Source organism: Gekko japonicus, unplaced genomic scaffold, assembly GCF_001447785.1.
Source record: "Gekko japonicus isolate JY-2015 unplaced genomic scaffold, Gekko_japonicus_V1.1 scaffold110, whole genome shotgun sequence".
Taxonomy (NCBI): Eukaryota; Metazoa; Chordata; class Lepidosauria; order Squamata; family Gekkonidae; genus Gekko; species Gekko japonicus.
The window spans coordinates 755,666-827,754 of NW_015173675.1; the positions used below are offsets into that span (position 1 = coordinate 755,666).

At 43.1% G+C, this 72,089-nt stretch overlaps 2 protein-coding genes across 3 annotated transcripts in view; both read right to left on the reverse strand.

Annotated features, from left to right (window-relative positions):
- MMAA (methylmalonic aciduria (cobalamin deficiency) cblA type) overlaps positions 1–6,763 on the reverse strand; it is an 11,441-nt gene extending 4,678 nt beyond the window's left edge. The window contains exons 1-5 of one of the 2 annotated variants that reach the window (XM_015422936.1): positions 6,721–6,763; positions 3,696–4,170; positions 2,778–2,900; positions 1,679–1,849; positions 564–649 (exon numbers count right to left, since the gene is read on the reverse strand). In XM_015422936.1, the coding sequence (XP_015278422.1) occupies positions 564–649; positions 1,679–1,849; positions 2,778–2,900; positions 3,696–4,134 (819 nt within the window). In that variant the 5' untranslated portion in view covers positions 4,135–4,170; positions 6,721–6,763. Of the gene's footprint in view, positions 1–563; positions 650–1,678; positions 1,850–2,777; positions 2,901–3,695; positions 4,171–4,428; positions 4,539–6,720 lie in introns of those variants that run through there. The other variant, XM_015422937.1, reaches the window with a different exon arrangement.
- Positions 6,764–21,725: 14,962 nt separating this feature from the next.
- Positions 21,726–51,459, reverse strand: SMAD1 (SMAD family member 1). The gene is made up of 7 exons (XM_015422916.1): positions 51,371–51,459; positions 50,332–50,927; positions 32,826–33,083; positions 31,371–31,487; positions 26,169–26,390; positions 24,427–24,683; positions 21,726–22,901 (listed from the first exon to the last, which is right to left on the reverse strand). Exons 2-7 carry the CDS (start codon positions 50,729–50,731, stop codon positions 22,758–22,760), a joined length of 1,398 nt encoding a protein of 465 aa, XP_015278402.1. The 5' UTR covers positions 50,732–50,927; positions 51,371–51,459; the 3' UTR covers positions 21,726–22,757.
- Positions 51,460–72,089: the final 20,630 nt, after the last annotated feature.

The following is a 72,089-nucleotide window of genomic DNA, read 5'->3' on the forward strand; positions in this document are numbered from 1 at the left end:
CCTTCGTCTGGCATCTTAGCTTTAAGTGATATTCCACCTTGAGTAACTCTGCTAGAACTTTAGACCCCTTAGGTATTGGTCTTAGCTTCGCTGACACACACAAACCCCCTCACCGCATTAAGGTGTGCATCGAAGCGGGGCTACTGGACTCAGATCTACTACAGACCAACATGGCAAACCTCTGAAACTAAGGAAGAGCCACGGTCATCTTTTTCAAATTTGGACTTAGTCAAATCCTGGATGCAGATGCAGATAAAAATAGCTCAACAACATAGCAGTCAGTGTCTCTGAGCCACAAATGCAATAAATGCTGTAGCGGACACTGTATACTAAAAATCTATGTTAAAAGTCATTGTTAAAAGTCAAAATGGGCAATAAATTCTACTGTATTATGGTAGCTTAGGGAAGACATAACAAGACAAACAGCAGTACAACCCACCCTCTTGGAAACAGTAAATACTGTCAAAATTAACACCATATTTTGTTGCGAGGAGAAAGCTGAATATTTAGGAAAACCTGATATTCTCATATTTGCTTCTTGCAAAACTAAAAACAATCAATACCTGCAATTCATCACCTCCTGCTGGTGGCAACAGCAACACAAACATATCAACCATATCAGCAACAGCAAACTCTGATTGCCCCACACCTAAGAATGGAAAGCAGAAATTAATCACTCACTTTGGAAAGAAGAAGGAGGAGGAGGAGGAGATTGGATTTATACCCCGCCCTTCACTACCCAAAGGAGTCTCAGAGTGGCTTACAAACTCCCCACAACAGACTCCCTGTGAGGTAGGTGGGGCTGAGAGAGCTCTGACAGAAACTGCTCTTTTTCAAGAACAGCTCTTATCAGAACTATGGCTTGCCCAAGGCCATCCAGCAGGTGCAAATGGAGGAGTGGGGAATCAAACCCGATTCTCCCAGATTAGAGTCTGCGCATTTAACCACTACACCAAACTGGCAACATCATAAGGCCATATTTTTTTAAGAACAGGCTACTGTAAGAAGGGCTTAGTGTGTGGGGATGACTGAAGAAAATGTTGATGCAGAGTAAAAAACAAAAAGGCAAACAAGATGAATCCAAAAAGCTCCACCAGAACAAGGAACCCAAGAAAGTCACTGCACATTAACATAGCCCAGTTTTATAGCCTTCCGTATGCTTGGGCTGAACAGTTATGGAGCCACCAAGAAAAATACCCAAGTGGCAAACAACTTATACCTAAAGCAGGCAAGACACCCTCTCTTCCTGCATCCTCCCTTCAGAAACACTAATACAAAATTAGTTGCATTGTATTGTGTCTAAGGGGCACTACATTACCTACATGAACACATGTGAAGCTGCATTGTAATGAATCAGACCCTTGGTCCATCAAAGTCAGTACTGTCTACTCAAAACCAGCAGCAGCTCTTCAAGATCTTAAGCAGAGGCCTTTCAGATGACCTCCTAAAGGATCTTGGGTTTTTTTGTTTGTTTGTTCATTTGTTTTCAAAGACAGGGATGACATATTTTCTCTGGCAACGTTTGAGCAAAGGGTAGCACTGACTCAGCCACACATGAGACTCGGGATCTCTTTCTTTTCTAAGCCTCAGCAAGCCAGAGGATGATGCAGAGCTACTCAGCTATGCCATAAGAGACCACAATGTGGTCAGCATACACCCAAGGAAGGCTTTCACTGACCTACTGTTTCTATAAGAACAATGTCATAGCCTCCTCCTTCACACAGTAGAATGACTTCATTTGTGGTCCGTGTCACACCACCCAGCGTTCCTCTGGTTGGAGACGGCCTGATGTAAGCATTCATATCTCTTGACAACTCAGTCATTCGAGTTTTGTCACCCAAGAGAGATCCTTCAAACATTGAACAAAGATAATATTACAACATATATAGCAAACTTTGTCCCAAGATTCAAGTCAATGCAGGCTTATTCAGCTAAACGGAGAACCAGATAGTAAACAAAACTTACTGCATGCATCTCAAGCATTTTCATTGCAAACAAGAATATTTAGGAAACCCAGAGTGCTTTAACTATGTAAAGACAAGGTGGCTACCCATATGGGACGAAAGCACATGCCGTTAAAGTCTTGGCAATTCCATATCCCCCCAGAAGTGAAAACAGTGCAGCTATCTCAGCTGATCATAAAAGTTCATGAAATCAGACACATATACCTAAGTATACTATAACTATGAAACCCCATATTTTGGAAACACACCAAAATCCAAAGGTGAGCACCATTTAGAAATTGTTTCTATTTGGAGGTGGGCCAGGTAGGCAAAATTTAAGCAGATTAGTTGGCAAATTTAGTATTTGATACTTCAGTGAATATAGCTGGTGTTGGTTACCACTCTCAAAGTGTTCGGTATGGGCTATCCCAGTGGGACTCACTCGGTGGCTTGCAGAGAACTGCATTCCCAATGGCCATCAACCAAAAGTGCCACATTTACTTCCATCACTGGCATGAGGCCTGCACCTCAAGTTGACCTGCAGCTTACCTGTTGCTCTAGCGGTACACGTTTCAAGGTGGGAACCAGATGCCAACCACAAGCCCCACTGTGGAGGGCCTTGCCCACATTCCTGAAACACTGAGCAGATACCACATTAGGGAATTGTGGCCTGAAGCACCACAGGTGGCATGTCGAAGAGCTACATGTGGCTCCTGAGCCACTGAGTGACTATCACTGGGCTATACCATGCATAAATAAATTTAATCAAAATAACTACATTGATTTCCCTAAACAAGTAGAAGAGATGATTAATGTTTTCACAGACATACTCACCACCACTTGTACTAGAGGAAGGGTCCACTGCCAGCACAGATACTTTGTGCCCTCTTTCTGTAAGCATTTTCCCAAAGCATTCAATAAAAGTTGATTTCCCAGCACCAGGGGGGCCGGATAATCCTAGGTATCAATAGAAACATCTGTGAGTCCAGGGCAATGTGTAATCCCATTAGAATTGCAGTACAATGCAACCAGCATGCTATGCAAAACTGCCAGGTAAGCATCTCTTGCATGAACACAGTGTCTTCATAATTTAAAGCTGAGAAAAAAGAAGCTCTGAACTAAACCAAATTAATGTATAGCTATCAATATTCTTCCGTCCCCTTGTCTTAGTTGTGTAACCACTGCCCTTTTCTCCCAAAGTTACAAAATTCATAATCTTGAGTCTTTTCTTAAATGCATTTTTTTTCTTTCCCCCAGTGCATGCATGCAGGTACACATGACTTGTGTTGCCTAACAAATCACACATTTAACCATCTTCTCTAAAAGGATTACTTTTCCTAAATCAGATCAAATTTGACTTCTGTTTTTCCCCCTTCCCCATTACCAGATCATATTATATGTAAACAAGTTTTATGCAAATTAATTACATCATTTACTGGATTTTTGTATGAGCATATTAAAGAACACACAGAGGATATTTAGAGAAGAGCTCATGGGAAGGATTTGAGTGGCACTTAAAATTAACCAGATACTAGGGAAGGTTTTCTTTTGAGTAGGCAGGTTTCATGGGGGAAACTGCTCCTACATAGCAATACAGAAATACAACTCTACTGAGAGGTACAACAACCCATCATAATGGGTTACAACTCCTTTGTAAGTTTCAGGAGTTAAATAAAAACATTTTGTTAAAGCTGTGGCGAATCAAATTGCATTAGATCATAGAAACAATTGTGCAAACAAAAAAGGACTGACCCACTCTAAAGGCTAGTGGCTTTCCTTTATTTAACTGTTCTTGTTCTCTGTGGTAGGATAGTACCTTCTGAAGGAGCACCTGCGCAATCTCCTTTTTCCTGCTGTGGGTGGATTCTACGAGAGTAATGGCTTCGGCCAAGCAGGCCCTCTGGCCACGGACAAGTCCATTGTACAGTTTATCTAAAATTCTTTGTTCCTTAGCAGAGAGTTCCTGCATTTGCTTTTCTGCTGTTGCTGGACAACACCAGCCAGTCTTCAAGCCCTTTGAAGATACCATCATTCGCCTTACAAAATGGGGCTGTAGCAAATCAGCCTGTTGGCCATATGGAAAAGCAGATCCTGGAAGGAACCTCAAACAAAAGCTATTCAAAGAACTTTTCCTAATAGTCTTTAAAAAACGGTAAGGAGGAAATTGTAGCAGCAATGATGATGCATTCATTTTGCCTTAAATCAGGGGGATCCGTTTTTAGACAGCCTAATAAAGGAAGAAGAAAAATCCCTAGTACTTCCATTTCTCTGCAACGTAAATTTTCATTATAAAAAGCAGCACAAGAACATACTACGCAGTCCATCTGCTAGATGTTAAGCAAGGTGACACTACATTCATGAGCAACAAAAGCCTGAAGGTGGGGGTAGTTGGAGCATGTGGGGAAACGGTTAATCAAAAACACAGCTACCCAACTGTTTCCCATCACACAGGCCATATAACATGTACAGTAAAAGTGCAGCTCACCAGCCAAGGTAGCACCTCCCCTCCTTCCAATGTCTGCAACCTAAAACAGAGAAAGCCCACCGTCCGGCCCAGTCCCCAATGGGGTGGCCTTGAGAGGGCAGAAATAGCAAGCAGGGGTAGTGCAGGCTGTGGATCCCAGCCTGGTCCTGGGCATGGCCACCACTCACTCTCGACACAAGGCTTTGTTAACCATCATATTTAATTAACAGGCTACCCCCACTCCGGACGGGAACAAAGCTCTTACTGAGGCTAGCCCCTACAAGAAATGTCAGAAGAATACCAGTGACAGATTTCCATTCGACAATTGTTATTTTTCTACTCCTTTGCAATTTCTATCAACCTAACCCATATGTGCAAAACAGAAATGTTCAAGGGGGCATTTTTATAAAGGGATTAGAACTGTAATATAATTGTAGGCATTTTACTCTACATGAGAGCTTTACATTGGTCAGTCACTGCTTTCCACACTGGAATGAACAGAATAAAAAGCCCACATATACGAAGTACATCATGGTATATGGAATTTCTATCATAAACATGTGGCACAGTTATACACTCTAGAGGCTCTAGGCTACATTCACTTGTGGTAAATGTATAAATACTAGTCCCTTTATTTTGGATACTAGGATTATAATGTACGGATACTAGGATTATGCCTTTAAAAGGTCATAAGTCCCTCCCTCCCACAATCACTCTGAATGTATTACTCCCATTGATATCAACAAATATATTTGGGATTGGATAGAAAGAATTCTAAACCACAATGAAACATTCCAATGGGAATATTGATACATACAGTTCTCTATCTGCCTACAGACACGGAATCCTTATGCTCCTTGGATGCTTTGTAAAAGTAAAGGGGCATGATCTAAATATCCTAAGTAAATAATAATAGAAAACTGTAAATCAGTTAGTTCAGTTATTCATACTTCTATAAAGTCAAACAAAAAAACATGGACCAGCGTACTAGTGAAAATGGGACATTTATTATTCCCAGGACCTGAGCACATGGACTTTAAAAAAAGTTGAATTTGAGTTACCCTACCCTACAGTTTAATGTGCTGAAGATTCTACTCATAGCATGCATTCCTTAGCAAGCAGACATGTCCACCAGCATCTGAATGAATAGTGGTTCTAGGCAAAGTCCCCTGCTATGGGCCAGTGCACAGAGATCTATTAAAAAAGAACACTGAAGGGGAGACTGAAAAGCAGGGCAATATTCAAAACAGAGATAAAAACAACATGGGAGCCCCCTCAAGAAAAGAAACTCGACATTAGCTAGATACTGCACATCTCTCCTTATAATATATAATTGAATAGTGGGTGCCAAAGTGGGTGCCAAAGTTCTAATTCTAAAATGCACTCCCTTAGTGTATGGCTGATGGCACTGCTCCTCAGCATATATCGCCACCAATCAGAAGGCAAAGTCCGGGTCCCGCCCACACCACAACTGCTGCGACAACCTGGTCTTTTGCATATGGAAGCTGATTGGACTTCAGTCCATTCCACACCTCAAACTCCCCCCCCCCGCAAGGCAGTTGGAATTTTCAGTTGCATAACATACCTCATAGGGGAGAGGAGAATGGGTAACAATGGTTACCACTCTCCAGGTGAGGGCTACAGATAACTCAAACATACAAATGCTCTTCAGGTAGCAGAGATCAGTCCCTTGGGAGAAAACCGTGGACTCTGTCATTAAACCCTGCTGAGGTCGCCACAGGAAACTGACACTGTTTGCCCAAAGCCAGAGCACTCTCCCAGAGCCTCTTTCTAGATCCCGTTGTATTTATTTCCACAACGGGCATTATTTCTAGTTATTAATAATACTGTATTGCAGTATCTACAATACACAGATCTCAGGCATATAAATATGTTTTTTACAACTATGTTTCAAGTGCACAATTCGCGCTATGCTTAACTCAGCCCCATGGGGTTTACAGTAAAGTTGAAAAAATTACAGTTTAACGTGAAAAGGACTAACCCCAGGTGACCGTGCCTTGGGACGTTACACCATACTTATCTACAGCCATACTGCCTATTGCATTAACGTCTGTTTTTGACACTCAGTGGAGCATTTTTTACCAATACTTAAAGCGATTAAAGGGACAGAGAGCAGTACTCCATTTGCAATACAGCAATATAAAAGCAGCCCGAACAACCAGGAGAACAAACCCTACCACCGTACCGCCCCCCCGCTCCCCCCACCCCGTGCTGACAGGGAACCTTGGGAAAGCAACACTACGTCCCCTCCCCCCCGCCTCGACTGACAAGTTGGGGGATCAAGGAAATGACCTGAACTGCTGCGAATCTTTTACATCCGGGACACGTCAGTGAATACCACTCAGACCACAGCCTGCTCTTGTTCCGACCCCCGCCTACTTGCTCGGTGACAATGACGTTGCGCCTGCGTAGAAGACAGTTGCCGTGGGCGGAGGCAGCAACTCTCCGCGCAGGCTCAGTTAGAAGCACGGTGTCTTTTGTCGTTTGTAGGTGGCTCTAGAGGAGAGGGTTGGAGCTTTTGAGTTCTTTTGTCTGCGAGAGGGATCGCTTCTCCCTCCCCGCTTTCCCCCCTTTCAATCCTTGGCTCTGTGTTGTTAGAATGGTGATGAGAGTCACAGCTGTTCCTAAGATGCAGAAATTCAGCAGTTTGCCGTTGCAGTGATTTGGCACCTACCTACCCCCCAGAAATACACACTTTCAAACTTTTGTCTTCATTTGGAGGGAAATGGGTTGGCGTGTTTAAAGAAATTTTAAAATCGCCTTGGCAATGCTTTGTATGCTAGAAAAAGGGGAATACATTTTCCTGTAATATTCCCCGCCACCCGTCGAAGTTGAGACAGCCCTGCAGTACAGTCAGTGTTTCTCCCATACTCTGGGTTGCTCACCTGTGTGTAGGGTTTCCAGCTCTGGGTTGGAAAATACCTGAACATTTGGGGGACAGCCTGAGGGAGGCAGGATTTAGAGAGGGGAGGGTCTTCAGTGGGGTATAATGCCAGAGTCCACCTTCCAAAGGGGCCATTTTCTCTAGGTGAACTGATCTCCATCGTCTGGAGATCACTTGGAATACTGGGAGCCACCACCTGGAGGTTGGCAACATACCTGTATGTGTGAGCCTGCCTGACCCTTTTTTTAAAAAAAGAACAACAACCCTGTAATGTGGTCCACTTTATTGCAGGTTTTTGAAGGGGAAGAGGAGGGTTTTAAATATCCTGTACAATAATCTTAAACATTTCATATGAGGGCTAAAATTGATCATTGTCAGGGATAGATTAATGCCCTGAGTGAACACAAAATGTATGTATTGTGACCCAAATGTGAGACCTGACTATGGCCTCTACACACACAACAGACTGAGGTGGTAGAGCAGACTGTGCCACTTCAGAATGTAGGAGAGACAATTCCCCTGTATTAAGAATTCACCCCAGGGGGGAACTAGTACTGCATGCTGAGGACGAAGACAGAACCTTTTTGGCGCTGGCCCCAGCCTCATAGAACACTCTCCCAGGAGAGATCAGGGCCCTACGGGATTTGGTACAATTCCGCAGGGCCTGCAAAACAGAGTTGTTCTGCCGGGCCTATGATTGAGGGCACCGACCTGCTCCTTGCTGATAGACTTATCTAGTTATATATATATAACTAGATTTATATATAATATAGGGTCTTTCCTACTGAAACGCCCGGCGAAAAAGCTCCGTTTTCACACCCCTGCTGAATTGCTGGTGGTCCTGCAAGGCTCTGATCTTTTGTTATATAAAAAGATAACAAATTTTTGGATATATGATTCTTTCTATGTGATACTGTTTATGTGATAATTAATATAATGGTGAATAATTTATAAGAAAAAATTAAAAATATATAAAATGAAAATATAAATAAAATAAATTCTTCCTGATGCACTATTTTCTTTTTTAATTTGCAAGGAATTTTTACATGGAGAAGCATTACAAACATGATTGTCCCTGCCTGGAGAAAATGGCTGCTTTTGGAGGCTGGACTCCAGGGCATATAACACTCCACTGGGGTCCCTCCCCTCCCCAAACTCCTCCCACCCCAGTTGCCTTCCCCAAAAATCTCCAGGAATTTCCTAACCCAGAATTGGCAAGCCTAATTAAAGGTGCTGAATTTTAGCAGAATCCTGAAGTGCCTAGTAGACAAGCTCCCAATATCTATAGAACGTTTGTTCAAAACACATGCATTCCTAAGGTCCATAAGATGGTTCACAGCCATGCTCTTCTCCAGATACTAGCAAACAAGGGATGAAGAGGGTTGTGGCAAAACAGTGGAGCACAAGTTTTGCTATCAGGTCACATGTTCAACCCTCAGCTTCTCCAATAGAGGGTGTCACAGCTTTACCTGACAACACCGGGAGTTCTGTGCTTGGCGCTCCTAACCAATTTTTTAAAACTTAATTTTCAGGCACATGGGAGAACAATAAAAATTGGGAATGTGGCACATAGAGAAGGGGAGTTTAAGGCTTTCTCCCCATATCCACTGCAGGTCAAAAGAATGGCGCAGGGGGGAGGCTTAAACCCCCTTTCTCCGCACAACGTGGTCCTGATCCACATCAGACTCCTGTATACCTGAAAATTAAGTTGGGGGGTGGGAATGTTGAGCTCTCCACACATGGACCTCCAAACATACATCTGGTAAGGACCTTGGGTATTTAAATGTTAGGGAAGCCATTTCTCTGCTGTCGAGGTCGATGATTCAGCCTCGTATATGTTTATTCTGTGCGCTGTCTATACAGCACAGTAGAGTCTATAGCAGATGTAGACATTTTTTGTTACACATTTACTTTCTTGTGACATCAAGCCATAGATGAGCATAAGACACCTCAGATTTATGTACACCTGAAATATTCTGCATAGTCTGCTGTGCCTGTCTAACATATATTCAATAACAAAGCCAACTACATGTTGTCAGTATGATAAAAACTTGCTCAGGCAATGCCCCTTCTCCTCATGCAGAAACTGTGTAGTGTAGTGTTAGCAGGGACAGCCCTCTGCTTCCCAGCCAAATCAGCTTGGAAATAACAAGGAACATTGGTCTATATTTGTCTGTTAGTGAGCTGTATTATTTTTTAGGTTTTCCTTTTCAACAGTACACATTACAATTAACCTCTTTTTTTGTAATGCAGAAGCTCAATTTCTAAGAATTTTAAATCAAATTATCTCATGAGTTGCACTCCCCATAGTGTGGGTGGGAAATCTCATCATACTGTTCATGTAGACTGAAGTAAAATGCAAAGCACCAGCAGTTGCCTTTTGTCTGAAAGCACACTGGGAAGAGGACAGAAACCTGATGATTCTAAAACACAATTATTTAGCCTGTGGCACAATTCAATATTTATTAGTTTGTTTTCAATTTGTTATACAGGAATCGAAAGAAATTACAGCTCTCGCATTCATGATTCCTGTTCCATTGTATGTGGTTAAAAGGCCATCGCCCTTGAAAACCCACATTCATCTCCACTTACATTGATGCCTGTAGGTTTTAGTAGCAGCAGACACCAACTAAACTGTTGAGTAGCTTTTGTTGATCAAATATCCTATTTTAGCTTGTCAGCATTAAGCAGAAATGTCTATTTGGTTGAAATAATCTATTTGCAATGTTAGCTTGTTTTTCTGCTGATACTGTGTTGTGTAACACTCTTGCTGTCAGATATGAAAAACAGTTTTCCCACTTTTGAACTTTTCTCTCTCTCTTGTACTGTGTATATCACACAGAGAGATTTGGCAAGTTCTCAGAAGACTCTTGGTTACTTTACCTGTGCCAGTTAAGCTGAAGAGCCCATGAATTTTTGCCAAGGGACAAGCTGATTCCAGCAATCTTATTTTGAACTCAGGGTTGTTCAAAGCAACCAGCTGAGCCAAGCCTAGAACAAACCACAAGAAAATAGTACTTCATACAACACGTAACCACCCAATTGAATTGTTTCAGGTTATTGTGAGAGCTACTGCCAATGGCTTAAAGAAAAATCAGCTGCATTCAAGAGGAACAGGTCTACCTCTTGTGGATCAGGAGCTGGATAAAGAACAACAAGAAGAGGACAGGATGTGGGGTTTGCAGGTCTCCCCACCACCACCACCACTGGCAGGGTTGCGAGCCCCAGGTTGGGAAACTCCTGGATATTTGGGGGTGGAGCCTGGGGAGGACAGGAACCTCAGTGGGGTACAATGCCATAGAGTCCACCCTCCAAAGCATCCATTTTCTCCAGAGGGACTGATCTCTGGTTTGGACATGAGCTGTAATTCCAGGGTATCCCCAGGTCCCACTTGGAGACAGGAGTAAGCATAGTCCTCACAGTAGAGGGAAGAAAGCATCAGGGTCCCCCAAGGGCCTATTTTAGGACTAGTGTTGTTTATATTCTGTGGCAATTTCGTTACGTTACCTGGATTCGGGTGTGATAGCAACTGTGAATGACCCTGCACAGAGGAGGAGGAAGAGGAGGAGGAGATTGGATTTATATCCTGCCCTTCACTCAGAGAGTCTCAGAGCGGCTTACAATCTCCTTCTTTTCCTCTCCCCACAACAGATACCCTGTGAGGTATGTGGGGCTGAGAGAACTGCTGTGAAGTGCCTAGGGTGACCCAAGGTCACCCAAGCTGGCTGCATGTGGAGGAGTGGGGAATCAAACCCAGTTCTCCAGGTTAGAGTCCACCGCTCTTAGCCACTATACCAAACTGGCTCGGGGGGGGGGGGTTAAGACTGCAAAGAGCTTCAGAAGGATCTCTACAAACTGGGCAAAACAGCATGGCATAAGACACTTGGCTGAAGTCTAAAGTGACAAAAGGGTTGTTTTTTTAACTAATGTCACATGGTAGGTAGTTCAATGAAAGTGTTTGGTCAGCACACAGCAGTGATGAAACACACAAATTTCTTTCTAGGAATTATTAAGAGGGGCATTGAAAATATTACTGGCAGTATTGTAATGCCTTAATATAACTACAGTGCAGCTGCTTTTGGAACAATATTCATAATTCTGGTCTCCCACATACAACCATACTATAAGGCTGGAAAAGGTGCAGAGAGGATAACCAACATTTGTCAGTAGGCTGAAACACCTTCCTTACCATGAAAGGTTAAAGTCTAGGTGCGCACATGGTCAAGCGCACTAGCGAAGCTTCACGACCCAAAACAATAGACTCGTAGGATCCTAAAACAGACCAATAGGTTAGCCCAGATCCGCAAAGGAACCTAAGGTTATTGGTGGACTGTAAATAAACCTACCACGGGTGTGGGGGGTGTTTGTTGAGTGTGGCTTGGACCAACATCTAAGCAGACCCCCGGGTCCTGCTTCCTCGTCTCAGTTTTGCCTACTAATAAATTATGCGCTGAAATCACTCGACTATGCATCTTGAACCCAGTACATTATAGAAGTTTATAAAATTATGCGTAGCGCAGAGAAAGTGGATTGGGTGGCTTTTTTTCCTTTTCTTTTCTCTCTCTCATAATGCAAGACTTCAGTAAGCCAATGGAATTGATAGGCACTACTTTCAGAACAGCCGAAAGAACATATAATGACCTTAAGGAACCCGTGGCACCAGGTGATGGCCTTTGGTTTAGAAGGGACTGAGGAGGCCAGACAAATTTATGGAGTCTAGGTCAATCACTGTTTGCCATAATGGCCATCTGTGATGTGTATGTTCAGAAGGCAACGTTGTTTTTAAGAGAATGTAAGAATGATTATTAGCTAAAAAGTTGGAAAAAATTCTCCAGGTTTAGAGCAATCTTTTTCACTCCCTAGATACTGAAAATATTAAGCCTATGGCTGTCGTATCTTCATGGACAGGGTATCTAAGTGGCCAGCATCTGAGGCGTCATGTTTGTCTAGATGACACATTGTCAGGCTGAACTGTACCAATTCTTACACCATAAGACAAGGGTGTCAAATATGCAGCCCGGAGGCCGGAGGAGGCCCCTGGAGGGCTTCTATCAGGCCCACAGTAGAACTGTCTGTCTTCTGTTTCTTCTTCCAGTGCTGCTGCTGCTGCGTCATTGTAGGTCACAGCTTACAGATACACACCTGAACAGCATACTCAAGATTGCAACAGCACAGACATTTTGATGCAATAATTCAGAGCAAGAGGTGTCAGTTATCAGACACTGTTAAATTAACAAAATATTGCAAGAGTGCTAATGTTTTAAGCATGTGTTTATTTTAAGTAAAAAAAACCTCTTTGTGTTTATATCTCCGCTACTTGGCATTACATTTTTTGACACACATGGCCTGGCCCAACAAGATCTCATTTATGTCAGATCCAGCCCTCATAACAAATGAGTTCAACACCCCTGCCCTAAGGCATTTTGATAAGAGCACCAAGTTCTATAGCTGCCATTACATACCTCCACTGCCAGCATGTTTGGATATGAAGTTAAACTTTAAAATGCTGAAAACACTGAATGCTTGAGAAAGTTCTCAGACTTTTTCATGCTATATATTTTGGAATGAGTTAAATGCTTCTTAAGCCAAGGTTTTTCTGAAAAAGAGAATGTTTTGTAGGGTGGGGTTTTTTTTAAGCATTCCCCCAAATTTCCCATTTTTTCTGCTGGGAAAACCTCAGGAAATAAAAGTTCGGTAGGCCTTCACATCTCTATACAAAACCTAGACTTCCAGTATTCAATTGCAAACTCTCTAGCTATGGAACATAGTATGAAAATCATTCCAATATTATAGCTAAATAGCTAGGGTGATTATTTGAACTGAACGCTCTTGATGCCACTCAGCCAGAACTTCTAATGGTGAACTATTGCCTCCCCATGACCAATCAATCAGCAGGTTTTCTGACTAGTGCTTTGAGGTGATCTGGAAACTAGTTGACTACAGCTTCCTCCCTTTAAAAACAGGAGAAAGCTGATTCCATTCCCTTTACCTATGGTAGAGTCCCTGCCACTATTCCTAGAAATCCAAGAGAGCTCCATTTTCTCATTAGTCAGATTGGTGTGATAAGGGGTCACCATCTATTCTTATAGAGGATCTGTCACGGCTCAGGTGGGGTGTCACCTGACACTGCCACCTCTCTGGTTTTAGGATCCCTTGAGAACGACCATTGGTCACTTACCATGAAGGGTCCTTCTCCTCTGAGGACAGGAGGACATCTCCATGGGTTAGTCCCACCGTGCCTTTAGGGAGGCAGGAAATAGTTTTTTCCCCTTCCTGTTGGCGCTTCTGGAATAGCCCATTTCCAGTTCTGGGACTCCGAAAGCAGTGCCTGTAGCCTGAAATAACTGGCCTTGCCCTATAAAATATAACTTTGAACATTAACCTCAACATGTAACAACCCAACTCTGCAGGATAGAGAAACCCCAGAGTAAGAGTAATAAAGTGCGAGAGAAGAAATCAGCACAGAGAAATAAAAGCAGAGAAAGATGACAGTGGGAGGGCCGAGATGTCCTCCTGTCCTCAGAGGAAAAGGACCCTTCATGGTAAGTGACCAATGGTTGCTCTCCCTCTGAGGTGGAGGACATCTCCATGGGACCTCCCCAAGCAGTGTCCCTCATTCGGGTGGGTCATCATCTTCCTCCAATGCCACGGCGTGCTGAAGAACTCTTCTCCCGAACGCTGCATCTGTAGATGCCACACTGTGGGTCTTGTAGTGTCTTGTAAAAGTAGAGATGGAGGACCATGTCGCAGCTCTACAGACTTCCTCCACTGATGCCCTGTTAGACAATGCTGCATTGGTCGCTGCACTTCTCAGAGAATGTGCCGTGATGCCACTGGGGGGGATCATGGCCTGAAGCCCGGTAAGCCTCCACGATGCAGGACTTCAGAACTGAGCTGATAGTTGATCTAGACATCTTTTCCCCTTTGCGTGGTGGGGAAATACCTATGAACAGAGATTCAGTCTTTCTCCAAGACGCCGTCCTTGCAATGTATATTTTGAGAGCTCTTTTAACTTCTAAGGTATGCCAGAGATGTTCCTTAGGGTGTTTGGGATGAGAACAGAAGGTGGGTAGACATATTTCTTGTGACCGGTGAAATCTGGAATCAACCTTGGGTTGGAATGTAGGATCCGTAAAAAGCACCACCTTGTCCTTGTGGAACATGCAGCAGGATGATTTCACTGACAATGCTCAAAGTTCAGAAACTCTCCTTGCCGATGTGATGACAATGAGAAAAAAGATCTTCATTCTCAGCCATTTCAGACCTCCCTCCCTGAGAGGTCCAAATGGCGCTTTCATGAAAGCATCAAGCACAATGTTCAATCTCCACGTAGGGAAACAATGTGTTTGTGGAGGAGATTTGGCCACAGCCCCCTGCAAAAATAAATGAATATGGGGGTGCTTGGTAATCTTGAAACCCACCCGAGGAAGGTAGGACTGTTGACAACGCTGCTAGTTGTCTATGGAGAGTGGAGGCTTGGAGACCTGCATCCAATCCGTCCTGCAAGAACGACAGAAGCGAAGCTACAGATGGAGATAGCGGAGTTACTTTTTTGCACCTGCACCATCTGATGAAGGCCTTCCAGGTAGTGTTGTATATACGAGTCGTGGATTTCCATCTGGAAGCCATGATGGTGTCCATGACCTGGGTAGAGAATCCCAACTCTGCTAAGCTGCGCCGCTCAATCTCCACGCAGTCAGACATAACCAGGCTGGATCCGGATGCCACACTGGCCTCTGGGAGAGCATGTCTGGAGACACTGGTAGGACCAATGGTGGAAGGATCGACATCTTCTGCAGTGCCAAAAACCATGGACATCTCGTCCACCTCGGAGCCACCAAGATGACCTCTGCCTCGAGTTCCCTGATTCTGCAGAGAGTCCTGGATATCAGGATGAACGGCAGGAACATGTACAGCAAGCCTTGAGGCCACCTCATTGTGAGGGCATCCATTGCCTCCGCATCCTGATAGAAGTACCTGGTGAAACATCTCGGCAGCTTGTGGTTCTTTGGTGACGCAAACAAGTCCAGAATCAGTTGCCCGAATTGGATTACTAACCTGTCGAAGAGGCTTGGATAGAGAGCCCATTATCCCTCCTGTAATGTCTCCCTGTTGAGCCAGTCTGCCTGGATGTTCCCGATCCCTCTTATGTGTTCTGTCCTCAAGGACGCAACACTCCTCTCCGGCCATATAAGAATCTTCATTGCCTCCTTGTGCAGTTGGCAGGATCATGAGCCTCCCTGCTTGTTGAGATGAGCTTTGGCAGAAATGTTGTCCGTTCTCACCAAAACGTATTGTCCCCGCAGCCGGGAAGCGAAGTAGACCAGAGCTAAACAAATCGCCCTTATTTCCAGAAGATTGATCAGAAGAGACCTCTTGGTTGGTGACCAGATCCCTTGGACTGGAACACCCTCTAGCGTCGCCCCCCAGCCCTGGAGACTGGTGTCAGTGAACAGCTCCATGCTGTGACAGACGTAGTAGTTCTTCCCAGTGGTAAGGTTGTTCATGTCTGTCCACCAACGCAGGCTTTCCTTGACCTTGAGGAAGACCTGCAGGTTGATAGTCCTCTTTTGCATGATGTCTAGCTGATGGAGACGAAGAAACGTTTGCAATGGTCTGGCATGCATACAGCCCCATTGAATCATGTCGATGCTGGCAATCATGAGACCCAGAAGACTGGCCAACTTCATCAAGGCTGAAGATCTGCAGCAGTAGATCTGCGTAGCGAGGGTCTTGATCTTCTGCGCCTTGGACCTTGGCAGAAACAGGGCAGTAGGCGTGGTGTCGATCACTGCTCCCAGATGTTCTACTCACTGACACGGAGTTAGAGAGCTCTTCTCAAGATTGATTAGAAATCCGTGACTGCACAGACACTGTAGTGTCTTTTCGGTAATTTGTATGGACTCCGACCGTGTGCTGGCCCGGACCAACAAATCGTCGAAGTACAGATGTACATGAATCCCCTGGCTCTTGAGATGACTCACAGGATTGATAATCAGTTTGGTGAACAGCCTGGGCACTGTGGAAAGACCGAAGGGGAGAGCTTTGTACTGGAAGTGCTGACCGTAGATGCAAAATCGGAGATACCGTTTGTGAGCAGAGTGGATTGGCACATGGAGGTATGTCTCCGTAAGTTCTATGGACGTCAAATACTCGTTGGGGGATAAGGAGTCCACTACCGCTCTCAAAGTTCCCATGCGGAAATGGCACAGACGAATGAATCTGTTTAAGAACTTGAGATCCAGAATCGCCCTTCAGTCTCCGTTCTTTTTGGGGACCATGAACAATATAGAGTAGACTCCCCGACCTCTCTCACAATATGGAACTGGTTTGATGGCTCTGATGCTCTGATGCTCAGAATATGTTGTATGGCCTTGTCAACAATAGATCTCTTGCTCACAGATTAGCTTGCAGGTAATTGCAGGAATCTCTCTGGAGGCTGATGAAGAAATGTTATTGAGTATCCCTGGGACACGACTTCCACTGCCTAGGCATCCAAGTCCTGGCGAAATGGAGAAGTCGTGCCCCTACCGGCAGTAAGGCATAGTCAATTCTGTTTGGGCTTGGCCTCTCTGTCTCCTCTATCGTTCCTGTTGAACTGGGTCCTGTGGAATCGAAGACTGAATGAACCACGCTTGCTGGACTGTTTGTTCGAGTCCCATGAAGGCTTTTTGATGTCCTGACAAAAACGTGGCAGGGAGTGATGGGAACGAAAGGATTGAGGGTTGCGTCTGTCCGTGCGTCTCAGGGATCTAGGCATGGCTTTTTTCTTATCCCTGGTTTCCACCAGAATGTTGTCTAGTGCCTCACCAAACAGATGATCCCCCTGGAAGGGATAGGTGGTAATGATGGATTTGGAGAGTGCGTCCACCTGCCAAGCATGCAGCCAAAGCATTCTCCTGGCTACAGCCGTAGAAGTCAGGCCCCTGGAAGCAAAGGAAATAATGTCCAAGGTAGCATCAGCTGTGAAGGAATCAGACTTGAGAGTGTGGGAAATTCCTTCCAGTAATGCCCGGTTGTTTTCTGGGATGAGCTGAACAAGTTTCCTCAGCTAGACTATGGATGCCCTGGCAGCGATGGAAGCTGTAGATGCCGCTCTGACCATCATGGCAATGGACTCGTGAATTCTACAAAGAGTTGCTTCAAGCTTCTTATCAGTATCTTCCTTGAGGTTGCCTAGTCCATCCTCAGAGACTAAGCCCGCAGTCTGGAGTGCAGCTACAGGAGCATCCACAGGCGAAACCTGTAACAAATCAGCATAATTAGGCATAGCATACAATTTTTTGGTGAAAGCGGGAAGCTGCTTGTTAACCACAGGCTTGTCCCAACCAGATCTTAATTGGTGTTCGAAGTACTCTGGAAAGGGAAGCCCCTTCTCCATGCACTCCTCAGGAGGAAAGAACTCCCGGTTGCCACCTGATTTGGATTTAAACTTAGCTCTGGCTGCCTTCTGATATTCAGAAGCAGGTACATCATGCAGCTCTAGAGCCTTAACCGCCTTAGATAAGAGGTATTGATAGTCCTCAAATTTAAAAAATCTACTGGACTGTTCAGGAAGCTTCAGTTCCTCGTCCTCGCCCTCAGATAAAAACTCACCCTCTTCCCTATCTTCAATGGAAGAGGCATTGGATTCTAACTCCTCCCCCCATTGTTCCTCTGCAGGTCTCTTAGGGGGGGGGAGCCTTTTTTGCTGCCTTGGTGGGCTAGCCGGAGGGGAAAGTCACTGGAGGACTCGGATGCTGAGCCTCCTCCTGTAGTGGAACCTTGGGTCTGGTATTTAATTGGGCCATTTCCTGATGGATAGACTGCCTAATAAACTCCATCAGCTCAGAGGAATCAATCAAGACCCCCTGTTCCTGGGGCTTACCCGTCTGTGCGCTGCCTTGATCTAGCTGCAACAGGACTGGAGAGGTGGAGAGACGTCCTCCTTCAGTCCGTGTGGCTCCCAAGATCGCCCCGGCAGAGGTCTGAGGCTCGAAGCCAGATCCCCAAGATGGCCGCCAAAGGCGCACATGTAAAATGGCGGGCTCATCCTCTTCAGGCTGCCGATGGTGCTCTTCAGGCTGGGCACTCTGTGCTGCCACCGCCACTCCACCAGCCAATGTTGGGGGCGCACGATCAAACCGCGAAGGCTGATCGGCCCCAACGTCTTCCCGCGCTGCCACCGTCGTGGCACGCGCCTCTCCCTCGTCGCCTGAGGGAAAAACCTCGGGAAGCTCTTTTGCCACCATAGTGGCTGGTAAACTTCTCTTCAGGTCAACAGACCCCTGAAGTCTTCACTCCAAGATCGGAGCAGAAGAGAAGAGGAAGGAGAGTAGAGGAAGAAGAGGTGAAACAGGCAAGTCAAAGGCTTTGAAAAAAGAGAAAATTAAGATAGGTTCTTTAGAGTACAGCTAGGACTAGCTAGACTGTGCTGCTTCTCCCTAGTGAGGCAGGAACAGAACTGGAGATGGGCTATTCTGGAGGCACCAACAGGAAGGGGAAAAACTATTTCCTGCCTCCCTAAAGGCACGGTGGGAATAACCTGTGGAGATGTCCTCCACCTCAGAGGGAGAAGGCCCAGAGCACTCTCCCAAGACCTTCAGACCTCCCTTATTTGGCCAAATAATAGGTGTGAGGACCAGGCAGAGTAAACAACAAATAAAAGGTTTATTTTTATAAGAGGTCAGCCCAATATGGGAAACAAACAAGGTGCAAGAACAATAGCAATAAGTGGGTGAAAAGAAACCAAATGCCTTAACATGACTAGACTCACAGTCCTTAGCTCACTGTCTCAGTTGGACCTTCCTCTCAGGGTGAGGGTCTCTCCCAGCAGCAGCCTTCCCTCTGGACCTGCTCTCTTGGAAGAAAGAACAGCTCTTCCTCTGTAAGGTAAAGGTTTCCCTTGCTCGAAAGCCAGTTGAATCTGACTCTAGGGTTGTGGTGCTCATCTCCGTTTCCAAGCCAAAAAGCCAGCACTGTCCAAAGACGTTTCCATGGTCATGAGGCCGGCATGACTAAATGCCGGTCTTTTATTGTAAGTCCCTTTTCTCTGTGATTGGCTAAACTTGGCGCCAAAACCTCTCAGGGACTTCTGGGAGTTGTAATCCTGGCCTCCCCCCACTGCTACTCAGGGTTCCTGGGCCTGCTAGGCCTTTACTTGCACAGCCTAGATCATGACAGGATCACTGGCAGTGTGCTCAAAAAACCCAGTTTGAGAAACACTGGTCCAGCAGAATAGTTTACAAATTCAATGTTAGGCTTCATTTGATTTGGATATAATGGATGTACATCTAGTAGATAATAGCATTTTTAAGAGTTATCCAAAATAGGACTTTGGAATTTGGATGTGAGGGTGATCTGGCTGCAACATCTGTCACCCCCACTGATTGCTAGGGTTGACTCGGCTGATCTGGCTGGCTAGGCAGGTGTCCCCTACCTCCCTCACCGCTCCATGTGCATCCCTCCTGAAGCTGCATGCTCAGTCAAAGAGGATGATCATCCCAGATAGGAGTGTACCATTCTTCGGTCAAGAGTATACCACTTTGGAATTTAAGGTGGTTTCATATCATATTTCTTCCAAAATTCCCATCTATCCTAGAAACATACAAACCCAGTATGTGGATAATGATCAGCTCCATCTTGCGCTTCCAGCAGATCCCAAGAAGGCTGTTTGAAACCGTGAACAGGTGCCTGGAGGCCAACAAGGGCTGACAAGCTGAAACTTAATCCTGACACAATGAAGGTGCTATGCTGGAGTTGGGAGTTGATGTATATCTTGTTCTAGATGGAGTTGTACTCCCCCCATAAAGTAGGTTCATAGCCTTGGCTTCTAGGCCCAGTTCAAGGTGCTTTAAAACCCTATACTGCTTGGGGCCAGCGTACCTGGGAAGGGCCATGGCTCAGTGTAGAGTATCTGCTTGGCATGCTGGCTTCTAGTTTAATCCTCGGCATCCCCAATTACAGATAAGATAGGTGATGTTTAAGACCTCCACCTGAAACCCTGGAGAGTCACTGCCAGTCTGAGTAGCCAATGCTATGATGCGCTCATGTGTACCTGACAGACCCACCTACTCCCATATGAATCTACCCAACTACTCCTGCCATCTTTGGAAGCCCTGCTTCAGGTGCCCCTATCAGCTGATCCTGGATGAGCGGCAACCTGAAGAAGGGCCTTCTTGGTTGGGATGTGAAAACTTTGGAGCTCCCTCCCAAGGGAGATTTGTCTGTCTCCCTCTGTTGTTGTCTTCTGCCAGTGGGTGAAGACTTTTTTTGGTGCTCCCTCACTAACTTATTAGCCCTCCTCTCTGTTTGTGTGTGTTTTATTTTTTAATTTAAAGATTTTATGTATATACACACATTTTAAATGCTTTTCATTGTCTCCAATGTTTTAGTGTTTGCTGCCTTAGACCCTGAATTGAGTGTGAAGCCGGTATAGAAATGTTTTAAATTAAAAAGCAATTCTTCACAAGAAGGATAAAACATACATTAAGAAAGTAAGTTCTGAGAATCTGATGTATTCCTATAGGGAGGTGTATCTGCCAGATGCCTTGAGATATACATTTAAGGTAGTACCATCAACTCCAGCCAACCCTGAGCTATTGCATCTATTTGATTAAGAGGATGATTGTATTTTTATAAGATGGAAACATGTGGAAATGAATGAAGAACATACTTCCCCTTCACTGCTCTGAGAGCAGATAAGTTACTGAACACACACTTAATTTATAGCAGGTAACTTGGGGCCACAGAGCTGCAAGCCCTTCCACACCATGTGCTAGAAAGAATGTGATTTGAGAAAATGAACACAAGTAACAGCTCTGGGAAATGTTTAGAGATCCATTTCCCAATAAACTCATCAATATTAGATAGAGCACCTGTGGTTTTTAAGGGGAAAAGAGAGTGTTTGGCATTGCTCTATCTTCCATACTGATGGAAGATTGTACGTTAGTCATGACTGAATAAGGCCCATGTCCTTAAGGTGACTATGAATAAGTGGCTTTAAAAGAGTGTTAGATTCATAGAGGAAAGGCCCATCAATGACTACTAGCTACTACTACTAGGCTTTAATGGTTGGTGAAGGGGACCACATGCAGTGAATTCTGAATACCAGTGCTAGGAGGCAATATAAAGGAAGGAAGGCCTTGGCCTCCTGTATGTTGGCCTTTCAGGGCAACTGGTTAGCCACTGTGTGAAACAGGAGGCTGGACCAGATGATCTGTTCCAGCAAGGTTCTTTTTATGCACCTTGTTAGAAATTCTCTCCCTCCCATAGAAATATTTACCAAAAATCCATCCTGTCTCCAACAAGTATTTTTACAAATTCTTACAAAATCTGGCTGGCAAGAAATTCACAAGATACAGTTTTAATCAAAGTAAGCAATATGTTTATTTGAACTTCCAGTAGAGATGAACCACTAAGTTTTGGAATTAAAAAATACTGAAAAAGTACTACAGCTTGAATGAATATAAAACATTAGCAGAAAGAAAACAATTAAAATGGTAAAAAATTAACCTTTACGTCTGAAACACTTGAATAGGTTTGTATTTTTTTAAGTCCTCCCAGCATGTGCCAACATCTGCTATGCTGGCAAAACACAAAGCTCTTACAAAATGAAACAGCTACTTTTGTTATGCAAACTGCATATGACTGCCCAATCCCAAAAGGCTGTACAGCTTGTCTTGAAATATACAGACCTTGCGGTACATGACTAAGATTTATTTACTTGCCCCTGATCTAAGAAGCTGTGCATGGGCAGAAATAGATCAGTTAGTAAGGTGAAGCCACTATAAAAATGAAATGCACACAGCAAAGACTTGGACTTGTTTAACAAGCTATGCTTACAGTATTATTCTACCGGTCCTTGTCAGCTCCCCTGCCCACCCACCTCCCTCAACTATCTACCTACTTTCTTTAGGCTACCCCATCTCTAACTTCCAAATACACTGTACATACATTTAGCAAAGAGCATACCCAAAAATTCTTGCAGCAGTATGGTCAGTACACAATTTCAGAAGATTACACAGAAGCCTTAAATCTTTCAGAGGACAGCAACTATTACCTAAACCAGTGAGTTTCAAATAGTGTAGAAAGCTTCTTAGAAAAGAGTAACTTTGTACTCATTCTAGAATACATACACACAATATCACAGATGTCCACCATAAAGTGGAATCATTGTGTGTGCACATATGAGCTTGAGAACAGTGCGTAGATTACACTGACTTGGTCATCCCTAACTATTACACGCTGCCCTGCAGAAAAGATCTGCAAGAGAATTATTACTATGTAAACTAAAAATCTTGATACCAACAACTTATTATCGGCATTTTTTTCCTGATCTAACAGTTGGTCACAGACGTCAAGTATGATAAAGGCTGCTGCCAGTTTTGTACATGTGTCTGACTCATACATCCTTCAAGTACATGCAAGGCTCAATAGTTTCCAGAGTGTAGCTGCTCAGAATCCTTTAAGACACAGAAGAGATTGGGTTATGAGGAGAGCCCATCTGGGTAAGGACTTTATCCAGCCACTGAAGGGGACCATGCAAATGTATCTCAATCCAGCAGGGTGTACTTGTGACATCTTGCCGGTGATATTCTGCTCCCCAACCCTAAAAAACAGAGAAGACCATATCTGATTTAATTATTTCTAGCCTGCCTTCCTCCCCATGCCACAGTGGGCCCAGAGCAGCTTAAAAAGAACACGCACACACACACAAAGCACATCATCAACAGACAAAAACACCACAAAATTGACTCCAGCTGCCATTAACCATAAAATTTTCTTTTAAAAGCACCACCTCGCAGGCTTTTCTAAAAGCAGCAAGGGTGGCAATGTTCCTGACCTGCAAGGCAGGTCATGTTACATCTACGCATCTTGCCACATGTGCCTCATTTCCTGTATAAGTGTAAAGGCAATTACAGGTTGATCAAATTCAGACAATCCTGTGCTAGAAAATTTAATGCTTGGAAGTGGACAGCCTCCTTTATCTATGCCCAAGTAAAATCCAGATCTGACTATGGCAATATGCTCTCCGTGGGGCTATTTTGGAAGACCTTCTTAGGAACAACAACTGGGCTAGAACATGGCAGATTAAGTAACTGGAAGATAGTGCTTAAGTACATAGTTTGCCAGTTTGGCTTCCACTCTGTTTCCAGGTGAAATTCCCCATGAGAGATAGCAGCAAAGCTGCCCAAGGACCACCACAAAGTTTTCTGATGTCTCCCTAACCCCAAGTCTTTCAGCAAAGCCGCTAATAGGAGCAGTTTCTGCTGCTTGGCACCCCAGTTTTCCTGTATTTAAAACAAGAAAGAATGACAAAAACAAACAATAAACCACCTTTTAAACTTAGTAGGTTTTTGGATGCCAATTATCTTGTACTGTGAACTCCCAAGGAATTTTTATATTAACATTTCAAATCTGTACATACAATAGTGGGTGGAAAGGTTGAGTACAAAATACCCCATTCAAATTGTTCTTTGATCAATAAAGCCGGAAAGAGTTTGGTGACAGGCCTATGAAGGAATGAATTTCAGAGGCCCTTCTCTGGGGTGATTACTTTGGACAGACTTTTGGGGATCCCTAGTTCATTTTTCAGGAAGTTCTTTTGCCTGAATTTTACCTATGAGTCACTTTTATGGTAAATAATAGGGATGGGCATGAACCAGGTCATGAGCCAAAATCCGGCACCGGTTCAGAGTCTTCCAGAAACATTTGCCAAGCTTTTGCCCAATTCAGTTTGGCTTTCCGGGCCATTTAAAACCGCCCGCTGTTAAGTTTAAATGCCTGCAAGTCATTTCAGCGATCCATTTAGGCCCACCCCCCCCCCCCGCTTTGAAGCAGGGGGAAGCGAAACAGCAGAGGGGTGTACCAGCCTCCACCATTCTCTTGCTCTGGCCAGGAAAAAGGGAGACCTAAACAGGCCAGTTTGGTTTGGGCATTTTTTGTTCGGTTTGGGGTTTGGTTCGGGACTGCCTCAAACCAGATTTTTTTGGTTCGTCCCAATCCCTAGTTAGTGACCCACTCCAATGCATACTAATAGAAAGGCCAGAAATGCAACGCAGTCAACTGAAACCACTCATTTGATCCTTTGCATATAGCAAAGGAGGACACCTACATGAAGAAGTCTCACTTACTTTTACAAAGCTCATACGAATAGTGCACATCTTTGTGAGTTCATACACTGTTTCAAAGCCATGATTCACTGACTGGGCCAGAAGTTGAGCAAACTCTTGATTGTTGAAGATTTTCAAACTGCAGCCACTTGGAATTTTACAAACTGTGGTTGGGTGGAAGCCATGGTGGTAATTGCAGTTTCGACTTTGCACAAAAATACTGCTGTCACTAAGGCACTCTGCATAAACTTCTCCACCAACATAATACAGGTGAACACCTACAGAAGACAGAAGATTTGTTAGCCTTATGATGGTGAGGTACCTTGTTGGGGTGGAAAGGGAAGCAGAGTTCAAATCAGCAACGAACCAAGTGGCCATACTTCTGGTGCAATAGGCTAAGGAGGAAAGTCTGTCTTCCCTGCAGTGATGGGTAAATGTCATTTTACCTGAACAGCTAACATGAGTCAGTTATGTACAAGCTGCAATGTTAGACTTCAGGAATTTTCAGTGTTAATATGATTTCTGTTTTTGGGGATGCAATTGTTTCTGCATCTGATGTCCACCTGTGATAGCCAAGAAGGTAGGAGCCACATCCGCATAAATCTCATAAAGTCTATTTGACCCAAATACCTACTGGCTAGGGCCAAGGAAAACACATACAGAGCAATTTCCTTCTTCCTGTAGCCTAATTTTTCAGCTCTGCCTTAAATCTTCTGAGGCGGTACTGAAGAATTTGTTTGGAATAGTTAAATGAGTGCCACACTTATTTCGAAAACAATGAAGCAACGCACAATAACCATATTTAAAATAAAGGTGTCTTTGTGCAAGGAAACTGAGCATACTGCATATCTAAATGTCTTATCCATTACATGGTGCTACAAACTGAAGCTCTACTAGAAATACATTATGTGCACTGAAAGAGTTTAGTGTCCTGAAAGCACCATCTGTAGATGGTTCCTCCATTTTTATTTTGTACACACCCCAGGAAGAATAACTGTTCTTTGCAGTGAAAACTGCCATCATATCCTGGAAACAGATAGGTGTTCTTCCTTGCTCATACCTGGCTCCTAAAAATAAAACTGTACTACAGGGTGATCGGAAGCAACTTTGGTTCTCAAATAGGTATGTTTTTAAAGTGGAAGCAGCCAGCGAACTTTTGAACACCAAGATATTTGGTTTGGAAAGATAGTGGCTATACTTGCCACCCATCTCCATAAAGTGAGGAACACAGGACATCCCCATTGCCAGACAATTGCCAATGACTTAAATCTTTAATATAGGGGCCAGCACCATGACTCTGGCAATTCAGATGAAACCTCCTTGCTTATTCCAAATTTCAGTGGTTTTTTTTTAAATTTGGGATTAGTTGTAACTAAGGCAGTGGGAGATTCCAACTTTCCTCCTTCACAAAAGGAGGGAGGAAAGGCTTCCTGCTATTTCCCAAGCTACATTCATATTCCTGTAATTATGTTAAGGCCAATAATTAATTTAACCCTAAATGTTCTGCAGTCTACTTCCTGGACCATAAATGAGTCCTTTTCAAGAATACTTTAAAGATACTACTCAGTTTGAAGCTCTATAGCAAGCCATGCTCCTAACTATTAGCCTAGTACTTGGCAGCTATAAACAGCAATTTCTTGCAGAAGGTAGACAGGCACTCAGATTGAGTACTTTGTTTCTCAATAAATGCAATGAACTGGCAATAAACCCAACCTACACCCCCTACACCCTCCGCAGTCAAATGTAAACGAAACCAACAGTACCTTTGCCAATATGCCTTCTGGTGTTCTCGATAGTAGAATTCCGGTTAACATTAGAAAGCAGCCCTAGGCAAAACCTGTTCTTGTTGTTGGAAGGATCAGTGAAGCCATCCACCAGCACACTTGTAGAAGAGGCATGAAATGCTTCTCCAACACGATTGTTGAGCTCATAGTAGACAATAGAGCACCAGTGTTTTGGCTCTTCATAAGCCACTGCCTGAACATCTGCAAAGGAGGAAAAACAGAACCAGTGACAATGGGATTAATGAGTTCCTGAGCTTTAAAGCTTTTATTTATTTATTTTCCATGTGTAGGTTTTGGCTTCAGATCACTGAAGGAGAAAAAACTCGCTATGCAGCTGCTAATTAGAAGTCATTTTCCCACAATGACCTTTTATACTGTATGTTTGAGCCTCCTCGGATGAATCCAGTCAAGGCCCTAGAAGCCAGGAGAACAGAAAGAGGGGTGGCTGGTATCTGGGCAAACAGTGTACAGATTGTCTGTACTTAATTGATTAAACAGGTCCACCAAAAAGTATGTAACTGGTAACCTGATAGTGCTACATTGAGTATATCAGATCAAAAGAACCAAGTCCCATCCGATTTGGAAAAGACTTCTTTGCCTGGTCACCCAAAGGCAATATTTCACAAAACAGTAGCTGTACCAATGGACCAGAAAACTAGACTTGCTATAAATGAGCTATACCAGTTATGCTGACTATGGAAGCAACCCTGTGTGCTAAAGGACTGCTTAGAACAGGTCTTTCTTATCTTCCTCATCCTCCTACAGCCCACTATCATCCCCAAAATGCTACCTCTGGAGGTTAAGGGGTTTTCAGGAATGCTACAGAAAGACAAAGGGGACAGTAGGATGGGGGAGTCAATGAAAACTGCCCCCCCAAGTAAAGGTAAAGGTTTCCCTTGCTCGAGAGCCAGTCGAATCCAACTCTAGGGATGCAGTGCTCATCTCCGTTCCCAAGCTGAAGAGCCAGCGCTGTCCAAAGACGTTTCCGTGGTTATGTGGCTGGCATGACTAGACGCTGAGGCACATGGAACGCTATTACCTTCCCACTGAAGTGGTACCTATTTATCTACTTGCAATGTCTTGCTTCCGAACTGCTAAATTGGTAGGAGCTGGGACCAGAGATGGGAGCTCACTCCGTCATGTGGTACTCGGGTCTCGAACTGCTGAACTACTGACCTTCCGATCTGCAGTTCAGCATCTTAACCACTTGAGCCACCCCTCTCTACAGAAGGGTAATTTTGCAGGTGGAAGAACTTCAGACCTCATGCCATAGTTTAATGGATACATTACTCTAGCAATGGCTACCTACAAGACTTTTACAGAAGTGTCCATCAAGAGTTGCCCAGCTTGCCAAGGCTACATGTCCATATAGGCCAGCACTATTGTCTAAATGCAACCAGCTGGATAACTGGGCAATCACCAAACTAGCCATGATACTGATTTATAACTGAATAGGGAATGGCAAAATAATTGCTAAACTTTTCTGTCAAATAATCCAATAATCCAGTATATTCATTTATACAACTAGCCATTTCAAAGCTCTTGTAGCAATGAATTTCACATGTTCTTCCTATTAGTTCTGAATTTGTTAGCTGTGAAACTGATAGCTATGTTAAGTTCTATGGCTTCCGGAAGACAACCACTCCCCCCAATTTAGGGTCTACCCCTTCCGCTTTCAGGAAGCCAGAGGCATATAACACTGAGTCTTCAAACAGCAAATAGCCAGCATCCAAAAACGGGAGAGAATGACAACCAAGATAGGGATGAAACACTTTCTCCATGGAAGTTTAACATTTCCCCCCCAGTTAGGGTATCAACTCTATTAAGGGAATGATCCTAAGCTTGGAGTAAGATACTCCTGAAGGAGATTTTATTTTTAAATGAGGATTTAAGATGGTCATGAGTGGAAGCATGGCATGAGCTGCTCAAAATGATTTTCCCTAGTTGATTACAGAGGTGTTTTCATTAGTGGTTTCCATTTGTTTAAATGGTACCTCAAATGTTTCAAAACAAGAACATTAAGCAAAAAAGCTTTTTTGAAGCCAGCCAGCAATTTCTGTCATTTTAGGTATCTGTAGACAATGCGTTTTTTGTCCTCAGCGCCTTGCATCACTTTGTGTTAGCCATAACGTTCAGGAAAGGTATAATCTGCAAACTGACATAGCCCTTCAAGCTGCACACGTTTGATTCGTACCAACTTATGTACACTAGGAATTCCCCACCCTGTGCTGCCCTCTCTAAATATTATGATAAAACTCAAACAGCAGCACTCCTAAGCAGTGAGGTCAAAAGGAATGGGCAGGGACATTCCATTCTAGGCTATGTCTTTAGGTCACAGTATGGTACAAGAGCCAGCATGGTGCAGTAGTTCCAGTGTTAGATCTGGGAGGAGAACCAGGTTCGATTCCACATCCTGCCATGAAAACTTGCAGGGTGACCTTGGGCCAGTTACACACTCTCAGTCTAACCCACGTCACAGGGTTGCTGTTGTGAGGATAAAATGGAGGAGAGGAAAAACAATATTGTAGTCCGCTTTTGGATCCCCATTTGGGGGAAGACTGGACTATAAATGATTAAAAACAAATTCACTGAAGTCAGAAATTCTATTTATTTATGTATTATTCAATTTTATCTCGCCCTCCCCACCGCAGGCAGGCTCTGTATTCCCACTTTAATAAGCTAGAGGATCTCTCACTATATTTATTAAATGGCTAAAAAATGGGTCTCCACCCCCCCCAGTTATTTCCATGTCTAGAAGATGCTACCTCCCTTTCTCATAACTGTGTCTACACAGGCCAATCAAAAGGGAATAGTGATTAAACAAAAGGCTGCAATAAGAATTTACTTATACAAGAAATTGCAACTTATGACAAGTCATTAGCCACAGGAAACTGACTAAAGATTAGATGGCAGTCCACATGGAGTTAAGGAGGGGGGGGACAGAACAAAAACCCACTCTGTTTGTCCAAGTCCAGTTCACCGATTCTCAGCAAAATGCCAAGAAGTGCTGATGGAAACAAGCCACAGCATTTTTTAATCCTTTCAAGTCACTGTAAGGCAGCCTGTAATTGTTAGTTAGTGGGTGCACTCTTCACACCAAGATGCCAGTCACTATTAAAGCTACAGCTCTGCCCCAGTTCTCAAACTCAGGAAGAAATCCTCCCAGCTGGCCATTCCTACAGAGTGAAATCATCTCTCTCTCACACACAGATCTCATACGAACTTCCTCACATTTGCCTTAAGTCATGCCGAGCAGGTGCGTTTCGTCTCTCCATTCCCAGCAGGAGCCAACAATAGGAGTTACCCAACTTCACTGACAGGATGCAGCTTGTTAAGTCAAATCTCTTAAGACTAACAAATCTCCACAAAGAACAGGCCTCTTAAAGGTCTGCAGCAGAGCGTTTGAGCCTGCACCAACTCCCCGTGCCCTTCCTCAACGTGAACTGCAGCAGACCTTGGGGGATGGCTATTAAACAAAGGATATGACCGTACATAACAGGTAGAGAGGTAGAGCAGAAAAATGAGCTCACAGAATTAAGGGAAACAGGTGTGGGTAAACAATATGAATGTAAGGAAATAAACATATGTTAGTCTTCTTTTTACTAGAGAGGCAGAGTATTAAAATTAAACTGAAGAAGGGAAAAGAATTAGATACTTAAGAGTTATCAGATAAGAACATAAGAACATAAGAACATAAGAGATGCCAATGTTGGATCAGGCCAAAGGCCCATCCAGTCCAACACTCTGTATCACACAGTGGCCAGAAATACCAGGTGCCATCAGGAGGTCCACCAGTGGGGCCAGGACATTAGAAGCCATCCCACTGTTGACCCCCCCAAGCACCAAGATGACAGAGCATCACTTGCCCCAGAGTCCCTATCTATACCTTATGGCTAATAGCCACTGATGGACCTCTGCTCCAGATCCAGATGGAGCTTCCGTCACGTTTAATGTTACATGTTTACTGTTGCACAGTGACTGGCAAACTGTTACATCTTTCCCCACTCCTGTAATCATAATTCCAATCAAGTGCCCTGCACACAATCTATGCCTTGCCTCCAGTTGAAATACCCAACATAAAATCTAATTGGGGGGGGGGGGGAGGAGAGACCAAGGAGGCTGCCATTGCAAGCACAGAGGTGGGTAAATACTGCAAGCACTGATATGCCCAGTAACAACACAACTTGTAAAGTAACAGAAGCCTCGCTGAACACATGCATCTGCCTTATGTCTAGTCAGACCATTGGTCTACCAGGGTTAAGTATCACCTGATTGTCAGTGGCTCTCTTAAGGTCTCAGGCTGAGGTCTTTCACATCACCTACAACCTCAACTTTTTAGCTAAAGACTGGATCTTGGACCTTCTATATGCAAAGCAGATACTCTGCCCCCAAGCTACAGCCCTTCCCTTGGGTTATTCAAGATCTGGCACCCTTGCTTTCAGATGTGTCTGTTGTGACTGTGGTCCAGTTGATATAGAACACAGCATGGCATTGCACTGGGAGATTGATGGTCATGGTAGTATATACCCATAGTCAGCCTATGCAACCTGGAGCAAATTCAAGAGTAACCCAACACGGAGGACACCATTAAATGCATACTTCCCCACACCCCAATTTGTTGCACCCAGAAGAATCCTTAAACAGTGATGCATTAAAAGAAGGTGTCCCTTTTAGCTCTAAGTATACATCTATGCCATACAGAACTTCCAGGACAAAGACACAGTGCGTTTGCAAAAACAAAAGACATGCAGGAATCTGCAGAGATAAGCGTAAACATTCATAAATTTGCTTTCTGCTTTCATCAGCTGCAAGGACTACCTCCAGCAAAGAGATCAGCAAAACCACCAAAAGATTGTGTTTATCATTGTGTATCAACTGCAATCCCAGTTCAAAAGAAGAATAGGTTACATTACTGATGTTATGATCTGCCTTTGTGCTGTCACACACTTTGACAGTACAAATTCAGTTCAACAACAGCTAAATTATCTAGGTGGCTGCATATCTAAGCCTTCTGAACAAGCGTGAGGACAGAGACAGGACACCCTCTGAATGCCAGTGTCCAAATCCCTGATTTGTTCTGTAGGTATCACTTTTAAAGTCTCCGCTGAAATGATGCCATTTGGATGCATTTAATACCATGCAAGAAGTATGAACAATTCCTATCAGAATGAACAATTTTACCTCCTCTGTTTACTTCTGGAGGAATCGAAGGTGCCATCATATTGGTGTCCATTGGCTGTGAACCATCCTGCGTCATCTGATCTTCTGGAGGCAGGTAAGCAGGAGGGGGTGTATCCGCTGAGAATGCACACAGAGAAATGACTTCAGCCTTTGCTTTGTATATTCACATTAAATGAAATGGTGAATTGAATTAGTCTATATGCTCATGACTATCATGTTATTCTTGCCCTCTTGAATGCTTTTCTAACTTAGAACAAAGTCAGTGTCTTACGTCCTGACAAACAGAGCCAGGACTCCTTCCTGAACCAACACACTACTGTACAATTTTTATGGATGACAATAATCTTCCTTTTGTCCTCAGATTCAGTTTCTGGGACTTCCTGAATTAAAGTACTATTCTTAAATGCAACAGGAACAGCAGGAGGAAAGAAGTATATCCCCCTTCAAGTTATGATCCAGCAACCATCACTTAGGACTTCAGTTACGGGGTCAGCCTGTAACACACTCTACACGGGAATGCCCTCATGACTCTGGAACTTGATGGTCTACTTTCTAAGGATGGCCAGCAGCATACTGTTCCCAATGTTCCAGCATATGTAACTGGTTTCCCATCATACATGAGACACAATTAGAGAAGCCGGTTTTGATTATGCATGGAACAGCTTGGCTACACTGTAGCCAAGAAAACGCCCCATCTCTCTATGCTTTCAAAAGCAGCCTCTTCATCCTAGTTCACCATTGTAAAGGTAAAGGTTTCCCCTGCTCAAAAGCCAGTCAAATCCGACTCTAGGGATGTGGTGCTCATCTCTGTTTCCAAGCCAAAGAGCCAATGCTGTCCGAAGATGTTTCTGTGGTCCTGTGGCCGGCATGACTAAACGCCGAGGTGCACGGAACGCTGTTACTTTCCCACTGAAGCGGTACCTATTTATCTACTTGCAATTTCTTGCTTTCGAACTGCTAGGTTGGCAGGAGCTGGGGCCAGAGATGGGAGGTCACTCTATCACACAGTAGTCTTTCAACCAGACTTTTGCTCCGGGATACATTAAACTTGTTCAGAGGCTAGAAATGTGAAGGCCCAGAAAAAGGGGTATATGCAGAAAGTTTGCTTTTCATGTTTGTGGTTTTCAGTGGGATAGAGTCCCCCCCCCCCCCCCTGAATTCTATCAGAGCTTGAAACAGCATTGGCAATAAAACCTTTAACACACAACTCCAAATGTTTACTGGGCAAAACACTGCAGGCATTACACTATCATTCCAAAGATCCCATAGTAAAAAGCTTTTGTTTCCAATACTGATGCAAAGTGTGGTTATATTTCAACACCACAAAAAGCCTTTAAAGACCCAAATTCAATCACTGGAACACATGCTAACAAAATAATTATCAACTTTTCCAGCTGCTGCCTCAAGCTTTTGAATCTGGCCCAAACAGGCTGCCTGGGCCTCGACCTCTCTTACCTGGCATCTGAAAGGGACTTCCTGGGTCCGAACTGGCAGGTGAGTGAGGATAGGTGCCACTACTGCTTCCAGGGGAATTTGGGTAGCTGCTGTTTGGTGAGTGAGGGAATGGGTGACTGTTGGGTTGCTGGAAGGAATCTGGAAAAGTCGCATTGTGTGGCATGTGAGGTTCATTTTGCCCCAAGTTGCGAAACTGAGCCAGGAGACTGTGCTGAGGGTTGTACTCGCTGTGTCTTGGAACAAGCACTGGTGGAAGAACTAGAAAGAAAACAAAGGGGGAAAAAAGATTGAAGACTTCACTCCCAAAGCCCCATCCGCAGAACAAAGGCAAAGTTGTCCTGTACACGTCTAAATGAGACCATCACCTTCTGGAACAAGAGGGTCTATCCAAGAACTCTTCCTTATATCCAATTACTACATAACTTAAATTCATAGTAGACACAGTGACTGCCAGGCTCCCAAAGTCAGCTCAGTTTTCATGGCAGCTGAAGAGGGAGGGGGGAAGAGAAGGTGGTCTGGTGTGGGGGGAGAAAGGGAACTTGCTGGGTGTCCATCTTGATCAGAAAACACAGGCCAGTATTTTCTAAAGTAAAGCTGAACATCTACCCTTTTTGTGCCTTTGGTATCTCGCTAACTACATAATGGTATGCAACTGAAAACTTTGCTAATGAAGACATTCTTCTGAAGACAATGATAATAGTATGCAGGCTGTGGAAAGAGCTAGGAGACAACAGCTGAAAGTTTATTTTTAGCTTAAGCAATGTGCTAAAGGTTAATATTAAAACATTACTCATTTAACTCTACCCCTGTTTGCTTTATTCGTGGAAGGTGTTCGAGCACTATGCACTGCTTTGCTGGAGTGAGCACATAAGCAGCATGTTACACCTTGGAGACATTACAGCCTCAGAACTCAGGGCTTGCCTGACCCCAGCCTGGAGTGTCTATTCTCCTGGGACAATCACGTCATTAAAATAAACCACAAAAAAAGAAGCAGCAAAAGGTCTGGAAACCCAAGACTCACACAGGTGCATTTTCATTTGGAAGCTAGGTCCCACTGATTTCAGCAAGTCTTGCTTTCAGGTGTGCAGTTGACAGGTAACCACTTCCACATCTCTGCCTGCTGCCGCAATACACTTGTCACAAAACCCTGTTTGCTGAGCCATAGTGTAAAAAGGGGGAGCTTGAGCTTCTTCCCTTTGTAGTGTGGGAGCTGCAGCAGCACAGCCACAGCTTCTTCCTGCACCATAAAAGCACTACTGGAAGCTTCTCTGGCAACACTAGAATACCAAGAGCCACAGAGTAGGAGCCTCCCACAAGCCCTAGAGCTTCTGAGGTTACTTCTGGGTTGTGGATGGAACCCGCTAGAGCTGCACAAGTAGCAAAACAGGAGCAGGAGCTGAGTCAGGGTGACCTTCAGATGCATTCTGAATGTACAGATTTACTAGATTAAAAACACATTCATATGTCCGTCAAGCACAAATTGCACAAGAAACAGCTCAAGACTGGATTTTCCCCTCCACTCAAGGCCACCCTGCAAAGTAGCTTCCACTGAGATAAGAAGTTTGCCAGGAGCCATCCACTGAGCTTCATAACTGTACAGCAACAGGAAACTGGATTTCTGCACTTACTCATTTAAAATATCTTCCTTCCTTGCCCATATTTTAAGGCCTTAATGCTGTACCTTCATTTCCTCTGAAGACATCAAGCCCAAAATAGCTCACATGCCCTAATTACTGAAACAAATCAGATCTCTCCCACCCTCTCTCATATTTACACAATGGCATATGAAACACTGTTGCCTCCCATGCAATTGATTGTCTCCAACACCCCCCAACAGCTAGAAGAGAAACTTCAAGCAATCTGAAAGTGGATGTTTTCCAAGGGCATGTATATAAGCAATGGATTTTCCAAGCAGATAAAAGGGCAGGGAGTAGAAGAGAAGGTGTCACATCAAGTACAAACTTACCCTTAACTGCTCATACACACTGTGCACTAATCTGAAACTCTCCCATATTGCTCAGCTATGCAGAGCTGTGCATCTGGAATTTTCCTTTCCATTTGCAACTGGCTGAGAAGAGCCTCTTACAGACTACTATGAAGGGTGTGTTTAGGAACAGAGAACCAACACTCGCTTAAAGCCCACAACTGCTAAGAGGCCTCAGTGTGGATGTATCCTTGTAGTTACACGTTACCCTTGTTACCAGTTAAACCAGAAGCTGCTGGCTGTCCTTACATTCTTACCAGTACATCTAGTGATTGGGAGCTCTTCCCGGGCCAGTCTCAGTCCAAGAGCCGCATAGAAGGGATGGCTCTGTGAGGCACAGCATCTCACATTAATAGCCCTGGAAAACTAAAGCTATTTTGTCCTCCTGTGGAGCTATTTCAGAAGGTACAAGAGTCCCACAGATGACTTGGGTCTTATGATACCATCCTTAGGAGATGCTGTAAGACCCTCAGAGCTTCCAATGAAAACCCTGCCTTTAGCTGCACAAATAATTATTCAGCCTATTTTTTAATTAAAAAATCCTAATTTGATCAGGTTAGACATGTCCACTGTATAAAACAAATTGCTAAGATTAGACACAGCAGGGGAGGAGGCTGATCTCAGAAGTAGCTGCCAGCCCAGGAGAAGAGGCATAATTGAAGAGGCAGCATGAGACTTGTGCTGTGTTGAGCCAAGAACACCTGTTGCTATGAAATAATCAAGAGGCATAGATCTTTGTGCTGTGAAAAGGCTGCAAGGCCCTGAAGGATACAGCTGCACAGATAACAGTAACCCTTCCCTTTTATTGCATTGAAGGGAGTCTTCTCCTTCTTTGTTAGGAATGTTCGGAACTGGATAGCATCTCTATAAATCTCTGCTGGTCGTGTCTGCCTTGTTAATCTATTCAAAATAATGCACCAAACATTTTTGGTACAAGTCTACAGCTGAGCCAAGCATCTCAAATCTTCCAACAAACAGATATCAACCGTTTGTGGCCATCTCATTCTCTCCACGGGGAGGGGCCATGGCTCAGCCGTAGAGTATCTGTGCTTGGCACACAGAAGGTCCCAGGTTCAATCCCTGGCTTCTACAGTTAAAAAGGATCAGGTAGTGGGTGATGTGAAAGACCTCTGCCTTGAAGCCCTACAGAGCTGCTGCCACTCTGAATAGCAAATACTAACCTTCGATGAACCAAAGGTCTGATTCAGTCTAAGACAGCTTTATGTGTGTCCTCTTTCATTACACTTGGGTAGCAGCCACACTGTGTAAAACATCCTCACGTTAGGGCATGCCCCAAGCATGAATCGTAAGCATGGATCATCATGTCTCATCTCACGTAAACAATGAAACAGACAAGCCTACACAGAGGAAACACAGTATATATTACTGGTTTAAGATTAAACTGGTACAAACTCTTTTAGAAACTTTAAAAGTGCGATCCTAAACAGAATCACACCCTTCTAAATCCAATGACTTCAGTGTAGTTTAGTAGATTATAGAACTCTGTTTAGGATTGCACTGTTAAACAGCTTGGGTGTGGGACATTACGGGTTGGACTCATCAGGGACTCTTACATCCTTCCTTCACGCATGAAGCTCCTATACTTTCAACATCTAGAGACAGACACAAAAATGCTCAGGGGCTCCCTTGGCTACCAGTGTCAGCCCCTCATATTATCATCTGTGAAAGACTAACAGTTCCTATCTGTCCTTGCTCAGCTTAGCTTTACCACACACACAAACAAATCAGCTCCAAGTCCTTCAGGTTAGTCTTCTTTGTGTTTGATAATCCTAGCCAAAAACAATGCCATTCCACCTGTTGTTGCACTATGAAGCTCCATGCCAGGGTTTTGGTGGGTTTTTTTTTTAATTTACTGAAATGGTGGTAACCAGAGATTCTCTAGATCAGAAAGAAGCAGCCAAGCAGTAAGACTTCCTTCACATAAATAGGAATACATCCATATGACACAAATCCTCTTTTTGTTCCATTCCCCTCAGTCCTCCTACTTGATCACACCTCATTTCTACCACCTAAGGTTTTTGTTCCCAAGGTTTAGGTTACACTAGGATAAGTTCTCTGACCCGGACAGCCCAGGCTAGCCTGATCTGATCAGATCACAGAAGCTAAGCAGGGTCAGTCCTGGTTAACATTTGGATGAGAAACCTCCAAGGAAATCCAGGGTCGATATGCTGAGTCAGGCAATGGCAAGCCACCTTTGAATGTCTCTTGCCTGGGAAACCCCACAAGGTCACAGTAAGTCAGCTGTGACTTGACAACAACAAAAAATGACAAGTTTCTAATGACTGAAGGTAAGATTGGGAATAAAAATGAGAAGGGGAGGAGAAGTATTTTAGAATCTATGCCCTATACTTCAGCTTTGTACATGGCTAAATGTCATGCAACTAAAGAACACAGAAGTGACATTGCCTTTTCAGCATTCAGGCCTAAAAAAATGGTATTAGATCCACTGGGTTCCCTGCCCACAACATTGGATCATAAGGTAGCCCAATTCATAAATGTTCTTGTGGGGAACAGGAAAAAAAAAATCAGGAACATGATATGGCTGCTATAGCAAAGCTGTGCAACAAAAGCACAGAATATGCGGAAGGACCAGCAACCAGTGATGTGGGGCAGAAATTTTCTGATGCTGTAATTTATATACAGTAGTTTACCTATAATTGTCAGGGTTGTTGTGCTACAAGTCAATCATGTTAAATGGGCTAAATGTGGGATATGAGGTATGGGCAAACTTCAGTGTTTGTACACGGTCCAGGCTTGTACATGGTTTACTTGCCTTATTTTGCTAGCATTATGAGCAAATTGTTAACATATTTGTTTAAATTGGAATCAGGCTGTTTTCCCTGAAAACCCACACCACTGCCAAGAACACAACCAGGCAAACTGTAAAGAATCCCACAATATCTTAGGCCACTTATAACATACTTCAGAAGCAGAAGAGTCAAATATTTGGGCCATTTGCTTTGTTACTCTTATGACTTGAAATCCAATGATGTTTCTGGGTAGCTATTAAGTCAAGTGTTCCAGACAACCGCTCAAGAAGGCAACCCATACTGTGTTTGATTACGGTTCTCCACTGCAGGTAAAGCAAGTGGCACAACACAGGAGCAGAACTCACACCTTAGCTAGCATTGTTACGCTACATTCCAATACTCATCCTAGAACTAGGACCGTAACAATATTTGCAAGTCATTTCAGTTCTCACCCACTCTTCAAAGTATGTTTCAAATTGCCATAAAGTTTTAGCAACAACTGGATCACATTTTTTATCCCCTATCTAAGCAGCCCCAGGCTCACTGCAGGTGTTAAGACAGGGCAATGATATTGGAGGTGCTTCTTGCAGAAAGGCAAGAAACCAAAGGAAAAATCTCCATTAAATGGGCACGCAGCCATCCAGCTATGGGAGGCAGTAACAGTAGGGTGGAATGAAGGCACCGCTGTCAAACTTCTAAATCAATGTCCTTTCTCTCCTTGCTTTTTCCCACTCTCCATGAGCCCAGCATTAGTAAGATATACCGTCATGGATATGGTCCATTTTAATCCTTCTATTATAACATAAATATACTGCATTGTTAACACTACACTTAGTCAAGATGCTTAAGTCAGTTTCCAGCAGAACGCACTGTACAGCAGTATATATTTTTGTCCCTCAACATGTACTTAGAAGCAAGAGGTGGTACAAACAAGAGATTAAGAGCAAAAACACATTATTCTGGGGACAAGAGAATGTTTTAAAACCAGATTTTTAAAAAGGCATTCTGAATTTGATACCAGAATGTTAAAACCTACCCATAATTTCTTAAATATGAATCTACTGCATAAAAAGCCATGTAAGAGAGAACCGTGAGGGGTAAAATTGACTTCTAATGTTAAGCATTATAACTGACAAAATAAGCCCAAGGCATGGCTGGGGATGGGGGGGGCGAACACATGACAGAGCAACCTTGCTGAAGCTAAAATAGGTCTGGATTTGGCCAATGCCTAAACAGGAAACCTTCCGGCAACCTTATGAATGCTGACTTCATAAATTCATTATGTGGATGGTACAGCACTATGCCTGGCCTCAATAAGGCCTGCTACTAGTTAGTTCACTACAGGAAGTAGTTGTCCCACCATGAAGGTGTATTTATACTGTTCATTTTACTAAGCTATTTCATCCGAACTGGTCTATGACCACCCCAGCTGGATTGTTTGCTTTTCACTCACCTGCCCAATGCAACTGCCCTGGTGGACGACATGCACGGGAGATGGGGAGGGAGTAACCCTGTTAATTCTTATGGACCTCTTGACAGCTTTCGATACCATCAGTCTCAGTGTCTTTTGAGACGCCTCTGAGGTTGGTGCTGGGAGGCACTGTTCTGTGGTGGTTCTGGTCCTATCACAATGGTTTCGTGCTGGGGAACTGCTGCTCTAACCCTTGGTCTCTGGCCTACAAGGTTCTGCAAGGTTCTATTGTGTCCTGCATGCTTTTCAGCACCTAAAGCTGCTGTGAGGGACTATCCAGAGAACTGGGCTGAGCTGCCACAAATATGAGGATGATGCTGAGCTCTATTTCACGCTTCCAGTATAGGGGTGTCAAGCTAATTTGTTATGAGGGGCATCTCTGACACAAATATTAGTTTGTCAGGCTGGGCGATGTATTCCATAAAATGTAATGCTGGGTACTGGAGATATAAACTTTATAAAGGACACAGGCAAATTCAATTAACAATATGTGTTTTACTGAAAATAAAAGCAATTGATTCCTAGCAGTGATACAATTGATTTACTGGGGAATCTAAAAAAGCCCCAATAAATTTATTTAATCATATGGAAGATATGTCCCCCCCCCCAGGGGATACCATAAAAGGAGATATCTTACACTTCCATACAAATTAGCTACTTTTTGTGTATATAGCACTTTTAGGAGATGAGTCTTCATTTTTGAAAGTCAATAAGGTAGTTTTTCAGCACCCCCCCCCAATGCCCAGCCTCAGCAGCTGAACATGGCTACAATTCATCTCTCGCTCTTTGTTTCCTCTCTTCCCTCATTCTGCCTCTGAAGATCTCAAGGAGGCACACTCTTATCCCTCTTGCGTTTCCCACAGAAGCAGTGAGTCCTGACCAGTGTTCCCTCTAAGCTGAGTTAGTGTGAGCTAGCTCATAGGTTTTTAGCCTCCGGCTCACACATTTTTGTCTTAGCTCAGGAAGGATGGCTCCAGAGCAAACTAATTTATGCAGTAGCCAAATTGCTCACTCACAACTTTAATGCCAGTAGCTCATAAAGTAGAATTTTTGCTCACAAGACTCCACAGCTTAGAGGAAGCATAGGTCCTGACAGAGAGTGCTTCCAAAACCTCCAGGGGGTGCTTTTTGTCCTCCCATGACCCCTTTCCCCTTATGGGCTGAAAACAAGCACCCCTATGCGACTGTTCAGACATGCAGCGGTGATATCAGCACCCCTATTTCCCTTCACTCTTCCACTTGCTTCTGAGGCCAGGTCTTTTCCACTCAGAGGAATGCACAAGACAGCACCCCCCCCCCATCCACATGCCAGCCCTCCTCCTTCTCTCTTCCCAGCTGGCCTTGTCACTTCATCAGCTAACTGCCTCCCCATGTGCCCACTCTTGACAACTCCCCTCATGGTCACTATTTGAAAAAACGTGAAGCCTGTTGGTGCAGTGGTGACAGTGCCAGCTGCTCAGCTCCGACCCCCATGTACTGGCTTCTCCAGTCCTCGCTGAGCCATGGTCACAGAAGGCAGAAAGGGAAAAAAACACAACTCCTCTTTCTCAGCCTTGGGTGCCATTCCCCCCACATTATTTTAACTTAGTCTCTTAGCCCCACCCTCTAGGCATTACCTTCTATTTCTTGACAACTTCAACCACACACACACACGTCTCACCTCCTGCGCCTGCTTGCCCCAACAAGCAGCCTCCTGCCTCCCTCCGCCACACCAGTGGCTTGAGGGCCAGGTATTTTTTTTTTAATAAAATGCTTTTTGAGGGAAAAAAAATCTATCTAGTTTTCTGTTTAAGATACATTATAGTCCAAAGGTTATTAATCATGAAATAGGGATTCGTTTTTAATTATGTAGCATAAGGCTGTAGATTCATGCAATGTTTAATTTTTTTGGTTAATGAATTCCATTAATCCATTCACAATGCCATGCTTTTCCAGAGGTTTCTGTTAAGATTATTGGGCAATTTTTCTATCTAGAAGGGTTAGTCAGAGACAGAGGGTGGCACTTGGCGAGAGGATCTCCTTCTGTCACCCACTTGAATGTGGTGTGCCACATGGGGCAATCCTCTCACCAATGTTGTTTAACATCTACATGAGCCTCCTCACTCAGTTGCTCTCGGGGTTTGGGTTGGGGTATCACCAATATGTGGATGACACCCAACTCTATCTGCTATTGGACATCTGCCCAGACTCCGCCCCAGAGATTCTGACTGGGACACTGGAGGCTGTGGCTGGCTGGGTGGTTGCAGCTGAGCTGGTTGAAACTCAATCCAATGAAGACAGAGGTCCTGTACCTGAGTCAGTAGGGGGGTTAGATTGGGGATTGGGCTGCCCACCCTGGAAGGTGTGCCAGTTGTGCCGGCCCAGAAAACGAGGAGCCTAGGGTTATCCCGGATGCTTCACTTTTTATGGAGCCCCATGTCACCATAGTTGCCAGATCTGCCATTTTCCATCTCCAGCAACTGGCCCCTTACCTCTCCCCCTAGGACTTGGCTACAGTGACCCATGCAATGGTCACTTCCAGGCTTAATTATTGCAACTCACTTTACGCAGGCTTGCCCCTGAGACTGATCCAAAAACTCCAAGTAGTCCAGAATGCAGCGGCATGCCTGCTGACGGAATCACCTGTGCAGGCATGCATTTGGCCGGTATTGTGCCATTTGGACTGGCTACCAATTGAGTACCGGGTCCATTTCAAGGTGTTGCTACTAACCTTCAAAGCCTTACATGGCCTGGGACCAACATATCTGAAGGACCACCTCTTCCCACATGTGCCCCAAAGAGCCTTGTGTTCACAGGACTGACATTTACTGGTTACCCACGGCCCTAAGGACATCCGTGTAGCCTCAACCGGGGCCAGGTGGAATCAGCTCCCACTGGAGATCAGGGCACTGAAGGACCTTTCATCATTCTACAAGGCCTTCAAAATGGAACTGTTCTGCCAGGCCTTTGGTTGAGGTGGCGGGCGTCCACCTCAGTTGGTCTCCTCGCTTTACTTCCCAACTTGTTGAAAGGGCCCATCTGATTTCACCTTGTGGCCGCAACTGATTTATAGTGCTGGCACCAAATTTATTGTTTATTGTTTTTATTATTTTAATATGATTTTATTGTAACAAATCTTTGACTTGATTTGTTGTGATCCGCCCTGAGGCCATTTGAGGAGTGTGGACTAACCCCCCCCCAAAAAAAATTTTTTTTATCACAGATGCTTGGTTGGGAGTGGAATAGATCTGCACAAGAAGCTAAGTGTAAGGAGGGATGGCAAGCACTAAAAATGAAAGTGAAACCTTTTGAGCAGAACACTCTTTGGATCTTTGTGTGTATAGCCTAAAGGTTTATCATATTATTCTTTCCCTGAAGCAGAAAACCTACAATGGCAGCAGGTTGTAAAAGAAAATCAGTTTTGGAATATTTTAATGACGTTCCTCTGGGTAAGGCAGGCATGTGTACAAAATGCAAACACTGCAACAAAGAAATGTAAGGACTGGTGGCCCAACTGAAATAACATCATGAGAAGTGCTATGATGGAAACAAAAGGAACATGTCTGAACAGGCAGGATCTTCAGCTTGGTGAACATTTCCATAATATTTCTTAAAGACTGCCTTGAGGAACTGTCATGTTTGAGCAAAATTATATTTGTATTATTATTACTGGATGTTACTGTCATTTTGATACAGTTGTTATTAAGAAATAAAGAATTGAAACAAGCAAATATTCCTCTTTTCGGGCAGTACTGAGTGGCAGTGAATACAATAAAACTAAATAAGCAGAAACTGTATAAATAATAAAACAGCATTGACTTTTTTGTTTAGGGGAATCCATCATCAACATAAAGGATTCTGGAAACTATCCACCTCCGAAATCACCATCCTCCTGTTATCTGTCCATGAAAGTGTTTCAGTCACATCATATACATCACACATCCACAGTGTATCACCTAAAAGAAAGAAAAAAGCCAACCATCCAGGACCAGGAACCACCATAGACAAAGTTTGTGATTAAAACCAGCAGATAAGAAAAAGAGTTAATTGATGGAAAAGTTGCCCAGTTTGTTTACGTGACAAACTCTTTTTTCCGTCTGATCGAAAACCCACACTTCCTTAATTATGGTTCAGTCACTGAGACCAGGATACAGTCCACCCAGCAGAGCAGATGTTGCAGAGAAACTGCTGGATAAAGTTTATGACAGAGAAATGAAGAAATGTGCAACAGCTCTAGAGAGTAAAATTGTTAACCGAAGTCTTGATGGGTGGCGTAATGTCCACAATGATCCTGTTGTATGTGTTTGTATAAAAACAGAAGGGAATGTCTTCCTTGCAGAAACAATTGATACATCAGGAAATGTACTCACAGCAGAATACTTACAAGAAGTGGCAGCAAAAGCTATAACATATGAACAAAAATTCAAATGTCTAGTATGCAGTAAGGGAATACAGAGCTAATAGCATATGGCTGCAGTGCTCATTTGCTGCACCGCCTAAGCCAAAGACTCCAATGTTCCAGAAATAAAGACTAATGTCATTGAAATGGCTAAATTACTAAACTGCTAAATACTCCCGTAACAATAATTTTGCAGCAGCTCTGAAAAGAATGGGTGGAACCAAGCTAACGCTCCCACAAGATGTTAGATGGAACTCTGTAGTGGACTATTTTGAGTAGTATATCAAGAACTGGCCTATTCTGATGACAGTTTGTGAACAAAATCGAGAGAAAATAGGTAGCACTGTCATAGCCAAAATCCTCAACACTGTGCTTAAGAAAAATGTTGACCATATGCTGAGCATTCTGAAACTCAAGGAGGAACTATTCAAAAATATGTTTGCTGATGATGTTTAAAAGAAAGTCACACCAGTGAACTGGAAGTCACTTAAGCATTTGACTTTAGAGACTGTTGAAGTAATGTTTTCACTTTTTAACAGCAGTAGCTGCTTCTGCTGGTGTATAGAGAATATTCTCTCCATTTGAACTCATTCATTCTAAATTGAGAAATTGTCTGGGATCCGATAGAGCAGGAAAGCTTGTTTTTCTTTTCCAGATTATGAACAAACAAGAAGATGGCATGAGCTACAGAGGACAGTATTTTCATAGAGTCATAGAGTTGGAAGGGACCTCCAGGGTCAGCTAGTCCAACTCCCTGCACAATGCAGGAAATTCACAAATACTTCCCCCCCCCCATCCTGAGTGACTGCTGTTTCACACCCAGAAGATTAAAAAAACAAAACTTCAGGATCCCCAGCCAAACTGGCCTGGAGAAAAATTGGGGCCTGACCCCAAAGTGGCGATCCGCATTTCCCTGGGCTTGTAAGAAAGTTTAAGTTTTCCATGTGTGGACCAGGTTGGTAATCTAAGATTTGTTTTTTTAAAAAGATAATTTGTTTAACCACATCAGTTAGCATAGATGTTTAAGCAAATACAAGAATACATATGTAATGTTATTGTTTTAGTTAAATAAAACTATTTATATTGTTATTATTAAAGTAATGGTTATTTTTCTCCTTCCAATGAAGTACAGCAGAAAAGCTGTCCAAATATCAATTAACCTATTAAACCGGAGACAGACAATTATGAAATTATTACAAGGTGAACTATCTATGATGTGTTTCTAATAGTATAACCAAATCAGTAATTTTTGATATAACTATAAAACTTATCTGAAAAGTTGTTATTCTAAAAATGAAACCTTCATCTGGTTTGTAAATATTAAGATTATACCAGCAAGAATGAGTCTTTATGTAGAAAACCATGAGCCCGCTTGCAGGGAGGGTGGGGTATAAATATCAGGGGTCATTTGGGGGGGGATGCGGGGGGACGCCATCCCCCCGGGTGAGGTGCGGGACGGCGGGGCCTGGAGCTCCCTGCTGGTGCCCGCTGGAGGTCGCTGCCGGCTGTGGGGAGGACACACTTCCGGTGATGTCAGGGGGTGTGGCATATGCTAATGAGTTATGCTAATGAGTCCCCCTAGCTCTTTTTCTACGAAATGACCCCTGATAAATATAATAAATAAATAAATAAATCTAGTGTTACTGACTAGTGATTTAAATAAAATCTACCCTGCTGGAGTGGGATCACAGGGACCATTATCATTCCAGTCTTGCTCCAGCTACACTTCCAATTTGCTTCCAGACTCGATTCAGGGTGCAGGTATTGACCCTCAGAGCCCTCTATGGCTTGCAGCCAACTTTTCCAATGTGAACCTACCCAATCCATTCCAGTCATCTTCAGGGGCCCTGCTTCAGGTACCCCTGCCATCTGAGGCTAGGCAGCTAGTCACCTAAGAAAGTGTCTCCTCAGCAGTAGGACAAAAACTCTGGAAATCCTTCACCCAAGGGGATTCATCTGTGTCTCCCTCTATCAGTGTCTGCCAGGGAGTGAAGAATTTTTTGTTCTGTTTGGCATACCCCCTAGTATTGGCCTCCTCCCTGGTTTTTGGTGTTGTGTGTTTTGATCGAATTACTGTATATATACTTTATGTTTTCAAGACTGAAATGTTTCATTGTTTGGTGTTCACTGCCTTGGGGACTCTATTTGTGTGGAAAGGCGCCACAGAAATGTTTCAAAGAAATAAGTAAAATCTAACAGAACAGCCCTATTCTGGCTGCCATTTGTACACGTTACCCAAATGCAGTGTCATGCGTCTTACAGAGCTTACTGCAAATCCTACAGAACACTAACATTTTGCCCTGTAACTACCAGCTGTTGTTTCTAGAAAGTTCTGAACATAGCCTTACTCTTATGTCTAGATGGTAATAAATCCTACTTTATTCAATGGGTCATATTTATAAGTAAATATGCATAGAATGGAGGGTCAGCCTTCAAATAAGTGATCCTACCTCTGTACAGAGAACACCAAACTGAGCATTTGTCTGAGAATTTCAGAAAGGGAAACTTAATTAAGGCAATCATCTTCTGCCTTGGTTATTTTAAAAATCAGCCTACCAAACAACGTAAAGCGGTCCAGACCAACCCATGTAACTAGTAATTAATTCTTCCTAAATTAGGGAATTCTCACCAAATATTTTAAGGCTACCAGTTTTAAAGCGGAGGTCTTCTTTGGCCTGCCATTCGTTGCAGAGGCTCTTCCACTTCAGTTTGGGCACTACAGGTATCTTGTTCTGCCCTTTTCCTTCATTGTATCGTCCTGTTTATCTCCCACTAGGTCTACTGCTGTCCAGCATTCCCTTCCAAAAATAATGCTGGCAGAGTACGAGACTAGATCACAGCTGGCCTATTCTGCTCCCTCTGGGCTTTAAGTACAGCCTTGCCCTCTGGTCAAACACAAACCAGGGAATGTTCATCACAATTCTTCCAGGTGCAGAAGCAGATGATGGCGTGTATATTAGCCAGGCTGCATACAAGGAGATTTTGTTGCTGAAGGCATTCAACATTTTCTTCACCAACTTCTAATTCTACTAGGATTTTGGGGGGGGGGGGGGGGGGGGGGGGGGGGGGGAGATGTTAACTTCTTCACCAGATCTGAAAGCTACATTATTGTAACCAAGGATCTAATCTTGACACGACTGAGCTGAAGTGTAGCAGGAAAATTGAGAAGTTAGGGAAAATACACCCTGTATTTAAGCAAAGGCTGTTTACCTCAGAAATAATGTCACATGCTAATCACCCTGGTGTCTTTGCACTCAGTGCTCATTCAGATGTACATTTATTCCCAACCTTGTAATGTTGTAGCCAATTAAGTAGAATGCAGCCTGCATTCTAAAAAGGCTTCCCTGCACCCATTGCCCTGCATGCCACAGGAAAGTCAGGAAATGACCCAGCCGTAGCACAGCACAGCTTGTTATCAAAAGACATCAGGCACAAAGTACACCAGCCACCTACTGAACATGCTACTAGAGGACAAGTTTTTCTAAAAAAAAAAAAATCAGGAAAATGGAAATTTCTTCACGCCCTCATTGTACCTTGAGTTATTTAATCTGAAGCAATATAACACTGTGTGCAAGTGACAGAACTTGTGCAAACAGTGCACTTAATGGACTGGGGGGCGCTAGAGAGAGGCATTTTTTTTGAAGATTTGCGGATTCTTCGGTTTCAAAAATGCTACTTTGCAATAGCACAGGTAGTTTTAAATTAAACTAGACTACTACTTGGGGAACAACAAACACAAACGCCTGTTCATATCTCAGCAGAGCAAGACATTTCCTATTCTGTATTTGCTTAACAGTTCAAGGATAAGCTACTACTGAAGACAGACTGTGCTTCCCATCAAAAACACTCAGTCAGGTCTTTAAACTGGACTCACTTGTGTCACCCTCTCAGTATCACAAAACTACAGTTCGCAGACACCAGTCCTTAAAGATGGCATCAGTGCCCACCCTCCCATTGTTCAGAGGATGTATGTGCAAAAGTGTAACAGCGTGCAAGAGTATGTAAAAGACATAAATGGACTTAGAAGGGTGCAATCCTGCTTATGGTCCCACTGTTATCAAGTTATCCATCCCAATGTATTATAAATGTGATGTTCAACGAAGCCAGAAATGAGCTGTGACAGCTACATGTTTGAAGATATGATCAGCCAAGTATTCTGGAATCCCAAGTTAATAGAATGCCAAAATTTTAAGAACTGAGGGTATCACTACTAGTGGTTATCACACTTTAGATTTTATTTAAAAAGCACTTTTCTCTACTTTTGCATTGAACAAAACTGGCCCTCAAAGTAGAGTGGGTGTGTACCTATGTGCATGTGTATCAAATCAGCACAAATATAAAGCTTTAAAAAATCAGAACGGAAGCATGAAACATGATGAAAATAACTGAAAGAAACATATTGGTTTAAACAGCCTCATTCAACTGGAGACACTGCAGTTTAAAAATTGTTAAGCCCATTGTGAAAGAAACATCCTCCAACACACAAATAAGAGAGCCATCAGTCTGTATAGAATGCAGAAATCTCTACTATCGCATCTTGCTTCTCTGCCTAGATTTTTGCATGTGTGTAGCCTACACTTTGCCACCACCTTCCAAGGTGGTGAGAACAGCCACAGTTAAAAGTTGTCTGTCAACATTTGTCCCAGTGGTCCCAGTACTATGACTGGGTTGCCCTGGAAGTCAGGAGGAGGTCATCCCTTTCTGCCTTTGGAAGGCACAGATGGACACACTTCTTAAGAACCGATTAGTTAGAAGCTAAAAAAGCAGCTGTATCATAAGGATGTCTCTGACTGGGATTTTATATATACATATTTTATACAGCTTATTACTGTATTGAGTGTTGATGCAAGTGACCTTGCCTCCCTCCTGGGGAAGAGCTGCTGAACCCAATTAACAAGCAGTGTTCCATCAAGTTTAACTTTACTTGTTTTTCCAATTTGTTACGTTTCTTCCCATTCCATTCCAAGGTGCAAAGAAGTTCTCTTCTGGGTACCTTAAGAACCCAAAGGGAGGGAGTATATGCTTATATTACCTTTTCAATTAACTTTGGTTTTTTTAAAATTTAAAAACTAATTTAAAAAAACCTGCAGACACCAAAGAGGTGGCTACAACCCCAAGCACATGCAGCAGAATTTCGAATAAACATTGAGGAGGCATTTGTAAAAATTAAAAATTTGTCCTATATCTTAGAGGGTGAAAGATGGCCAAGTGATAACTGGGAAATCTTTGATATGTAGCACAAAGGACAGCCAGCACTCTACTCCAGAAAGAGGCAGAGAATGACTGCGCTCCCTACTGCATCACCATGCTTGGAAAAACCATTCATCTGTTTTACTAGAACCCGATAAGCAGAACAGTCTTACATCAGATTCGAAAGACATGTTTAACATTTATCCAGAGTCAGCAATCTATATTTGACAGTTTTTAAACTGCAATGCTATTGTGTACACAGCACAATGACAAATAGCTAACTGTTACCGATTACCCAGAGCCATTATGGGCATGCCAGCAGAAGGCACTTCTTTCCGACAATTGTGTCAGAGTGTTTGCCAGATGATGAAAAAGTTTCCCCCAGCACGTCGTCCTCCTCTGACCACCACATGTATGCAGTAGTCTAAACAAAGCCTGGATTCTCCGAGTTCTGAACTGCTGATTAAGTTACTTCTGCCCTTCCTCCACAGCCAAGTATTCTCATTCTACATCCCACTTTTGATTAAAGGATCTTCTGACACTATTAAGGCGGTTTCCACATGGGGAGGGAAAAAACTATTTCCTGCCTCCCTAAAGGCACGGTGGGAATAACCCATAGAGATGTCCTCCACCTCAGAGGGAGAAGGTCAAAGATAAGCTGGGGAAACCTTAGCACCATGACGCTGTGGGGAAGCAGAAAACCCCCACTTCACAACTGCATTGACCAGGAGCAGATAACTCATGCAGAAATGGCCTAAAACGTTTACTAGAGCATAAGTATGGATCTTGTCAATCTTCCTCTTCAGGTTTAGGGCAGAATTGTTCTACTAAGCAACTCCCTAAAAAAACCTTAAATGGCTGGTTCCATGGAGAGTAGAATTTGCATATAGCTACTTCCCTCTTCTTCAAGAGTAGCATTTTCTTTTTCATCACATATTTTCCAACAGAGCACAACTATGGAATTAATTCCCTCCCCATCTCCTATTTTGTAGGTTAATAACCACCAAGTGTGTACTAAAATCTAGAACCATGTAAATGTAAGAATGATCTGGTCCTTGCTCCATACAAGACTTCAGACCATCTTGTTTCAGAGCTGGCTTTCCCAAAAATGCGATAGGCAAGTATAGATGTTTGCTCTCTGCTGAAAAACTGACACACAAACTTTAACATGAGACATCCAGACACCAGTACTGACGCATGCTACATAGTTAATTATGTCATCCAAGATCTACATTTACTTCATGTCTCAGCAGAATGCACTGGTGGAGGGACATACACCACTGCATGTTTATTTTCATTTCCTCGCCCACAGGGAAATGCTCATTACTAACCAAATTAATTATTAAAAGGGAAATATGTAGCATTCAACCCGCATGCGAGATACATCCAACATGCAGTCTTGACCACATTTGTGGATATAGACAATGAAGTACAACAAAGTTTACCTTCCATGTACCTGAAGTTTACCTGAATTATTTGAGCAGATATAAGAGGAGTGAGCTATGGTCTTGTGACAGTTAATTAGCAGAACTAAGAAAAGGAAAATAAAAACTCTACTTACACACAACCAGTTTTACAGCTCACTGAATTATAGATCCAATTTTTTTTTTAGCAGTTCTGTCATCTTAAAAAATTACTGTAGCTCAGCTATTGGAAAAGATATGCATGGGCAGAAAAAAATCAAAATGGAAAAATATAATGACGGTACCTACCAGGACTTTCTACCCGCTTGTAATGATAGGGATTGATGCAGACTTCCTTCTGCTTTGAACCAAATGGAAACTCACAGCATTCCAGTGGTTTAAGTTCATGATGGCTCTGCAGGTCCGGCCAGCGCCACACACGGCAATAAATTACATGGGGTAGCCCCTTCCGATGAGAAACTTGAAGTCTGCCATCTAATGAACGAGGGATTGTAACACAGTTGCTGGGCTGACCCGGACAGCTTAATGCTTTCTCCAACTCTTCCATTGCTCCTTTTTTCTTCTTCAGTTTTTTAACCAGGGCATCAACAGCTTTCTCTGCCCATTTCTCCTCTTCATCTCCCTGCTTCCACCCTAGCAGCCTTTTAACAGCTGGGCTTGTGAAGGAAAACAAGCTTGTTACATTCATGGCGACTTGTCAGAAAAGGTACTCCCACACAAGTTCTAAAGGGTAAATCCTACTGGTACTTGCACCAACAGTCCTGCTCAAGTTTATAGGATTCCTTTAAGCTTTCTTATCCCAAGGTCTTGAGAAGCTGAAACTAACATGCCAGCTTGACAGCTGTGAGCTCTGGTCCTCTGGTTTCCGAATCCAAGCCAGGCATCTACAGAAGTACAAGGGTGCAGAGAAGCAGAGATACGTTATCTTTGAATAAATACAATTTAACATGCTAGTAAATCTATCTACAGGGCCCAGAGAATTCAAAATTTGTCAGGTCATCTTTGTTTATTGTGAAATTCCAAGAAGATGTCTTAGGTGTTTGTCTGGAAGAGCCACTTTTTAGTTCATTCATGAGTCAGAACAATTCCTGTTAAGATGAAGCCTGCTTCCCATGACCTACGTTTAGTAGAGAAGGCAGTAAAGGTTGCAAGATTTATTTTTCCACCCATCTTTACAGCCATTAAGAAACTGAACTTCATGAAGTGCCTGCATGCACATAACCAGCTCTTTCATATTCCCAGTTCTACAATCAGAATGTTACCATTAGAGTTTGAAACGTGCAACTGGAAGGAACAGGTCAGAACTATTAATTACGTGGAACATCACCTTTAACAAAATCCTTTCAGGTGGGGCAGTGGCTCAGTGGAAGGACATCTGTTTTGCATGAAGAAGGTCCCACGTTCAATCACCAGCACCTTCAGTTAAAAAAAAAAAGTAGTACAAGAGTTGGTTTTTATACCTTGCTTTTCTCTACCTTAAGGAGTCTCAAAGTGGCTTACAATCGCCTTCCCTTCCTCTCCCCTCAACAGGTACCTTGTGAGGTAGGTGGGGCTGAGAGAATTTGTCAAGAACAGGCACTTGCCCTGAGGTCACCCAGATGGCTTCATGTGGAGAGGAGTGGGGAATCAAACCTGGTTCTCCAGATTAGATTCCACCACTCTTAACCACTACACTGCCAGTCAGAGTAGACTATACTACTCTGGTATGATAGTTATGACCCCGGTATAAGACAGCTCCATGTGATCACCATTCCTGCTTAGAGGTCAAATCCCCACTGACAGTCAAGACAAGTTAATTTCATTATGATCATTCCATTAAAAAGCCTCAAAAACAGGTGTTCTTAAACATCTTCCAAGTAGTCCACAATTACTATCTCTAACTGCCACGATGTTAACAAATCAGGCAAGACAGCATCACTCCAAAACAAGTCTGCATATGCGCTGGGCAGTACTTTAGTAATTAAAATATTCGGAAACAGCACATTTAACAGTCAAATTATTGTTTCTAACTAGCTTAAGACATTGTCCACCTTCAGATTCACCTTCAGATTCAAAGGTCCTTCAGAATTCCCGGGCACAAGTGTTCCTTCTGTCCCCTCCTCCCTGCTTAGGACTCAGACTTGACTATTCACAGCAAGTCATAGTTGTCATTGTTCCCAGACCATAAACTATGTGGTTTTGAGTCCAGCCTGCAAACTAGGGTTCCAAAACAGACTATACTTTGGACCTGTGGCTTGAAGTTTGGGAACAATGGCAGAGCTGTTGTTTGTTGTGAATTAAGAAGTCTCCAAACTCTAAGCTGCAGGCAGAGAATAGGGAGTGTCTGCTCCCAAAGGACTTCCCGTAATGACAAACAAATGACAAACACCTGAATGCTAAAATTACTGGAGCTCATCCTCTTAGGATGCATTCAGATTTATCCACATAAGGCAAACCTGCAGAAAGCTCTAGAAAAAAATAAGCAGGTCTGAAAAGACAGACAGAAGAGGCCTCTGGTTTCAAGCAGAAGCTTCACATTAGCAGAGCAGCAAACTCACTTTGTCGACCAAAGCAAAGACTAGATTAGAAAGCAGATCAGGATTCCAAAACCCTAGAAGAGCTTCTTAGGAAGAAGATGACATCCACCCCTTTTTAGTAAAAATGTGGAAAAAGAGGGAAAGCAGGATAAACGTTTCAGAAGGAGCAGAGACACTTAACTTTGGTTCGGACAGCTGCAACTGAGCAGAAGAGAATCTAGCATATTTCCAATGTGTTCTGAAGAAAGAGTTGCCCAGGACTGTAGAAAAAGTTGTGGGAAGGAAGGCAATGCAAATAAGTGTGCAGGAAACACGCAGTTTAGTTAGAGAGCTGGATTAGGATCTTGGGAACCCAAGATCAACTCCCCAGTCCCCATGAAGCTACCTCCATAACTCAGGGCCAGTCACTCTCTCATCCTAACCCACCTTAAAGGGTTGTTAGGAAGATAAAAAGAGATCACAAAACAATGTGCACTATCCTGAGCTCCTTAAAGATATAAAGTGTATAAAATACAACCTTATTATTTAAAAAAGAAACATAAATACTAGTTGGTTTAATCATATCGCAGGAATCCAATCATCTACAAGAGTATCTATGTCAGTCGGGAAGCACAAAATAGGCCATAGTTTGCTGGTAGATCATATTGATCAGTTTCTGATGGACCATGCAGAGGTGTCAAACTCATTTGCTACAAGAGCCAGGTCTGAAATAAATGTCACTTTATCGGGCTGGGCCACATGTGCCATAAAATGTAACGCCAGGTACTGGAGGTATTTTACTACTGACCGTGACCCACACCCCTCCTCAACACCTAACTAACCATCCTTTGCTTAATATCATAAGAGGTTTTGCACAGCACAGAGAGCTACTGCCTGACAATCAAGGTGCAACAACCAGAGACAGGTGGCCAAGTGGCATTTATCAGGAGACCCCCAACAAGCCCTGCCTTAAAGAAACTGCTACAGTCAACAGGCTTTGGGGAGGGGGGCGAGGCAGCTGCACACTCCCACACCTCCCTCTGTCAAGGTCCCAAATTCATCAACAAGCTTCAACTGCAAGGGGAACTGCAATGCTCCCCAGCACCACAAGCAATCTTCAAGCACAACCACTCTCCAAAGATGCCAGCTTCACTTAATTGCCTTTTGCAGACTTCTATTTCCTGCCAGCACCACAGTATTATCCAACCACCCAAAATATTACTCCCCATGACTAAGTGCACAGATGCACATTCAGCGCCTCCCTCTGCAGTGTGCAAACTCAGCACCCTTTCCCAAATGCCTGCTCCCATCTCTAACCTTCGCCTCACCCCCCCGACCTCCACTTCCATTTAAACTGTTACATAAGGCAGACCTTGCGAGCAGGGAACCTGAGAAACATGCATGAGTTTCCGTTTCGCCTCTTATTTAATCCTCCCCATGCTGCCAAGTGAGGTAGGTAGGAGAGGAGCCGTGCGCATTTGGGTCAGCGAGTTAGCAGACTCTAGCTCACCCAACTTGGCAGGCCTCCTCTGCCCTGACCCTTGGCATTCTGCACGCGTTGCACCCCTTAACACAAGTGCCAGGCTTTTCTCTCTCGCCTGCGCTTGACTTCCAGAAAGCTTTTGATAAAGTTCCTCATCAAAGGCTCCTAAGTAAGCTCAATAGTCACGGGATAAAAGGACAAGTCCTCTTGTGGATCAAAAACTGGCTAATTAATAGGAAACAGAGTGTGAGTATAAATGGGAAATTTTCTCAGTGGAGGGTGGTAAGCGGTGGGGTACCACAGGGATCAGTACTGGGTCTGATGCTTTTTAACGTGTTTATTAATGATTTGGAGTTGGGAGTAAGCAGTGAAGTGGCTAAATTTGCAGATGACACGAAGTTGTTCAGGGTCGTGAGAACCAGGGAGGATTGTGAGGCACTGCAAAGGGCTCTGTCGAGGATGGGCGAGTGGGTGTCAATGTGGCAAATGGGGTTCAATGTGGCCAAATGCAAAGTGATGCACAATGGAGCCAAAAATTCTAACTATAAATACACATTGATGGGGTCGAAACTGGCAGAGACTGACCAAGAGAGAGATCTTGGAGTTGTGGTAGATAAGTCAATGAAAATGTCTAGACAGTGTGCGACTGCAATAAAAAAGGCCAACACTATGCTGGGGATTATTAGGAAGGGAATTGAAAACAAATCAGCCAGTATCATAATGGCCTTGTATAAATCAATGGTGCGACTTCATTTGGAGTACTGTGTACAGTTCTGGTCACCACACCTCAAAAAGGATATTATAGCATTGGAAAAAGTGCAGAAAAGGGCAACTAGAATGATAAAAGGGTTGGAACACTTTCCCTATGAAGAAAGGTTAAAGCACTTGGGGCTCTTTCGCTTGGAGAAATGATGGCTGAGGGGTGACATGATTGAGGTTTATAAGATTATGCATAGGATAGAGCAGGTAGAGGAAGTAGTACTTTTCTCCCTTTCTCACAATACAAGAACTCATGGGCATTCAATGAAATTGTTGAGCAGTCGGGTTAGAACAGATAAAAGGAAGTACTTCTTCATTCAAAGAGTGATTAACACATGGAATTCACTGCCACAGGTGGTGGCGGCGGCTACAAGCATGGACAGCTTCAAGAATCATAGAATATAGATGGGAACTCTTGGTCTGGGGCAAGTGATGTTCTGTCTTCTTGGTGCCTGGGGGGGGGCAATAGTGGGAGGGCTTCTAGTGTCCTGGCCCCACTGTTGGACCTCCTGGTGGCACCTGGTATTTTTGGCCACTGTGTGACAGAGTGTTGGACTAGATGGGCCATTGGCCTGATCCAACATTGGCTTCTCTTATGTTCTTACGCTGCACACAGCGTGCCTGGCCCCCTCTTACGGTAAATCTTTGATGGTCCCCAAATATAGAACATTGTTTTCCAAGGCAAGAGTAAATGTTTTGCCTCTTGGGGAATTAGTGGGCAGATTCCTAGGGGCTCCTTTTTCAGAACGACTTTGTAATTGTAATTCAGGTGATTTGGATACAATTTGGCATTTTTTCATTGATTGCAGAAAATAGGATATTGCTCGTGACAGATGGATCTCAGTGTCTATTCAAAAATGGAGCCCTGCTACTAATCAGGAACTTGTAGCTAATCTCTTAGTTGATACCGATCCAAATGTGACGTTGGCAGTGGCAAAGTTTTTATCTGTAACTCTGGGTGGTATTAAATGAATTGACTCTTTTAGACAGTTAATATACATTTGGTAACCAAATTGCTTAATTTTGTGAAATCGTAACCGTAATTGTAATGTACTGTATGTATATATGTTGTATTTTGTATTATACCCTGTCTATTTGTTTATGACTTATGGGTCTATGAGCAATAAAAATGAATAGAAATGGAATGGAAATGGAGCGTCCCTGACCCAGTGAGTTGCTCTGTCCACATACTTACATAAATGGGCACGTTTGGTGAATTTTCCCAGGTGACTGTGCCCACAGGCACTTTCCCCAGGCTACTTGCAGGTGAGAAGCCACTTGGCTGGGCTTGGGGAGGTGGCACCAAAGAGATTCTGCCTGCCACACACGAACGGCCAGCCATCTTCCCAGCAGCCCAGGCAGCAGAGGCAGCAGCCCAATGTCCTCTTGCCAGAGGAAGTATTAAATAGGCAGCTTTCATTTTCACAAAACTAAGAGGAAAATGTCCTTATTGGTTTATAAACTGATTGCCTGCTGCCTCCTTTTGTTTCTATATTTATTTCATTTATAGCCCTCGAGATTCAAGGCAGATTACAAAATTTAAACACAGTTAAATCAGATACCACAGACGGCCAATAAATAGTGTGGTAGGACTAAGATTATGTAACTGGAAAAATAAAAACAACTAGGTATGACCAGTGTTCTCTCTAAGCTGAGTTAGTGTGAGCTAGCTCACAGTTTTTTAGCCTCCAACTCACAGATTTCTGTCTTAGCTCAGGAATGATGGTTCCGGAGCAAACTAATTTATACAGTAGCTAAAATGCTTGCTCACAACTTTAATGCCAGTAGCTCACAAAGTAGAATTTTTGCTCACAAGACTTGACATGACACACCTTAATGGAGACAGTGGGTTAGAAGGGCAGGGGTTACGAAGGCAGAACACAAATACAGGAAGTGAAAGAAAGAAAGCTCAGTAACGGGGGAAACCTATTCCTGCTTCCACAGTCTGGCTAGCTTGGAAAAACTGACACACTCACTAATTAATGGGGAGCAGAACATGTGATTTAGGGATCTTTACCCGAATAGTGGGCAAGCAAACGCAAAGTGCCTCTAATAGGCTACCAGTAACCACAAAACAACCAGATCTCTTTTTTTAAAAAAAGGTTTGGAATTTATTCAGGGAAATATAGGGGTACAGGAACTGAAAATTTACTTAAGCAGAAGAACAGGGCAGTTATTATGTTCAGAAGAACAAGCATATGAAGAGTTCAGAAGAGCAACAAGCCTCTGGCTGAGTGGGAATTCTGTACCTGGGAATGGCCACAAAGGAAAAGTGAGAGAAGGATTTAAAGAAGGGAAAATGAGAGTTTAAGAGAGAGAAAAGTGAAGGAGTTTACCTATCCTCTGTCTGCTGAGCTGGGTAGAGCACATTGCCTGTGCAGACAATCCAGACATTCACTGTAGGAGAGAGACATGGTTGTATGGCAGGAAAATGTACCAAGGTCCCAGAGAAAGAAAAGCAGAACTGACAGTCTCTGAGCCAGTGGAAGGGCGAGACGGCACAATTTTGGCTGGTAGAACAGCAACACTTATAGGGGTCCACACAAAAGAATAGAAAAGAAGTAATTGTAAAGTCCAAGAATTCGGGGTGAGTCCAGGATGAGAATCTGTGGGTTTCTTGACTTTGGGGGGTGGGCGGCTTCCCAGAAAAATAACAAAAGGTGATTGCATCCAGGCAGGGAAGACAAAGGGGCTGGCAGGGTGGAGGCTTCAACCATGCTTGAGTAAGGTTGAGAAGATGGTAAAACTGATCAAGCCCACCTGGTTTTAATAGTAATTGCATTTTGTATTCAAGAAGGCTTGCCCTTGCTGATTAAATTATACTGACAAATCTGTGTGTGTATCTGGCTTTTCAAGCCCCTGGGGCAATGGATAGGTATGCAAATGTCCCATAAGTGAATCAGTATCCCACCCAAAGTTGAGCAGACAGGGCAGACAGCGCACAGTGGTCCCTGGTAACAAAGTCCAATGCTGCAGTACTAACTTTTAGAAAATTGCTGTAAAGCATTCTTATCAATAGGGCCTTGGTAGCCTTTAAACAGCATGGGCCAGACTTGGGGAATAATCTTGACATTTTGGTTCTTCATCCGCATTTTCTTCTAAGGTGTACAAATTAAGGGTGAAATACACTAAATTAATAAAGCTAATCATTAAACACCCTTTGATTTCTATATCAACTGGAATTATCCCCTTTTAAATTTCTCAGAAATCCCATTAGATATTTAATTTGGAAAGTAACTGGAAAATGTTATTGACAGCATGCTTCTTTTGACTGATTTATGTTCCAAGGTGAAGAGAATGGGACATGTAAGGAAGAATATTAAAGAGCTATTAAAACAAGATATCTGATACTATACTGGCATCAATACAGTAGGTGTTCCAAATAAATATCTAGAAAAAATAGATTGAGATGATGGCTGCTATCGATCTTTTACTTTTTTGTTCAGCAATGCAATTGCTCACACTTGCTGACATTAGGTTACCAGTTTATTGGTATTAGCTCCAACTCACCCCCCCACACTTATAAAGCACAATTTAAAGGCTGCAACCTGCGTGTCTCAGTTAACTAAATCTAAAGCATGTTACCTTATTGAAACTGTGACGAGAAACTCAGCATTGTCCCCTAGAGACTCATATTGGACTCCACCAAAAGTGGATTGCCAAAAGCACGACTAACAAGGCAACACCACGCTCCAAGCAGCATAAAAAGCCCTTTCCTGAATCCAAAGCAAGCAGTTGGCTCTTAACAAAGGAACTGGGTGGAGACCAAGTGCCTTAATGAAAAGACACAGGAAATGGCCAACACACTGAAGTCTACAACCCACAGCCATGAGGACTGTCTACAGACAAGATGCACCCAGAGATGATGGGAACCCTCCTGACATTGCATGTGCTCCCCATCCAAAAAGAGAGTTTGCTGTGGAAGATATGCCTCTGTCTTGAAACTTCTGGGCCTTTAGTCTCTCAAGAAAGAAATGCAATGAAAAAGAGTTGGGCTGTTAGCCTGCCAGCATTTCTGGGGTGGGATCAGACTAGCGCAAAACAGAAGAAAAAGCAGCACTGGATTTAAAAAAAAAAAGAGAGGGGGGAGAATATATTATGAAGTTACATGGCTTATAACCTCACAATGAACAAAGTTACCCTCGACATAAGCAGCATGTCATATAACATTTTCTAAAATTGATAACAGTTTTTAAATGAAATATGATCCTGCATTGAGCAGGGGGTTGGACTAGATGGCCTGTATGATCCCTTCCAACTCTGTGATTCTATACCTTACTAAAATAAATGCCCTATGCACTCGGAAATTAGCATGTTTTAATTTAATTAATTGTTTTCACAGGAAATCTATTCCATATCAACAACACACTTGATTCAAATCAACTATTTAAATCAGCCTCTTGGGGGGGGGGTGTTGAAATCATGATTTAAAGTTATGGATTTATAATCAACTCATCCTGGAAATTACTACACAGATGCATCATACCACTGCTTTATATGCAGCATTTTCCCTCTGCGAAGGTAGCTGTCATTTGTAGAAATCTTAACACACAGTGTAGCTAAACAGAAGTAGAACTTAAAACAGAAGTAGGGTTTAATTCAACAAAGAGGGATGGGGAATGAAAAGGACACCCACATACTAACTCAAACCTAGACAACACAACGGGGAGTTGGAACTAAAAAAATTGAGTCTTTTACTGTTTCTTTCGCTGGGGCTTTCTCAAAGTCTCTCACACTCTGCCTGCAGTGCCTTGGCTGCCTGTGGTGGTGGTGCTTTTGTGGTGCTGCAGATCTCTGAAAACTGCAGTTCTCTTGAGGTCCCTTCTCAGGTCACTCTCTTCTCTGCCCTTGGACCCAGATGGCTTCTCTCTCCACCTTTTCTCCTCGGAAACCTCTTTCCCCCCCTCAGAACTCCTTTTTCCTTCAGGATGTCCCCCCCCCTCTCAGGACTGTCCTATGGTTTCCCCACATGGACAAAAAACCTTTCCTTCCCAAACCCAGAGAGTTACACTTCTACTACCCCCACCGAACAGTATCCTACACATGGGATAAACTTACACTGTGCAGGAAGACAGTTGTTGTTGGCCATGAACCCTCAAACACAGGTAAGCTCTCACCAATGAAGGCAACAAACATTTGTGAATCAACCAACAGGTACACTTCACTCCAATCATTGCTACTGCAGTCCAAATATACTCATGGCTCCTTCCTTGCAGAATCAGAAGCTAGCCAAAAAGAAGCTACATGATAACTGAAGATACAGAACATCTGCAGCTTCTTATTTAGAAAGAGCCAGTACCATCCTACCAGGACAGAATAACCATAGCTATGATTATTTCTAAACATGTCTCTCTTCACATTTCTTCCAAAGCAAACTACAAGTGTGATTGAGTTCAATGGTGGGAACGTCTGTAATTTGTAGATTATACAAGCTTTCATAGTGATTTTATGTTGTGTGTGTGGCTAGTTTGTGTTTATGTTTGTGTTATGATTTTGAATCTATGTACACTTTGGATGCATGTTCTCTAGCTTTTATAGGATTTCATTTTTTTTAAGTTTCTATGAGCCTGACATTTTCTTTGTAATATTCTGAGATTATACTCTTCAACCAACAGTATTAAGTTAGAGAACTTGGTGAAACCTCATTTTCAAACATTCCATTTGCCTTTCTGCTACTTTTGGTTTCTGCAATACATCATTTCCTGTATTACTCTGTACATGAAGCACCCTTATCAGTTGGAAGTACAAACAACAATTAACACAAGTCTGCAGATGATACACTACTCCCCTTTTCCTCAATAAGTGCACTCTTCTGAGAAGAAAAATGCTTTTATACTTCTAACAAGTCAAGCTGAATCCCAAATTGGCATCAAAGGGTGCAGGTAATTCAAGGGAGTCATCAACCTTATTTCAACATATGATGCCAACTGCTACAGACTTTAAGACTTGGCTAATGAGAGAATTAGCCTGCATTCTCTCGAGCCCTATCAAGTTTAGATACATTTCAATAAGTATCACAACTTTGTCCTTTTCTTACCACCTGCATTAGGACACAAACTATTATCCTAAGAACAAGACTACTTAGAATTTTAAAAAAGGAGTTATTACATCATGGAATCACCAACCCGACTCTTAGTACAGCCCAGATCTGGTTATTACAGACACTAACAGTTACAGGGCATTTCCATTTATTTTATTTTACTCAATTTATATCCTGCCTTTCTTCCCCCATATCAGTCACCAAAGCGGCACCAAGGCAGCTAAAAAATTACAACATACATGATAAAAATCACATTTCAAAGCTATTAAAATCACCCTCCCAACTAAACAACTAAAAGCACAGCTAAAATGTGTACAAAAACATAAGCAAAGCAATTAAAACACTGCTCAGGAAGGAGGGATCATTGAGGGAATGCCAAATGAAACAAAAAAGTCTTCACCCTCTAGCAGATAATGACAATAGAAGGGGACCGACTAATCTCCCTGGGGAGAGAGTTCCAGAGCTTTGCTGCCACAACCAAGAAGGCCCCCTCCCTGGTTGCCACTTCACTAATCTCACAAGACAGGGACACCCGAAACAGGGTCTCCAAAGATAACAGTGGTTGGACAGGTTCATAAGGGAGTAGACAGTCCTTCAGGCATGTTGGTCCCAAGCAGAGGTCATTTCGTAGAAAAAGAGGTGCATGAGCTCATTAGCATAACTCATTTAGCATAACGTATTTGCATATGCCACACCCCCTGACATCACTGGAAGTGTGTCAGAAGGCAACACCCACTGCTCAGGCTCCACTGGACTGTTTTGGATTGCTAGCTATTGGGGGGGGGGGATGTGCATATCTGTCCTTGCAGAGGAAGGAGAGCTTGTACCTGAATAAAACTTGGTCTTAAAGGTGCCACTGGACTGTTTTGGGCTGGGGGGAGCTCTGCAACTTACCTGGCTGCTTCTTGCTCTGAGGGCTGCTGGGAGCAGGGGGTGGGGCTTGTTGCATGTGCCCGCCCCCTGGGCTCTTTACTGCCAGAGCTCCGCTTCTATGCGCCCTTTGCAGGAAATGACCCCTGGTCCCAAGCCATATAAGACTTTTCTAAGGTCCTGAATCAAAGGAGTTCCCTGGTGGAGAGGCTTGATATTCAGACTAAGAGTTCACCCTTTATTACTGTACTTCAAAAAGCACTTTAACCAGGGTTCTGAATGGGATTTAGGAGACTATCACATTTAGAAATGGCTTTTAAGTATAGATAATTTATGGTAATCTAGGCAAGTTTTTACTCAAGGTACTGAGAACTAGGTAGTATAAACATTTTTATATAAGACAATGTGCAATGATATCGTGATAATTCCTGAGCGTGCCAGTTTTTCAGTTTTGTCTAGTTTAATTAACCAAATCTACTGATAGTCCTCAATACTGTGACTATACGGAGATAGCTTTAAGCGTACGCAAACCTCCCTTTGTTTACAACATTTGTGGTTTCTATTTTCAATTTGTTTTTTTCTGCTTCTGAGATGGCAACCCCAGGATGTATGCACTTTGGTAACATACCGCACAGCAATCCGCAGCTCTCTCCATTGACTATACTAATAATTCTGCTTAACAAAAATTAAGGCAATCATATTTTTAAATTTTATGAATATGTCATATGGTATAATCTGATATACAAGTTATGAATGATGCATTTTATATTCTTAACAGTAAAATAAGCTTATGCTTAAAAGTGTCTTCATTTCTCCCTTCCTCCCAAAACAGTATAGAAACCCATCCACATCATACCTTCCAAGATTTCCAGGAAGGTTTTCTCTGTTTTTAAGAAAGAATATCCCACATTCACTATACTGGCAGAAAAACATATATAAATGTAGTTAACTGTAGAACAGAGACCCATAAGACTCCGCTGCTTTGCTTTTCCTTAGAGATCCAGCGCCACTCCCTACAATGACTGGTACAAACACCTGTTTTCTGAAGGCAGTTTTACGCACTGGGTGGGTGTGTTAACATACACAAAGGCAGGATAGCAGACTTTTCTGTCTATATTTAGTTCTGCCTGGTCAGCTGTAATTGCATAATTTCATCAGGATCTTCTGCAACGGAAATACATCCATATTCGTCACAGCAGGCATCAAAGGAAACATCTTTACAAGCCATATCCTTTTACAAACCAACACATGGTCCCATGCCACTCTCCCAATTGTTGAATTCCCCCTTTAGGAAGGGCAGGGAATTTTATTTCTTTATCAATTGCAAAGTCATTTCCCTTTACAGTTCACTGCACAACGAAGGTGGAGCTTCCTTCACAGGTGAGCAGGGAAGGGAGAAAATCATTTGTCACTAGTAACTCATCACAACTCTAGAAGTCTACTTTTGGAAGTTCAGAAAAGCAAAGCAGCAAGACTCCAAAATATTCACATCAGGCTGGCAGTACAAAACTTTATCTCGATCATGGAAAATTGTACTGCCAGCCTGATGTGAATATTTTGGAGTCTTGCTGCTTTGCTTTTCTGAACTTCCAAAAGTTCGAGGACAGCTTACACTGGCTTTCACAGACATAAAACTGATCAGATCTTTAAGTACCTCCACCCATATGTACAAATGAAGGATTATGTCCCGTTTCTAGGCAGAGCAAGGACTAAGTCTGATCCACATCCACCATCAGCCTCACGACGGCTGTGAGGATGGGGCAGGAGCTTGCTCCACCCTTCCCTCCAGTATCTGAGCACTCCACAACAGCTCTTCATAAGGCACACAGCTGTTGCAGGATGGCTCAGGCATCTTTCCCATGTGGAAGCCAGCTGGAATCCATGGTGAGCTTTTCCAGTAGAAGCATCTCCAATGGAAGCTTGTCTGTTTTCCTTCAAGCTGTTGGGTCTGAGTAGCCCTGCACAAGCTGACTTTCTCTTTAAGGAAATACTGTAGTCTCCTCATTCCTCTACCACAAGAGCTGTGTACCAGTGGACATATTATCTTCCTCATGAAGCACATGACTGCCATGGGGAAGGTTGTGAACACAGTCTAAGTGGAATGGGGTAACACAATTGAAGGAATGTTGAGGGAGGTTGGCATAGGCATGAACACAGTCTGCAGAGGCCACAGTAACAGGGAAAGGAACTGAGACAAAGTGTTATTTCAGGCAGTGATCTGTACTCTCTCATATCCCATTTTCGATATCAACTTTAGCTAAAGCATAATTGTGCTGCATATCAACCATTTTTGATTATCGGTTTAACTTTATTTTAGAGTCAAAATCTACCATAATTTAAATAGCCAATTTATGAAGATTTGAACCTCTTAGGCAGACATGCTCTGTTCCAAGTAAGAGGTCAACCAGCATTTAAAAAAAACCAACAACAAGCAGCGCACAGCTCCGCATTCAATAAAGGTGCAAAGGTTACTTTAAAAAAAGCAAGAAGCATATTTGTTAGCATCCAACAGACATAAGTTAATATTTCCTGAGAACTTTTATTCAGTACACAGAATGTCCCCCTGTCATATTAAGCTCTCACTTAAAATAGCAACAATTAAACCAGATTTCAAACGTTAGTAGCAGAAAGAGATACAAATACACAGATGCAACAGGTGGCATATGCCTCTTAAAAGAAACAGAAGAAAAAGGGGAAAATGCCAGGTGATCGGTGACGGATTCATTATACAAAGTCCCCACGCTTTTCGCCATGTAGGCTTCGTCAGGGGGAATCAGAACATTCACCTAGTGCTGTAACTGTTCACAGCAATTAAATTTAATTTCTGTGGACAGTTCCAGCACTAGGTGAATGTTCTGATTCCCCCGATGAAGCCTGCATGGCAAAATGTGTAGGGACTTTGTATAACAGACCAGACACTTACCACCTGGCATTTTTTCCTTTTTGTTCTGCTGGCACAATCCTGGGTGCAGCCCAGTTTTTCTTTATTCTTTAACTCTCTGTGGCTTTGCACAGGATTGTTTATGGACTCAGCTGTTGTTTGGCTGAAGAACTACAGTATGGAGCGATCAGTTTGCTAGGAATTGTTGACCAGAGCAGAGAACTTTCATCATATTCCTAGGAACCAAAGAGATGATGAAACCTGAGGATCAGCTTGGCACAGAAACAACAACAACAAAAATAATCATAGGTTCATTGTCCCAGGCACTGAAGCACCTGGAATTTTTCTAGCCCTGATGCGAGAACCATTTGTGCTAAATTTGATAAGATAAGGAAAATACTCCCCCTTGAGTTCTGACAATTCCGGGGGAGGGGAGCACTAAAAGGCGGGGGGAGGATTTGTTCACAAAGAGGAAGGAAATGTGCAGGATGAGATTGCACTATAGATCATATGGCACATGATCTTCCCTGTAGAAAAACAAGAAGGATGCTGGGAGGAAGAGGTGCCAACTAGGAGGGGCCTGCATCCACAGCACAATCTATAGATCAGAGGAAGAAGGGATTCTGCTGCAGAGGTCACCTGAGAGAACAATGGCTGCAAACAATACCCTGCCCCCCCCCCAAAAACAACAACAGTGAGAACCAAGGCATTTCAGAGAACCTTCTAGATCCCCCAAAAGCATACCATTTATCCCAAAATCTTTCTACGTTCAACAGAGCCCTAGCTACAAGGTCCCTGGGAAGAAACTAAAAAACATGTTGCTTACAGAGGGGAAATTGTTGTGTTTGATAGCAGAAGTCTGACTCTGTAAGAGCATTAAGTTAGACAGCAATACACCTTACAAGTTGGCACTGGACTAAACTTTGCCGTGACTTTTATTCTGCCAGAACTATATTAGCATGGAGACTGCATGTATTTTGCCCATGTAATTAACAAAGCATTTGTATAGATTTATACAGAGTTATTTCCACAGCAAAATGTTATTTTGCTTTGTAGTTATTCCATGAGCGTAAGGAAAGACATACAGCAAGGATGATCTATAATGATTAGACTCAATATTCTAGGTGGGAATCATCTTGTCCCAGATATGTGGAATGCTTTCAAGTGCTTGGCTGAATTTCTCTAAAGCAAGTACAAGCTGAATTTCTCTAAAGCAGAGTAGGTTAACTTCCCTTTATAGTGCCAAGGACTAAGGAACATAGAAAGACTTGTTTCAGTTTGCTTCAAAGATTTTTAGTTGCATTTTGGAAACCTAAGATTCCTTTTCATGAATACAGAAAGTGGAAGCAAGGTAAAACTTGTATATTCTACTCCTCATTAATCAAATTCACAGCACAAGTCCTCCAACTTAAATTTAGAGCACTTGCTGAACTAGAAGAGCACAGTTTCTCCATATCCTACCAGACTGACAAAGTTGTAAGACAGGCACAAAAACACAGTTTCAGTTAGACTCCAGCAAATACCTCTTCCTCTCATTCTCTCATACAGAGCTGCTATAAATGCAAGAAAGAATCTTAAGGCATGCTTCAGTTTCAAGGAGAAAATTGAAAATTAGTTCATGAATCAGTTTGCGGGATTGTATATAAGTTAGGTTCCAATAACAAGTTGATTTAATATTTGGTACAAAGGAAGAACTTAGAACTTCACACAGTTTCATATTTGAAATCATCCCTAGTTCTATTCTGGGTATACATCAATGGTAAAGGACATGATAACAGTTTACTATTCAAATTATCTCACACACTACAAAACGTTTATAGTTCTAAAACTTAGCAGATTCAAGTCAATGCTTAACCTTGTGCACCAAACATAAACCCAAACAAAAGATGTCTTACAATGCCATCAGCTGTCAGGCAACCACTAAGAACACCTTTTTATTCATTCTTCTGCATATGCTTGGTACATGATAGTCAAGACTTTCTCTATTCATACAGATGAGCCCCAATTTATTTAGGGAGTTATAGGGTCTAGACACCATACAAGGTACAGTTTTATCAGCACACCAGGGGATGCTACTGCATGTTCTTTAACACTGAGATACTATTTACAGTGGTGTCCCCCATCCTCAGATCATAAGGCCTGCCAAACATTATTTCCTCCAATCTTGACTGTATTTAGCTTCATGTATCTGGCACAGGTGTTATAGTAACAACATCCAAACCACATTATTCTAGGCATTCACTCTAAAACTCAGTCCATTGCAAAGGAAACACTGTGTTCTTAGAGGGTGTACAGAACTGGACCACTGTGTTAATTCAAGCATTTGGGTCATGTGTACAATCTCTTCTCCAGGATCAGGGGAAACTGATACTGGCAGATTACAACAGAATCTGACTAAACAAAACACTGATTAACTAGAACCTCTATGTTGTCACCAATGCCTCTCCCTAGAGCATCTGTCCTCTAAAAAGAGAGGTGCCAGTTGTACAATTATGGATTTTTAAAAATTCAGTAACAAAATAGACAGCATACCTGAATTATGGGAGGAGGGACAAAGCCAAGGGCTTAAATCAGGGTTGAACTGGAAGTACAGCTGTAAAGCTGGAGTGCAAAGAGAGCAGAGGGTTCCACTAAAGGAGAACTGCATTAACTTCTGTTTGAAGGTGCATTTGTAAGCATCCTCATTTACGGAGTGCCCTTTAACAGAAAGTGAGCAAAATGGAGAAGCGCTAAGCAGCCTTGAGAAAGTCAAAGTACATACTGAAATGGATTCTTATCTCTAATATCCAACCATACTTCTATGCACTGGTTTGTTCCAAGTTTGAATAGCAAGGTAATTATACAGCTATATCTTACTGATAAGTCAATTGAGACTTCTCAATAACGGTCTCTTGGAAGGTTTGCTGTCAGTCTCCATAAGCACCATCTGATCCTGTACAGGAGTAAATTCAGATTGTACATAAATTTGCATCAGATGTATAACACTGATGTTTTTCTATCTTTTCTTAACAGATTCTTACTTTTAGTTAATCAGTACTTCAAGATTGTACTTCCCTTATTCAACTGAATCTTTTTCATAGAAAAGCTATTGTCAAAATTCTAAGTGCTATTAATCGTAAACAGTTAACATCCATTTTATTTATTTAATTAATTAATATCCCGCCCTATCCCATGAGTGGGCTCAGGGTGGCTTACAACATAAAACCCCTAAACAATAAAACCATAAAACAATAGATGGCACAATTGACAGTAACAAAAACCCATGTCAGGCAGAAATAGGTACCCCAGGAAACTCCAGTGTCCAAATAGTATCCAAAGTAGCACGGCACTGGGAAAGGGCCATGAACAGGGGAGACAAGAATGGTTGAATGTCTGCCTCTTCAGCCAAAAGCCTGGCAGAACGGCTCCATTTCACGGGCCCTGGGGAACTGTAGTAAGACCCGCAGGACCCTGATCTCAAATGGGAGCACGTTCCCACTAGGTTGGGGCAAGGGCCAGGAAAGCCCTTGCCCTGGTTGAGGCTAAATGGATCTCCCTCTACTTTTGACGTACCTCTGCATTTCCTACTACAGACCTAAAACTCTTTTTTATGAAAATACCTTCTCATTGTATATTTCACAGTATGCCTTGGATTCTACAGCTTGGATTCTATCAGGCAGCTTTTCATTCCTTCCAACTCAGCAGCTGATCTTGAAGAAGAATACTAGAGAGACTACTACAAGATCATTTAATAAATTAAGATTTGTCACCCACTAATAATTTTTATAGCCCATCCTTCAGCATGGTTACTTTCTCCTTCAGTCCAAGTTGAAAGGCACATACCCCAGTTAAACTGAACTTATAAACCCCAAACATTCCAGTATCACTTTACCAATCAAGCTTACCATTTTCCACTCCTTAATAAATTTAATTTGCAGTGGTCCAACACTGCTGCAATTCAGACTGACTTGCTCAGCAGAAAACCCACAGGCCCCCAGATCTGCCACCCTATGCATTCACACATGGAGCAGGATCTTGCAGATACCATGCCACTACAGTTGCCAAGACATTTGTTGTATTCGTAATGTGAATTAACTGGGAAGGCTAGTCTGGTGACAACATGGTTTTCATTTTTAGATTATGTACATCTGTATCCTGCCCTTACTCCCAGGAACTCATAAACAACGTTTCAACTACATAGCAACTTGGTGGGTTAAGTGATTTGCCCAAGGCCATCTCCTAAACATCATAACTGATAGGAGACTTATATCTGCATTCCTCCATTTTCTAGCTATAAGTACAAAGACCTAATGCTAAGTGGCACTAAGAATTTGGTGGTCTTCTGCAAGATCTAGGATTTCTCAGGATTTACTTTGCTTCAGATGCTAATTTACTGAACAGTATAGTACATGATTTAAGGCGAACACATTTATCTGCCCTTTCCTGTCAATGCTCTTTACCCCTAGTCACTCATTTGTTAATTTAAATTTTGAGAACTGATGCAAAAATGCTTACTTGGAAGGACAAGCAACGTTCTCCTTCAGATTTACTTTCTACCAATCACATCTGTACTACCCACAAAGGAAGAATATGGTGAAGTGGTTCAAATACTTGCTTTCATCATATATTTAATTATGATGACTGAACTAACAAGCTCACAGGCTGACCCCTCATGTCATCCTGATGTATCATTTTGCATTGCAGTGCTGTAAGTCAATTTGAGATCTACAGCAGGTTGGAAAGGCTAGTAATGATGCTCTCTGCAGTCTCTAGGGAATCCACATTATACACAGCCTACATTATTTATAAAGCCTAGATAGTGCCTCCATTAGCCTTGCAGGATTACACACCAAGAGATACCACTTATACTTGACAGCAGAGGCTACTGCATTGCCAGCACAGCTTAATTCAAGCTTACTTACTCCCTAGGCTGATCTTACCTTCTGTTTACATACATTAAGCAGGAGTGCACAGAGAGATTCATTTAGCAATAGTCATCATCGTTTAAGATTCATGCCTTCACTCTGAGGAGGAGACAGATTTCACACATGCTACTCAAAGTACTTCTGAGCCTCGCTGTGTATCGGAGTGCGTGTGTGAAAGACACAAAATGCAGTTTTAAATGCACTTCTGTTCAACTCTTAACTATGGCTGTACAACAAAGTGGATTTGCAACTGCATTTGAATCTTCCTGGGCTTAATTCACTGGTGAAAAGATGCCCAGGGTAGTGCCTTTAGTCCCTGGCTCACCATTTCCCACAAGAGCTATACACACTTGGGATGGCTTTCACATTTTTAACACTTCTCCCTGCAAAGAAATGTGAGAGGAAAGCCTTGTCAGTTTCTTCAATTCTAGGAAGAAGTTTCATCTGTCCACCCGTTCCCCTACTCATGCTGTGGGGGGAGAGGAATCAGGTTTCTTCCTTGAAAGAAGGCATATATGTAAGCTGCTACTAGAGGACAAGTCAAGAAAGTGGTTTTAATTTTTAAAAAACCTCAAAGCTTTCTCATGCCTTTGTCAATTTCACTGGAGCATCCTAGGTAGGACCTTTGAAGGAAATGTTGGTGGTACATGCCTGGAAGTACCTGCATGATAACATCCAAGTATAGTCACAGGGCAGTACTGGCCACCATCTAAAGTGGGCAGGTGGGGAAAGCATCTTCTCCCATACTAGCCGGAGGGGTGTGGCATTATTAAAAGCATAACTTGAGAATGGCGGCAATGCATATGAACGGAAGTAGAGAAGCAGAGTGATAAATAAAGCATTTTAAAAATGCACAACTTCAACTGTAGAGTTTCGCCAGCATCAGTGTTATTCTCTAGAATTGACATTCTCTATGCCTATCAAAACACTCCTCAGAAGAGTCTGAGTCATCAGAACTTCAAGGATACATGTAAAAAAACACAAGTAGAAGAGAGCACTGCAGAATTTGATTACATATGGGGGAGGGGGTGAAAGGGTCGGGACTAAAGCAAGGACAAATCACTACCCTTGTAACCCAATCTGGCCTTGAACTGAAGTGATCTTATCTGGGGGAGGTGGCTAGGAAGTATTGTGAGGCTTTTTAAAAACTCTTGTGGAGACCTCGGATGCCTTCAGAACAGAAGTGTTTCCAAAAGCTCTTCAAACAGTCATGCTAATTAGAGCTGCCTGACAATTTTCAGCAGACAAGCATTGCTTCTAGCAAGGCAATAATAAATTTCAGGTCACAATTGCATGAAATATTAAAATCTATTTTCACATAGTTCTGTGACTTCCCAGCAGCCGGACAGCAGATGCTGGGAATTAGACTCTTCACTGCCAGTGAAGGGCCAGTACCTAAATAGGGATACAAGGACAAAAACAGCAGCAAATAAAGCGGGGGAAATTGGATTCTGCTTATGCAAGTGCTGTTTAAAGAGATTTCTGAATTTCTCTGACTATAACTCAAGTATACACCTGGGACATACATAAATTTAAGAATGGTCCTTCTCAGCTTCTGAACTCATTTTTAATATCCAGGAATGATATACCCTAGATTTGTAAACCCACCCCACCCCCCATCAGGAAGATGATTTTTCCACTGAGAACTTCTTTTCTGGGAGATTATAGATCGTCCTTTCAGTCAAACTCCAACTACTGATTACTACAATGAAAACACGGGGGGGGGGGGGGGAGAAAAAGAAGGGGTGCAAATTATGGTCTCCCTAGAAAGGCAACTTTCCCCCCGAGCTACAATAAGGGACCAGTTGTTTCTTCAAGCTTGAAACCACTCCTCAAATTAAAGCAGTCATTCATATTCATAACATGCTGTACTGAGAACTGCTAAGCCAGCCCACACACAGCTTCATCAACTCTCAACAATTAACAGCCATAAACTGCTATCCTGGTTTCTCATCGCAGACCCTACCAACTCCCATCAAGGGCGCAAGTATGAAGGAATCAACTATTGGGGGGAGGGGGACTTCCTATTCACTATCAATAAGCGGGCAGATCACGCCTAAAATAAATTTTCAGAAGAGCAGTTACAGTCATATCAAATGTAAATCGGGGGGGAGAGGTGGATTCTAAAGCTACGGGAATACAGCCTTAACAAAATAAGAAATCATAAAGACTTCAAAAGAGCAACTCGATGGTTTCCCTTCACTACAGAAGTGAATCCGCATTGGCCATACCCTGCCGAAAGAGGGGGGAAACCGTGGCAAGTTTTTTTTTCTTTTGGCTTGGCTCTGGACACAAAAGGGGCCAGGGCGCCTGAAGGATCCCCACACTGGCAACAAGGGCTTCTTATTTGGTTATATTTTGCGGGCCGGGAAGGGAAGGGAAGGGAAGGGAGGGGGGGCGCAAAAAGGCATACTTGACGGGGCTGTTTTCCTTCCCTCGCCGAAGAAACAAAGAACTCGGCATCCACACAAACTTTTGAAGGCAGCAACCCCACAGCTGCGTCTCCCTGACGCTCCACTGCCGCCGCCATCATGATGGGAAAAAGAAACCTCTCTCTCTCTCTCTCTCTCCCTGATTCCCAGCATGACGAGGTGCAAACGCTCCCCTGCCTGAG

What these genes read in the sequence shown, in the direction of transcription:
- SMAD1 (XM_015422916.1), bottom strand. Translation starts at nt 50,731, where the DNA reads ATGAATGTAACAAGCTTGTTTTCCTTCACAAGCCCAGCTGTTAAAAGG. An exon ending in CAAGCGGGTAGAAAGTCCTG is followed by an intron (nt 33,084 to 50,331) that starts GTAGGTACCGTC and finishes TTTTCTTTCTAG; the next exon opens with TTCTTCCACCAGTGCTTGTT. An exon ending in TTCGTATGAGCTTTGTAAAA is followed by an intron (nt 22,902 to 24,426) that starts GTAAGTGAGACT and finishes TCTGTTTTTTAG; the next exon opens with GGTTGGGGAGCAGAATATCA.